Source organism: Monodelphis domestica, chromosome 4 (assembly GCF_027887165.1).
Source record: "Monodelphis domestica isolate mMonDom1 chromosome 4, mMonDom1.pri, whole genome shotgun sequence".
NCBI classification, from domain to species: Eukaryota; Metazoa; Chordata; class Mammalia; order Didelphimorphia; family Didelphidae; genus Monodelphis; species Monodelphis domestica.
This window is the reverse complement of record NC_077230.1, coordinates 435,359,315-435,430,179: the sequence shown is the minus strand read 5'-3', so window position 1 is coordinate 435,430,179 and position 70,865 is coordinate 435,359,315. Positions and strand designations below refer to the sequence as shown.

Below are 70,865 nucleotides of genomic sequence, written 5' to 3'. Positions count from 1 at the left end.
ACAAGCAAAGGAGCAAAGAGCAGACGAGGGAGAGCACAAAGGCCACCTCAGTGGCCAAGAGGGCTAGAATGGTCACAGGGGATGGAGCGAGAGAGCGCGGGGCTGCCCTGCGTTCAGGCTTTCCGGGAAAGGGAGAGAAGAAAAGGCAGAAATGACGGTTATTACAGGAACACTGACTGGGCAGCCCGGTACTGCGGCGGAGAAAGCAGCAGCCCTGGACACTTCCTGGCTGGGTGACCCTGGGCAAGTCACTTCATCTCTGCCTGCCTCACTGTCCCCTTCTGTAAAATGGGCACCTACCCAGCACGGGGCTTGTCGGGAATCCATGAGGGACACAGATGTGCGAACTGCAGTCCTAGGAGAGCAGGGACAGGCGGGAGGGGGCGGGAGGGGCCAGAGGCCCCGCTGGCTGGGGCTGCACAGGGCCAGGAAGGACCCGGTGCCAAGGCAGTGACCCGCTCCCTGGGCCCCTCCCCCACAGTCTTTCCTCCTTTCTCCCCCCCCCCCCCCAGCTCTTCCCCACTGACCCCCCGGCCCAGGGCTACCCCGAGAAGCGCAACCACCCCCGATTGGTGCACGGACTAGCCAGCTCTGGGCCGGACCTGCTGTCACACACACAGACACACACAGACACTCACCGACCCAAACCCGCGCGCGCGGATGCTCGGACCCACACACCAGCCCCTCCCCCTCTTGCACACGCGCACTGACGCCTGCACACACACTCCTAGGCTCACCAACCTGGATCTGGTCCACGCGGGGTTTCCGAGGCCACGAAAGGTCCCGAGCGAAGAGGGTCTCCCCCGCCTAGCTGGAAGCCGGGGCTGCGCCTGCGCAACCTCCCTTCCCCTCCCCCTCTCACCCTGCCGAGGCTTAAGAAGCAAATACGCGGTCCCACCGGAAAGCTGCGGCTGTGCACATTACATTCCCAGCATGCCCATGGGCTAGCACGGGGGCGGGGCTAATGCGTGCGTGACGTTGCTACGCAGGCGTTGTGGGAAATGAAGTCCTTCCGCTGGACTTGGAGTCCGGGGTGGGGTGGGGAGGGGCTGTGCCTGAATTGTACCCCCAGGCCTCGGGGCCGCAGCCTTGGGACCATCCCCACTACCGCTTCCGGCCCGGGACCTCTTCCTCCTAGGAACGGAATCTCCCTCAGCTCAATTCCAGTCCCGGCGCATTTGGAGCCCCAGCCAGCAGGGCAGGGCCAGAAGCTTAATAAGTGTCTATAGGTGACTGATCCACCTTCCTCAGGGCCTGGGAAAGGATCCCTCTTCTGACAGAGAAGGAAACTGAGGCACAGGGCAGCAGCTGACCCTCCAGGGCCCAGCCCCAGCCCCGAGGCCCCCTTCCCACAGCTTCCCCTCCTCCAGGGATCTCTGAACATTTTGCTGCTCTTCCTGCTTTGGGGGGGGGGTGTCCCCGGGGCTCCCCAAAGGAGGGGCCAACCCAGGTGGAGGAATCAGGTGACTCCGGGGCTGCCCTCCTGGGCCCAGAACCCCCAAGATCTGGGCTCAAACCTGGCCTCAGACACTGCCCTGCTGGGGGAGACTGGCCAAGGTCCTTCCCAGCCTTTGCCTCAGTTTCCCCCATGGTGAGATCCAGACAATAAGAGCCTGAGGGGGGGATGGGGGAAAGCTGGTCCAGAGAGGGTCTGGGGGAAAACAGAGCTGCTTCCTCGGGGCCTCCTGGGCCTCTGGGCCACCTGAGGAGGGTCTCCTTCAGCACCACCCCAACCCAGAGGCCCAAAGGCCCTTCAGAGGCCAGGGGGAGGCCTAGGAACCCCTCCTGCCCTCGAGGAGGCCACAGAAGGCAGCAGCAGCTGCTGAGCCCAGGCTGGGAGCCCTGATGGACAGAGGACAGTCTGGGGGTGTCTGTGTGTCTGTCTGCAGGGCTTCTGGGCTCAGGCTGTTCAGGCCTGTCTGATCCACCCCCCACTTTGGGGCTTTCTGGGCAGAGAGGCCTGGCAGCTTTGCCATGACCTTTTGGCAGGGGAGGAAACTGAGACAAGAAGGGCTAAGTTGCTAAAAGGCTTTCAACAGTGAAAGCATCCTTTCTTTCACAAAATAAAATGCCCTTTTCCCAGCCTGCAGCCCTCCTTCCTTTTACCCAAATGCCCCTTTGGGTGCTCTTTTGGGTTTATTTCCTTCCTCTGCAGGCCCAGGAGGGAGCACAGAGCAGCCCCTGGCTGAACGCTTCCTGACTTGGTAAAAGGGAAGGATTTAGGAGCAGTTTCTGCTGGGATGACAGCACTGCAAAGGACACCCTAATGGTCAGGTCTCTGGACAGACTGCACTCACCTGGGTGGGGGGCCGTTCCCTCAGGCTCCAGACCCTCCTTCAGTCAGGTGTCCACCTTTCCAGGCTGAGCTGGGCAGGGAGGCTTCTCAGGGATTTTCTTGGCTGATCTAAAGGGACGTACTAGGTGGTTCCAGTCCCTGCCCTCAGGGGAGAGACTACCCCAAATGAGGGCAGCTGGGAGGGCCAGACTACGAAATGGAATAACTGAACGGGAAGAAGCTTGCCACCATCCCTAATTCCTTGTCCTTGGCCCCCTCCCCCATCCTCCTACAGGGACCCAAGAGGCAAAAGAGGCTTGGGACCCCAGGTGGGGTGAGCTGGGCCAGAGCCTTAATGATTCTTGACTCAGGGCTCTCCCTCTGGTACTGTGAGTGGGATACGAAGGTGGGGCAGCTGGTGTGTCCAATGGTAAAGGTGGGGATGGCACCCTAGGACCTTCAGGGAGGTAGGGGGGACAGGAATCAGGCCTGGGAGGGAGGCTTGCTCCAGCCATGACAGGGGATGTTGGGGAAGATGAGGCCCAGTGGGAAGGGCAGCAAGTAGAAAGGGATGAGGGAGGAAGGGATCCTCCCTCAGACCTACCAGGGACCTGCATGCACAGATCTGGCTTCCAGGAGGCAGATGTCCAAAAATGCCAGTTTCCAGTCAGAACTCTGTGGGAGGGTCCCGAGGCTGTCAGGATAAGCTGCTATCTCTCCTCCCCAAGCCCTGTCCTCCTACTAGAGGAAAGCCTTGGCCTCTGGAATGACCCTCCTTCTCCTCTGGCCTCCTCCCAGGCCTCCACCCTCCCCTCCTGGGCCACACCCACCAGCCTGGCTTCTCTGAGAGCCCCCCTCCTCCTTCCTCAGTCTCTCCCTCCTTGCTTTATCCTTCTCTAAGGAGTGGGCCCCACCCTCTCAGCACAATCACCTGGCTTTCTTCCCCTCCTGTACTCAGCTTCTTCCTAGAGCTCTTTCCACCTTGTATCTCCCTCATTCTTCCAGCCATTTCTCTCCTCTGCTGTCTTCCTGCCCCCTGCCCCTGGCAGGTGTCCCTTTCTCCCTGCAGCCTGGCCTCCAAACTTGCCCACCCCAACTTACCTCTCCTCCAGCCAGAAACACTTCCCAGCTGGGCCTGTCTCCAGGCTAGCCTTGCTGTCCTTGCTTTCCCTCCGTCTGTGTCCTCCCAAAGGTGGGCAGGGTGTGAGGCTTTGGGGCCTAGAAGAGCAGACTGAGATTCAGTGGGTTCTTGTTCGCTGCATCTGAGAGGAAAGAGAGGGTAGGGATGAAGGTGAAGCACATATGAGTGGGTCCTGAGTAGAGGTGCATATTGCATCTCTATACATACACAGACATTTCCTTGTCCTTGAGCATCATAGCCAGCCCGACTTCTCCATATGTGATTCAGGATTGTGGTAGAGATCCATTAGCTAGCCATTCTCCACTACAAGAGCTTAGCAGATATTTCTCCCATAACACTGCTGATTTGGGTAAAAGGGCTTTGGGGCTATTTGCTAGATGTGTTTACTGTGGAACTGTATTAGGTGGGAAGGGGGTCACGTCTTTGAGATGGAGTCTGAGATCAACGTTCCTCCCAAACTGACAGAAAGAACTTGGATGGAACCCAGTCATATCCCCTAGACCGATGTTGTGGCCCAGAAGACTCAGGAGGAGGAGCCACCGAGATGATGAAGGGCAGAGGAAGGTAGAGGTCTCAGGTATAATGATGGCGGCCTGGTAGGTGGATGTCCAGATGGAATTCCAGCCCTGGATTGGTGGCCTAGTAGCAGGTCAGGGCAGAAGAAGGGTCATTCACAGGGTCATGGCATTTTAGCTAATGGAGGTGAGGGCGAGGGGCAGAGAGAGACAGGAGGGCATCTGAGGTCCTGGTCTGACTGTAATTGGAGGGAAAGGATAGGCCTAGGACCTCAGGGGTAAGGAAGAAAAGGCCTCTTGGCACTGGGGAAACCTTCCTAGAGACAGCTGGGTTTATTGAAGCCCTATTCCCTCTTCTGCACCCCCTATTTCCACCTTTCCAAGTAACTGTTATGGACTCATCTTCCTGGAAGACCTCCAGGCAAGAAGCGGGAACTTTCAGCCCAGATCACTGTCTCCTAGAGATCCAATCCTGGGCTTGCAAGTCCAAGGTAGGTCTTAGCTAGGCAGTCAGAGAGCTTTGATGACCTCCCTGTACTCTTACTCACTGCCTTCTGAGAGCAAGAAGTGATATTTGATTCCCTGATTGTGCCCTGCCTCCTGCCTCATACTCAGCTCTCTGTCTTCCACCCAGAGGCTCTGGTCTCTGATTCTGGAGAGTTCTCCATGACATTCCCAACCCAGGGCCCCCAATTCTTGTCTCTAACTCTGTTTATACTTTGCTTCCTTCAATCTCTTTCCTCTTTTGACTCCATGAAGCATAATTACATCTTTTACACTAATGTCTCCCAACATTTACTATGGGGGCTATCACATAGCACTTGGGGAATGAATGTAGAAAGTGAATTTTTAAAAAAAGTTTTAATATTTTCCCATAGTTACATATTCACGTTCTCTCCCTCCCCTCTCCCAGAGCTAACAAACAATTCCACTGGATTATACATATGTTATCACTGAATACCCATTTCCATATTATTCATTTTTGTGAGAGTAATCTTTTTAAGCCAAAACCCCAAATCATATACCCATATAAACAAGTGATAAATCATGTTTTGACTCTGCATCTCTACTCCCACAGTTCTTTCTCTTGGTGTGGATAGCATTCTATTTTTTTAACTGAAAATTTTTATTTAATTAATTTAGAATATTTTTCCATGGTTACATGATTCATGTTCTTTCCCTCCCTGCAGCAAATGAGTATTCCACTCAGTTTTATATGTGTCATTGATGTTAGATTTAAAAATAGTGGATGCCATAAACTGTAAGAGTTAAAATGGTTGAGGTTGTAAACTGTAGTGATTAAAATAGTGGAAGATATAAATTGTGATAAATATAAGAGTGGGTGAATAAATTGTGACCGCAGAAAATATGTTTCCACTACAGTGTCTTGTTTTAAATCAATATATAAGGTGATCGCCAGGGAAATATTCCCAATTATGAATATACCCAAGTCAACTGGGTTTTATAGAGAATTTAATACAAATGAGGAATTAAAGAAAGAGAGAAAGAGTAAGAAAGGAATAAGTATCAAGGGCCTTAAGCCAACATGGCCTAGACCTGAGTCTTAAAAGAGAGAGATCAGTCAGTCTTTTATCACTCACCACAAGATCTGTCTAAGCAAGAATTCTAGTGACACCAGGCCAGCTCCATCTCAGCTGACTTCACCAGCTCCAAGCCTCAATCTGAATTGTCCCCGAGAGAGTCTCGAGAGAGACCCTTCAAGGCAGCCTTTCCCAGCTGACTGTTTCAGAATCAGTCCCTTGAGCTCCTATCTGAGCTCCTATTTAAAGGGCAGTTTCTCCTCTGTCACCTCCCCTAAGTCCTTACAGCTACCAATCACAGTAGACGTTTTCCAAAGGACTGGCCATTCTTAATTCACATTTTGTTATCACCTTCTTAATTCACATCTTGCTCTCATCTTTTCTGGGTAGACTAAAACTTCTGAGTAATTCACATCAGGAAAGCTCTGAGTAAGTTTTTACCTCTTTGCTCCTTGTAAGCTCACAAGTTGCCTGACCTTTATAGGTACTTAGCACCCCTTTCTAAAAATAGGCATGGCTTAAGTATGGGTTTAAGTACTTTTCATTGTTCTGGAAGGAGTTTTCTCCCCTAAAGCAGTTTTAAGTATGGGTGGAGTTGAGGTCTTCCCATTTCTGATCTAAGTAGAGTTCTCACTTTCCAAATGGGGAATGGTCCCAGTAGGGAATTGTTCCAATGGAGAATTCCCCAATAGGGAATTTTTTTAACATTCACAAGTCTGAGAAATTTCAAGACTCAACATTGATCAAGATCTATTTCCATATTATTAATATTTGCACTAGGGTGATCACTTAGAGTCTACATCCCCAATCATATCCCCATCAAATCATATGATCAAGCAGTTGTTTTTCTTCTGTGTTTCTATTCCCACGGTTCTTTCTCATAAGTCCCTCAGAATTGTCCTGGATCACTACATTACTGCTAGTAGAAAAGTCCTTTACATTCGATTGTACCACAGTGTATCAGTCTCTGTGTACAATGTTCTCCTGGTTCTGTTCTTTTCACTTTGCATCAATTCCTGGAGCTCCTTCCAGTTCACATGGAATCCCTCCAGTTCATTATTCCTTTGAGCACAATAGTGTTAGATTTAAAATAGTTTTGAGTGTTAAATAGTTGTAGATAAGAGAGTGGGAGCCATAAACTGTGATAATTAAAATGTTTGGGAGCAAAGGAAATATATAACAATTATGACCACTGAAATATGTTTTCTACTGTGTCTTGGGTTTATATAAATATAAGATGGTCACCAGGGAATATATTCCCAATTTATGAATATGCCCAAGCCAACTGGGTTTTATAGAGAAATTTAATTTATAATACACTGATTAATCAATAGAAAAAGAGAGAAAGTAAGAAAGGAATAAGAATGAAGGGCCTCAAGCCAATAAGGCCTAGACCTCAGTCCTAAGAGATAAATTAGTCAGTTGGTTTTATCACTCACCCAAGATCTCTCTAGGTAAGGCTTCTCATGCCAACCTCAGGCTCCACCTTCAAGAGAGCCTCCTTTCAAGAAATGTTTCCAGAGAATTCTCCTCCTGACTCCTCCTGAGTTCTTCTTCCACAGCCTTCTTCAAGACCTCTCCAGGAGCTCTCCCTCCAGGACCTCTCTCCTCTCAGACCTCCTTCAGAGCATCCAACCCCTTTGCCAATGGCGGCTCTAGCTTAACCCAGGACCGCCCAGAGGTCTGCCCCCTTTGCACATGTCTGTTGAAGGTCATATTCTCAAATAATTAAATCTTGATCTTTGCTGCAGCCCTTCCTAAATCCTGTTACTCTGAGTAGGGTGGAGATTGTAGTTTCCAAGACCTGGTTCTGTCATTCCAAGTATCTCTATTGTATCAATTCTAAAATCAATCATGACTCAAAGAACTTCCTGTTCTATGCTTAAGCATAGGTCAAAGCCCTTTCCATTGTTTAGCAAAAGGTTTCTGTCCTAAAGTAGTCTTAAGTAGGGAGGAGAAGGATCCTCCCATGCCAAGGAGTTTCATATTCCAATAGAGTTCTTACTATCAGTAGGAAATTTTTTCAAGTATGAAATTTCCCAATGGGTGTAAACCTCAAATTTCCTTAGACTTATAAATGTTGGAAATTTCACCATTGGGATATTTCATACTTGGAAAATTTCTTACTGATAGTCTATTGGAATGGGAACCCCATTGGCATGGGAGGTTCTTTCTCTTCCCTTCTTAAGATTACTTTAGGACAGAAACCCTTTGCTGAACAATGGAAAGGACTTTGACCTATGCTTAAGCATAGAACAGGAATTTCTTTGAGTCTTGATTGATTTTAGAATTGATACAATGGAGATACTTGGAATCAATCTCCACCCTATTCAGTCCTAATAGGATTGAGTAAGGGCTGCAGCCTAGATCAAAATTTAATTATTCCAATCTCTACCATACTCAAGTTAACAGGATTTAGAAAGGGCTGTAGCAAAGGAGTAAAGATTTAATCATTTGAAAATATGACCTTCAACAGACATGTGCAAAAGCCAGAGACCTCTGGGCGGTCCTGGGTTAAGCTAGAGCCTCCATTGACAGGGAAATTGATGAACAGGGATTGGTAGATGTGAGGACTGAGGGGAGGCAACTTGGAGGGTTTCCTTAAAGATAGGGGGTCTGAAGACTCTGGAGAGGAGTTGAGGTTTTGGTCGGTGTGGTTCCTGGGCTCGGAGAAGGCTTGCTCTGAAGGAAGCTGAAGGTGGGGGCCTCTGAGACTGTTTCTCCATTTTGGACACGTGAGTAATAGGGACTGATCTCTTTTCTTTGCTCCAGCTATCTAAGGGCTTGGGCCTTTTGGCCCAGCCTAAACAGAAGGGGTATTTAAGCCCTATTCCCTTCTCTCCCTTTTTCTCTCTCTCTATCTCTAATTCCTTTCTTACTCCTATTGTAATTAAACTCCAAAAAAGGCTGACGGCTGACTTGAGTTTTCATTTAGGAATTACATAGCTGATTCCTTGGCGACCTTAAATTAATATATATCAGTCTTTTAAAGTGATTCCCTTGTTACATGGGGAAATTTCCAACATTCATAAGTCTGAGAAATTTTAAGGTTTACAATAGTATTCCATCCCCATCAGATACCACAATTTGTTCAGCCATTCCCCAATCAAAGGGCATCCCCTCATTTTCCAGTTTTTTGCCACCACAAAGAGCGCGGCTTTGAATATTCTTGTACAAGTCTTTTTCCTTATTAAGTTGATGGTTTTAGATAGAAGCTATTTATCATTTTAAGGAATGGCCTACTTATTCTTATGCTTTCTGGTGTTTAATAGGAATGGGTGTTGTATTTTGTCAAAGGCTTTTTCTATATCTCTTGAGATAATGATATGTGATTTCTGTTAGTTTGGTTATCAATATGGTCAATTATGCTGATAGTTTTCCTAATATTAAACTAGCCTTGTATCCCTGGTATAAATCCCACATGATCATGGTGAATGATTCTTATGATATATTGCTGTAATCTTCTTGCTAAATATTTTATTTAAAAAATTTGCATATATTTTCATTAATGAAATTGACCTATAATTTTCTTTCTCTGCTTTTACTCTTCCTGGCTTGGGTATATAATCGTGAAAATATGGTTTGCCAAGACAGTGCATTGCCAAAACTGTAAAGGTTTTGGCCAAACTGTAAAGATAATTTTTAGTGTCTTGATTTAAAATCTAAAATTAAGTGGTCGCCATGGGAAAATTCCCAAATATGAAAATACCCAAGTCAGCTGGGTTTTATGGAGATTTTAACTAATACAGATGAAGGAATTAAGGGAAGGAGAGAGAGAGAGAGAGAGAAAATAGTCTTTATCACTCACCATAAGATCGTCTCAAGCAAGCTCCAGTCTTCCACTGAACTCCTGAACTCCTGAACTGAGTTCAGAACTCCAATTCAGCTTTCCTAACTGAACTACCAACAAACTGAACTGAATTCTCCTTTTAAAGAAATTTTCTCTTGTGTCACCTCCCCTAAATTTTCACATCTACCAATCACAGTAGACGCTTTTTCCCAGGACTGCCCATTCTTAGTTCTCGCCACTCTTTAGTTCTCACCTTCTCTGGTTAGAAAAAAAACCTCTGAGTATTTCACACCTCTTGTTAAGCTTGCCTTTTGTAAGTTGCCTGACCTTTTAGTGACTAATTTAGCCTTTATAGGTACTTAGCACCCTTTTGTATTAGATCTAAAAATAGACCACCTAGCTTAAGGTTTTTGCTTCACTATAAGTATAAGTTGGGGACTTTCATTGTTCCATCAGGAGTTTACAACTTTATCTTCCCCTAAGGCATTGTCTGAGTAGGGTGGAGTAATTTTAAAGTTCTCAATACATTCCTGACCAAGTACCTCCATTGTTAAAAATGGGGAATAGCTTAATCAAATCTTCTGAAGTAGAGTCTGAGCAGTTTTAAGATTCACAGGTATCAGCACCATATTTGTGTCATTAAAGGAGTTTGGAAGGACTCCTTCTTTGCCTATTTCCCCAAATAATTTATAGAGTATAGGGGTTAATTGTTCTTTAAATGTTTGATAGAATTCACTTGTGAATCCATCAGGTCCTGGGGATTTTTTTCTTAGGGAGTTCATTGATGCTTGTTCAATTTCTTTTTCTGAGATAGGATAACTTAAGTATTCCATTTCTTCTTTTAATAATCTAGGCAATTTGTATTTTTGTAAATATTCATCCATTGCACTTATACTGTCAGATTTATTGGGGTTAGGTGACTTGCCCAGGGTCACATAGCTAGGAAGTATTTGAGGCCAGATTTGAACTCAGGAACCCCTATCTCTAGGCCTGGCTTTCAATTCACTAAGCCACTTAGCTGTCCCCCCACAGAATCTTTTAAGGACCCTTGAGTCATGGTCCAGCTCCACCCAATCAATCAGTAAGTCAATATACATTTATTCAGCACCAACTATGTGGGATGCACTGTCCTAAACACTGAGGTTAAGATTTTTTTAAAAAGCATCCCAAGGAGCTCACAGTCTAATGGAGAAGACAAAATGAGAAACACCCTGAGCAAATAAGCAATGGATAGGATAAATTGTATATAATCAAGACAATAAGGTATGAGAATTAAGGGGGGTTGGGAAAGGCTTTCTGTAGAATGAATGATTTTGGCTAGAACTTGAAGCCAGAGAAGCCAGTAGGGAGAGATGAAGCATTCCAGGCTTCCAGGCGAGCCTGCAAAAATGCCCAGAGTGAGCAGAGGAGGTGTATTGCATGAGGAAAAGGAAGGAGCCTGGTGTGCCTGAATCATAGGGTTGTATAGGAGTGGAGTGGAATCGTATCAGACTGGAAATTGGGCTGGGGGCAGGTGGTAAAGGGCTTCCCATGCCAAGCAGGATTTTATATTTGATCCTGAAGGTCCTAGGGAGTCACTGGAGTTTCCTGAGAAGAGTGATGACATGCTGAAACCTGAAGATTGCTGTGCCAGCTCAGTGGAAACTGAACTGGGAAGGGAAAGACTTGGGGCAGGTAGACTAACCAGCAGCTATTGCAATTGTTTAGGTCTAAGATAAAGAGGGCCTGCACTAGGGAGGTGCCAGTGTGAGCAGCTTAGGATCTGTGGTTGCATGGTATAAGGCCAGGGGATAAGACCTCGTGTGCTGGCAGTGGATTTAATTTCTTTCTAATTAATTAATTAATTCAATTTAATAATACATTAGAAGAATATGACCATCCACTGGAGTTGAACAAGTTATACAATGTGATTATGATGCAAATGATGAGCAGGATGATTTCAGAAAAACTTGGGAAGACCTACATGAACTGATGCAGAATGAATAGAATCAGGAGAACATTGTTTGTTTGATTTTTTTGATTTACCAAATGGTTTAATAAATATAATCTCATTTGATCCTCATAACGATTTGTGAATTGTCATTATTATCCTTATTTTTTAAATTTTATTTAGTCAATTTAGAATATTTTTCCTCCCCCAACCCCCTCCCATAGCCAACGCGCAATTCCTCTGGGTTTTACATGTGTCCAGGAGAACATTCTACACAGTAACGGCAACAATGTACAATGAACAACTGTGAATGACTGAGCTTTTCTTAGCAATGCAATGACCCAGCAGACCCAAAGAACTTAGGATGAAAAATACTATCTATCTCAGCAGAAAGGATTGATGACGTCTGAGTACAGATCGAAGCCAACCATTCTTCACTTAATTTTCTTGGTGTCTTTTTTATATATCTTCTATAATATGACAAATATGGAAATGTCTAGTATAATAGGACACATATAACCAATATCGAGTTGCTCACTATCTCAGAAAGGGGGAGTGGAAGGAGGATGAGAATGTGGAGCTCCAAATATTAGGAAATAAATGCCAAAAATTGATTTTACACTTAAGTGGGGAAAAAGAAAACATTACTGTAGAAAAAAATAGGACAAGTAGAGAACAATGAAAATTTAGTGTGTTTTGGATCATATAACTTGAGAAAATTTAGGTGGGAATTTGTTATTACATGTAATTGGCAAAAAAAATTTAATTTAATTTCCTATGCTCCCTAAATTCTGTGAGGGTTCAGGCTTGTTACCTGGGGTCTAATTATGTAGAAAGTTATTAAAGTCAGAGTATCAAGAGTCTACAAATCGCAGAAAGCCATCAAGTCTAAATCCCTCATTTTACAGATAAAGAAATTGAAGCTCAAGGAAAATAAGTGACTTATTCTTGAATGATTTAGGAGATAAATAAGACTCATAATAGCAGAAGTTAGGGATTACATAGCAAAAATAAGGGCAAAATGGTAAAACAACAACAATCCACTGTGGCGAGTCTTGCCAAAGGAAAAAAGAGAGGCACATTTAGAGAAGAGAGGCAAGAAATGATAGTATATTTGTAATGGTACTTTCCCCCTTTCTTCCTCAATTTGAGGTTGGTGAGATAGGCAAAAGGAGTTTTTCCTGATTTAAAAATATTTTTTTCATAGAAGAAAACATTCAGATACTTTTCACAACTATGGCTAGAATTTTTGATCCAAATTATAGCTTTTTATTAAATAATAGATAATTCTAACCACATAAAATATAAATGTTTGAATAAAATAAATGAAGGTGCAATTAGAGGGGAAATTGCAAAGTACTGAATGTATCGATTATTATAAGAAAAATGACCCAGGAATTATTTATATTCAAGATATCAAGAGAAATGACAACCGTGTGGACCAGGAGCCATTACCAGTAGATGCGTGCTGAAAAAGATAGGAAGTTTTCCAACATCTTGACATTCTTATAGATATATATGTACACATCTGGCATCCTTCACCTCTTAGTTGGCAGGTAGGCTGCACAGATCTTGATAAAAGTCCCTGGTACAAGCATTTGATTATTACAATAAGAAGATACAATAAGTATGGCATCTTCCCAAGTTGTTGGCTTTCACCAGGTTGTTCTAGTTCTCAATTACTTCCTGTAGTCTACATTATTAGTTCCTGTAACTCTTTCTGGGTTTCATGGAAATTGCCAGTGTTTTACGGCATGTTATCGCTCCATGACATGTACCGAAATTTGTACAGCTGTCATCCTATTCTTACTTTGGAGTTAATTGACCTAACAAAAGGAGTTGTACCAGTGTGTCTGTACACTTGGGTCCCTTTCCTTTCTTTAAAGGACTATAGACTAGTGGTATCACAGAGGCAGAGTATATACCCAATTTTGTGTTGGAGGGGAAGGGGAAGGGTTTCACAGCTTCACCAACAGTCAATGAATAGGTATATTTCCCCCTCCCTTCAAACACTTCTAATTTTGTTCCTACTGGTCTTTGTCAATTGGATAAGGGTAAAGGGGAGCCTCGGTTTATTTAACTTGCATTTATCTGATTATTGATTTAGAGCATTTTTGTTTAAACTTGGTTTTTAAATTGCATTTATTTTTCCTTTACTGCTTTGCCTTATCCCAAGTGAAATAGAAAAAGACAACTCTTGTGACAAATACACGATTGAGGAAAACCAATTCACAATATTTGGGATGCTCATAAAATCTTTCTAATTATTAATAATTTAGATTAGGGATTATAGATTTGTAGTATTTTATTCTATATAGTGGTTGATAATTTGTCTTCCATTGGAAAAAGTCTTCAGTTTCTGATCATGTTTATTGTATCCATTCTTTTTTTTTTTAAACCCTTATCTTCCATCTTAGAATTAATACTGTATATTGGTTCCAAGGCAGACTAAGCAATTGGGGTTAAGTGACTTGCCCAGGGTCACACATCTAGGAAGTGTCTGAGGTGAAGTCTAAACCTTGGACCTCCCATTTATGGGCCTGGTTCTCAATCTACTGAGCTACCTAGCTGCCCCTTAAGAGCTATGCAACTGGGGCTAAGTGACTTGCCTAGGGTCACTCATCTAGGTCAATCATCTAGTCTGAGACTGCATTTGAACCCAGGACTATCTAATGAGCTACCTAACTGCCCTGTATCCATTCTTTATATACCTGTATATAATCAGTATCTGTTTTTTATATATCTTGGACACAAAGACTTAACAAAGCAAACTTTGGTACAAATCTTTTCCCCAGTTGATTCCCTTACAATTTTATATGCATTGGTTTTTTTCGATGTGATGACTATTGCCTATTTTTAGTTCTGTGATCCTGTCTTGTGTGGACACAAACTCTTCCACTATTCATCATTGTATGGTTCCTTTAATTTGCCTGACGTGATCTTCTATATTTGTAATGTATTCATTAGGAGTTAATCTTGGTCTCTAGTGTGAAATGCTGGTCTATACCTAGGTTCTTCTGCCAGAACACTTTCCAGTGCTTTGGGCATTTTGTAGTGGTTAATAAGTACTGGCCCCACAGTGGAGGTCTTTGCATTGATTGAATACAAGGTTATGATGCTGTTATTGTTCAGTTGTGTCCGACCTTCATGACCCCGTGGATCATAGCTATCCATGATGTTTTGTTGGCAAGAACACTGAAATAGTTTGCATTTTCTTCTTCAGTGAATCCTTTGTTTAGGCAATAAGAGGTTATTATATTCATTTTTCTTTTATATATCGCACATCTGATCCCTTCAGTTTCTTAAGATCTTTATTTTTAAATAGGACAAAATAGATCAAATTACTACTATTTTCTGGAATCGTTTCAGATTTGGTTCTACCAGGCCTCCTTCCTAAAATACTAAAATGGGCTTTCAGAAAGATATACATGAATGTATTCTTTTTTAAACCCTTACCTTCTGTCTTATTAAGTATCAATTCCAAGGCGGAAGAGTGTAAAGTGTAGGCAATGGGGTAAAGTGACTTGCCCAGGCCACACAGTTAGAAAGTGTCTGAGGCCAGATTTGAACCTAAGAACTCCTGTCTCTAGGCCTGGCTCTGTATCCACTGAGCCACCTAGCTGCCCCACGTGAACATACTTTTGCTGAGAACAAATATTTAGTTGGAAGGGATCACAGACACCATGGACTTTAGAGATGAGTAAAGTGAGGCACAGAGAACTGGTTTCTGGTCCGTTGTTATATAGCTAGTGAGCATCTGAGGCAGGATTTGAATCAAAATTTTCCATATTGGAAAGCTTGTGCTCTATCCATTACAATTAATGCCTTCTGAATGTTCTGAATATCAATTAAAATGGAAAGAAAAACAACTCAACTGTCCATTTGTTTTAGACCACTGACTTTATAAGATTTCTGATCCAAGGAATGATGATCACAAAAATAACTAGCATTTCCATGGTGATTAAATGTTTGCGAAGCATTTTACAAATAGTATCTTATTTAATCCCCACATAAACCCTAGGAGGTAGGGGCTCTTAATACCCCCTTTCAAAAGATAAGGAAACTCAGGCAAGAACAGGTTACAAGATTTGCTCAAAGATATACAGCTAGTGAGTGCCAGAAACAAAATGGGAACTCGGGTCTTGTGGCTCCAAGCACAGTGCTTCATCCACTGGGCCACCTAGTTTCTTAGGGAAAGCATTACAGAAATAAATATCCAACAGTTACCAAAATATTTACACAAAGACTTCTTGTATCAACAAACGAGAGGAAACAAAATGAGTACCAATTAATTGGGGAATAGGTGAAGAAATTAAAGAGTACATGAATGTCATGCAATATTTAAGTGTAATGGCATTAGGATTTTAAGAGAAAAATTAATAATATTTATAGAATTTTATGCACAGAGTAGAATGTTTTCTTTTTTATTTTTTTAAACCCTTACCTTCCGTCTTGGAATCAATACTGTGTATTGGTTCCAAGGCAGAAGAGTGGTAAGGGCTAGGCATTGGGGGTTAAGTGACTTGCCCAAGGTCACACAGCTAGGAAGTGTCTGAGGCCAGATTTGAACCTAGGACCTCCCATCACTAGGCCTGGCCCTCAATCCACTGAGCTACCCAGCTGCCCTGCTTTTTCTTTTTTAAGCCTTTTACTTTCCATCTTAGAACTAATACTGTGTATTGGTTCCAAGGCAGAAAAGCATTAAGGGCTAGGGAATGGGGGTTAAGAGACCTGCACAGGGTCACACAGCTAGAAAGTATCTAAGGGAAAATTTGAACTCAGGACCTCCTGTCTCTAAATCCACCGAGCTACCACACTGCCCCCAAAATTGGGGTGACTTTTAATGAGGTCTCCTATTTTGGGAGGTTTCATGAAGAATGCAATAAAAGGTCTTCTTTTGTTAAGTAGATACATAAGTTTCATAACCAGCATGATTTCTCCAATGTACAGACAGGTATGAGCTCCTATGTGAAGCCCTCCCCACAATCAGTGCTTTTATACATCCTCATTCAAATGTGCATATTGTTGTCTACTGATCATCCTCCTCCAGAATCACATTCCCCTTGAGCACATTCATAAGGCTTCTCTCTACTATGGATCCTTTGATGTAAAGTAACAGATGATTTCTGGCTGAAAGCTTTCCTAAATGGAGTCCTCATGAAGTTGCTCCTCAGAATGAATTTTCTAATACTGAAAAAGTTCTAAATATTTGAATGTCTTTCCTCTTTCATGACAGTGATAAGATTCAATCTAATATGAATTCTTGGATGGGAAATAGAGATGATGTAGCCTGAAGGCTTTACCACATTGATCATAGTCCCAAGTGTGAATTCTCTTCTGTTAAACAAGCAATGAATGGTAACTAAAGCTTGGCCTTATTCATGACCCCCACGAGGTTTTCCTACAGTGTGAATTCTCCCATGTGCAGCAAGACTGTAGCTCTTTGTGAAACCCTTTCCACATTGCTTACATTCATAAGGTTTCTCTCCAGTGTGGATTCTTTGATGTGCAGTAAGAGCAGAGATCTTTGTGAAAGCCATTGTACATTGATTACATTCAAAAGGTTTCTCTCCAGTGTGAACTCTCTGATGTTTTGCAAAATTGGCCTTCTGTGTAAAGGCCTTTCCACACTGATCACATTCATAAGGCTTTTCTCCAGTATGGATTCTCTGATGTTTAGCAAGACTGCAACTGATTGTGAAAGCCTTTTCACATTGATTACATTTATAAGGTTTCTCTCCAGTGTGGATTCTCTGATGTACAGCAAGATGGTTCTTCTGTGTGAAAGCCTTTCCACATTGCTTACATTCATAAGGTTTCTCTCCAGTGTGGATTCTCTGATGTACAATAAGGGTGGAACTCTTTGTGAAAACCTTCCTACAGTGATTACATTCATAAAGTTTCTCCTTATTGTGAATTTTCTCATGATCAGTAAGACTAGCACTGGATCTGAAAGCCTTTCCACACTCTTTACATTCATAAGGTTTCTCCCCAGTGTGGATTCTCTGATGGGTAGCAAAATGGGAATTCTGTGTGAAAACTTTTCCACATTGATTACATTCAAAAATTTTCTCCCCAGTGTGGATTCTTTGATGTTTACCAAGACTGGAGCTAATTCTGAAAGCCTTTCCACATTGGTTACATTTATAAGGTTTCTCTCCAGTGTGGATCCTCTGATGGGCAGAAAGACTAGAATTGATTCTGAAAGTCTTTCCACAATGATTACATTTATAAGGCTTCTCCCCAGTGTGGATTCTCTGATGTTTAGCAAGACTGGAGCTGTATCTGAAAGACTTTTCACATTGTTGACATTCAAAAGGCGTTTCTCCAGTGTGAGTTCTTTGATGTACAGCAAGATTGGAACTCTGTGTAAAAGCCTTTCCACATTGATTACATTTATAAGGTTTCTCTCCAGTGTGGATTTTCTCATGATCAATAAGACGGGAATGGCATCTAAAAACCTTTCCACATTGTTTACATTCAAAATGTTTCTTTCCAGTGTGGATTCTCTGATGTTTAATAAGACTTGAGTGTTTTGTGAAAGCTTTTACACACTGCTTACATTTATAAGGCTTCTCTCCAGTGTGAGTTCTTTGATGTTCCACAAGATGGGAGTTACACTGAAAAGCCTTTCCACAATGATTACATCCAAAAGGTTTCTCTCCAGTGTGGAATCTCTCATGTGAAACAAGACTGGAGCTGTATCTGAATGCTTTTCCACATCGATTGCATTGAAAAGGTTTCTCTCCAGTGTGGATTCTTTGATGTGCAACAAGATTGGAGCTCTGACTAAAAGCCTTTCCACATTGATTACATTCATAAGGTTTCTCTCCAGTATGGATTCTTTGATGTTTACCAAGACTGGAGCTCTTTCTGAAAGCCTTTTCACATTGATTACATTTATAGGGTCTCTCCCCAGTGTGGATTCTCTGATGTAAAACAAGACTGGCTTTCTGTGAGAAAACCTTTCCACACTGATTGCATCCAAAAGGTTTCTCTCCAGTGTGGATTCTCTGATGGCTAATAAGGAGTGATCTGAAGGAGAAAGCCTTTCCACAGTCATTACATTTATAAGACTTCTCTCCAGTATGAATCTTCTGATGTCGAATAAGATCGGAGTTCCAAGCAAATGCTTTCCCACACTGATTACATGCATATGCTTTCTTTCTAGTATGAAATCTAGGACGGTAAGGAAGAGAGGTTGCTCCACATTCATTATGTCCAGAAGACTCCTTTCTAGTGTGAATTTTCTGATGAGTAATGAGCTTAGAGTTTTGGCTAAAGGCCATCCCCCCTTTATTATTTTTATGAAGCATTTTTCCAGTAAACTTCTTTTGGTATCTGATGAGGTCTGAACTGCCTTGAGAGGACTTTTCCTGTAGATTACCTTGATACATGTACATTTCAGGAGGCTTTTCATGGGACTGAAATAGCTCTATCTGTTCAGTACTGCATTTGCTATCTTCCATATCCTGGAAAGAGTCATTCCCTGAGTTTATTTTCTTGTCATGATTTAGACCTGAACACTGTTTGAATGTCTTTCTAGTTTCATCAAATTCACAGTCACTCTTTGGATTTTCATCTACATTGATATCAGAATCACAGGTTTCTCTCAAACTGAAGTCACTCATGAATTTTTCCTGGCCAGATTCATCTGCAAAAATGCTCAGCTTTGTGCTCAACTCATTCACTTGAAACCTAGTCTCTGCACCTGAGGAAAACAAAATAATCAATCATATAAACACAGAAAAATATAAGCACGTAAATATATATTCTTTCCTTTGATAGAACTAATTTACATTCTACTTCCCCAAAGAGAAAAGTTTTCAAACTTAAACTGGCAGAATCAATCTTTGGAAATGCCATTGGATACATCTTGAAGATGATTTACTTTAGAAAGTTTTACATCCAGTAACACTGGATCTTCACAAGAAACCTGTCACAGGCCCAGCATTTTCATTATCATGATTCTCTTATCTCACATAAATTCTCATATCTCATAACTCAGGCCAAGAGTTCAGAATAGCTGATTGACCTGACCAACTTCTTTGCAACTGAGACTAGATTTCAAACCCTGTGACTGTGTATGCTCTGTCTATAATACTAGATGGTCTTTTTCCATTGTACTTTCTATCTTTCCTTTAAATGCCTGCTGTTGATTATACTTATAATTTTGTTAATCTCAGATAACTTTCTGTTGTTCTGTATTGATCAGTTTGTATTTACTCTGACATGATCATTCTTGGCAAATTTCATAAGCTAAGCTGAGAAATAGTAGACTATAATTGTCATGCAATAATTTAACTATTATGTAATAATTTTCAGGAGTAAAGGCAAGTTTTCTTCTTTTCTATTCATATCCAAAGATACTATGCCATGTACTACATATATACTGCTCAAATTATTTCATTACCTATCATATCTTGAAGCATAATGTACTTACCTGGTGATCTCTTTGAATCTCATTTTTTCCTCTACCTTTTCTAGGACCATTTATGAATGGCAAAACTGATTTTTTAAATTTTCTAACATCTGATAGATTCGATGTGGACACTTTACTTTTTGGGATAGCCATTATCCATTTCTTTTTAATGTCTCATTCTCTATCTTGAGTCCATCATCCTTCTGTCAGTAAGTGAACAGTAGGTTCTATTATTGGTCTTCTAACATCATTTAGTGCTTCTAGCACATGCCATTTAGTGGTTCATGAAACCTTTGGATCTCAATATATTTTTCACTTGGGACAACAAGCATGTACATGTTTGAGCCAAAACAGGTTTCTTTGTGCAGTGATTCCAAACCATCATGATTAGATATAAAAATGATTTTGGTATTCATGCAGATTATATCAAATCCTGATCTATTCTCATTATATCATTATTTTGGTTTCTCAACCTGTCCTCAAATTGTTTCCACACCACCATAAAATTTTGACGTAAGCGTATAAATTTATGCTCAGTGGATGGTCCCAGGCATGCACATCTACTCATTGCATTTCTGTAGCCTGTCCCGTAGGGGTTGTCTCATTCCAAGGCCACCTTGTAATCTCATCTCATTAGTGCTATAAAAACCACATTAAGAAGTTATAAATGTTGCATTTTTCTGGGTGCAGATGGTTAAGTTCTTTCAAAAGTATGATCACTAGGCATAAGCATTATAAACCTTCTTGAATGGACCATCACACACATTCTATGAAAAGGGACCATAAACTGCTTCTCTCACTGCAGTATAACGGTCACTTTCTGATTGTAACTTATCTTCTGTTTGTTACTATTCTTCTATTTGGGGTGTTCAGGGAAGAATAACACCTCTGGTGTGAAGACTTGCCAAGCCCTTTTCAGCTCATCCACACCAACCAGATTTCCCCTGTGGCTTCAAGAAGCTATATAAAAGTGTCTTGGCAGGCAGGCTAAACCAACTTGAGGGCAATCCCTCAGTGAGGTAGTCTAACCCAGGCATGTAAAGACTTTCCCTAGTGGAATGAGCAGACAAGGATAATTTGTGTGATTTGTTCCAATATTCGTGAAGACAGCTGAAGAAGGCCCTGTGGACTACTTAGAGCTTGGTCAGACTTCAAAGAGGCCAAGGTTTTCCATTGCCTTTTGGGCCTATACCAGTCATCTTGCCTTTTGTATTGTCTCTGGACTCCAATGACTCTGCCTCACTTAAATCCAATTCATATACAAGTGATGTCACTGGTCCTCTTTAATATGAAAGATGAAAGACATTTTATTATTTGCATTTTCAAAGGATCCATTTCACAATATAGGTTAATCATTCCACAGAGATTCTGTGAGAGTGCAGCCAGTGTGCCGTGGTAGAAAAAATGCTATGTTGGTAGAGGTCTTTCCAAAGAAAGAATGTTTTGTATATAAACATAGTTTAAAAAAAATCAAGACAAGGAGTAGTTAGATGGTAGAGGGATAGAGTCCCAGGTCTAAAGTCGGGAAGACTCAACATTCTGAGTTCAACTCTAGCCTCAGCCACTTATTGGCTGGGTGACCGTGGGCAAATCACTTAATCCTTTTTGCCTCAGTTTTTTCATCTATAAAATGACCTGGGGAGGGAAATGGCAAACCATTCTGGAATCTTGGCCAAGAAAACCCTAAATGGGCCAGGAAGAATCAAACATGGCCGAAAGGAATGAACAAGAAAAAGATTTTTATGGCAAGTGTCTCTGACAAAGGCCTCATTTATTAAATATAGAGAACTGTGGCTCAAATTTATAAGAACCCAAAGCATCTCCCAATTGACAAATCGTCAAATGATATGAACAGGAAATTCTCATATGAAAAAACTAAAACTATCCTTAATATTTAAAAATATCTTTAGTCACATAAAAATGTTCCAAATCACTATTGATTAAATTAAAAGAACTCTGCGGTTATCACCTCTCAGACTGACTAATATGACATAAAAGGAAAATTATAAATGTTGGAGAGGATGTAGGAAAATTGAGTCACGAATGCACAGCTGGTGGAGTTGGGAGCTGATTCAACCATTCTGGAGAACAATTTGGAACCAAGTCCACAGGGCTGTAAAACTTTGCATACCCTTTGGCCCAGTAATACAACTACTGGGTCTAGATCCCAAAGTGATCAGAGATACGGGAAAAGGACCAACTTGTCAAAAATATTTATAGCAGCTCATTTTGTGGTGGCAAAGAACTGGAAATTGGGGAATGGCTGAATAAGTTGTGGTATATGATTGTGATGAAATACTATTGCCCTTGACCAGGACACTCCATCTCCTGACCCGCCCTGGGATTTCTCTGGCCGCCTCTAAGGCTGATGATGCTCATCTGGCTTCCTTCAAGTCCCCTCTAAAACTCCTCATTCCATACTAAGTCTTCTCCAGTCCTCCTTAGCCCTGGGGTCTTCCCTCTGTAGATTAGCTCCAATTATCCTGGATATGGTGGGTTGTATATAGCTGTTTACATGTTGTCTTCCCTAATAGATGGGGAACTCCCTGAGAGCAGGACTTGTTCCTTGCCTTTCTCTGTATTCCTAGGGCTGCCCACAGGGTCTGGCACATAGTAGGAGCTTCATAAATGTTTGCTAGCTTGAATAAACCTAGGAAAGAGTTCATACTGGATGGCTTCAGCCTTTTCTGGATGCTTTCAGGAGTTTCATGCTCCAAAGTTCCCAACAAGGACTTCTTAGAGGATCATAGCTTTATCATTGAAAGGGAAGTGGAAAGCCATGGAGCCTGACCCCTTTCTCCCTTTAGTACAGATGGGGAAGCTCGGGCTCAGAGGTTCAGTTACTTGCCCAGGATCCCATGACTGAAATGTGTCTGAAAATGACTTCCGAGTCAGGTCTTCCTGCCCTCAGGTCTAGCACTCCCTTTACTATGATACATAGAAGCCTTCTGTGATAACGGCTCTTTGTACCTGCTTTCCTCTCACTCACCTGGACAGGAGCTCCTTGGGCTTTTTGGCTCTAGCAGCCATGGTGCTTCTCCTTGCAGAAAACTGGAGATCAAATCTTCTCTAGGAACTGGCAGCCCTGGGCAGATGAAAGAAGGAAGGAAGGGATGAGGAAAGAGAGAAATAGAAAATTTAGTTCCCTTTAGAGAAAGGGGACAAGCAAGGCCCACAGGATAGTTCCCAGGAAGCCTCAAGGATGGTTTCCATGTTATTCACTGTGGGGACCTTTGGAGTGGAGCACAGATCATGCAGCCATTTGAAATCAGAAAATTCCATCTTTTTCTACCTCTGTCATAGAAGGTGGGCACATTCCACAGCTTCTATTATTTGGAAATCAGGGGTAGCTGGTAGTACAGGGGTAAGGGGTCTGAATCTGGAGTTAGGAAAACAAGTTCAAACCAGTCACAGATACATGGTAGCTGGGTGCCCGGGGGCAGGGGGGGGGGCACACACCTGTTTGCCTCAGTTTCCTCAACTATGACATGAGCATAAGAGTACTAACCTCACTGGCATGTTGTAAAACCACATGATAATAATTATACATGATTACATAATTTATAATTATAAAAAAAAATAAATATGCTCACTTGGGGACATAGAACAGGTATACATAAATGCTTATTCCTTTCCTTTCCTTTTTCATCATCTGGGCTGGAATTTGAGAGAAGGATGAAGGAGGAAAACAAATGAAGTGGCTAGCTAAGCTGGATTAGGGGCAGTGAGCTACCAATTTATACTTCTTAGTAAGAAGACCTTTCTAAAGTCTACACTCATCCCAAAGAGGAAAGGGCTGCCTTAGCAGGTAGAGAGGCCTCTTCAATGGCCACCTGCAAGAAAAAGCTACCTGGGTATTAACAGAGATTTTGCAAACAAAATTCGGGGCGATTAGAGGTTAGACTAGCTGACCTTTGAGATTAGCTTGTTATGGTGAAAATCACCTTTAAAGGTTGTTATAATATTAATTTGTGGTCGCCAAGGAATTTACTTATGAAATTCCTAAATGAAACACTCAAGTCAGAATGGGAGTTTATGGTGGTTTAATCACAATGGGAGAAAGGACAGGGAGTGAGAGAGGAGGAAAGGGAAAAAGGTTAACTCAACCTTCTGGCCGAGCCAGAGGGAGATTAGGCCCGAAGGCCAAGGTAAAAGGTAGAATCAGTCCTTGACTCATGTGACCGATCTGAAGGAAAGCTGTCTGCCGGCCTCCTCTCTGCTCGAGCTCCTAGCACCCACTCCCACCTAACTCTGTCCACAGGAAGTGAGCAAATTCCCGAGGCTGTTCCCTACCTCACTTCCTGTGCCTCACAAATGCCAATGGTGGCTCAAGCTTGGCTTAGGACAGCCCAGGTGGGCAGTTAGTTATTTCTGATTTGTCATTGACTAGCACATGCCCGTGTAGTGTGGGTGTGCACAATTTTGGGTGCTAGACCAAACAAGATGGAGATTTAAAAATTCACAAGCTCCAAGTCTGAGATTCTGTTACACTGGTTTGAGTTTTGACCTGAAATTACCTAAAATAGGAAGGAGAGAACTTCCGGAGCAAAAAAGGAAAATTCCAGCTTCCCATCACGAAATTCAAAGAACTTTTATGGGAAAACCAGGCAGCAGGAGAACCCTGTGCAGAGATCAGCACTTTTCTTTTCTTTAATAACTGATACAAGCTCCAAATGCTGCACATTGGGCATGGAATGAAGATATTCCCTTGATGTCAAATTGAATTATGAGAGGAAATGGCCCTTACCCACAGAGAGTAGATTCTGCACATTCTCCAGCATGACCTCCCTGTACAGCTCCTTCTGAGAATGGTCCAAGAGGCGCCACTCCTCCCGGGTGAAGTCCACAGCCACATCCTTGAAGGTCATCCACTCCTAAACCAGCAAATGTCACAGGATTTAAGAGCTGAACCTTCAGAATTCATCTAATCCAACCCATATCAACTCACAGGAGGGCTTTACCCTAAACTCATAACTTCTAAGAGTGTCAGAGCTAGAACTGGAAACCACAGTCATTAAGATTCAAATGGAAGGGGCGGCTGGGTAGTTCAGTGGATAGAGAGCCAGGCCTAGAGAACAGAGGTCCTGGGTTCAAATATGACCTCAGAAATGTCCTGGGCAAAACGCTTAACCCCCATTGGCTAGACCTTACCACTCTTGCCTTGGAACCAATACTTAGTATTGATTCTAAGACAGAAGGTAAGGGCTAACAAAAATAAGTGCTCTGTTAAGATGATTCTATGAAGAATTTGTGAGATGGCAAGTACTATGCATTCTGGGGGGAAAACATGACCAGTGAGTAGTAAGAAGAGAACAAAAAAAGGGAATGATCTACTTGATTTCTGAATGAACTGAACTTGTCTTATCTAGATGAAAGCATGAAGATTCTTGAGTCATCCCAATCCACCCTGAACTGACTTGTCTGAGGTTCAATTTCCAGTCAAGCAAAGAAGAGTTGCCCATTGTTGTACCGAGGGCCTGGGTTACACTGTGGAGGATGCGTCTTAGCCTCAGTATCTTACAGACTTACTGTATGACCGATTGCTTTCACTTATTAATGGAATATATTCATTTCAGAGTAACTCTGGTGGGGAAAGGAGGGCTCCTTCCTGTGGTCACAACGTCACATTTCATTAACAGAGGTTGGGGATTTTGCTAATTCATAAATAAGGCAGTTGACAGTTTATGACCAAAAACAGGATCTCCAGAATATTGGGGATTAAGAGTCAAGGCACTAAGGGGCTGTGACTGATGGATAACAGCCAAAGAGTGAGGTTCCGCCAGAGAGGGTGGTCTGCTGGGCTGAACGAAGCACACGGGTCAGTTAGTTTGCAGACTGAGAAAAGACGGCCAAATTTGGTGATGAAGAGAATATTTTGATGCGTGGCGAGTGAGGATCCTCGCAGAACCAGTGTTTAGTGAGTGCCTTTGTGGGTTTTCTCTCCCATTTTATGTCCTCAGTGTCTGACCCGGCACCCCTTTTCCGTCTTCTGTGGTCGCCTGTCCTCAGACTGATTTAATGACCATCTTTTCGGATCACTGCCGGAGCTCTACCACCAGCCTCAGCTCACTGAAGCCCCCGCTGGCCTCTGGGCATGTGTGGACTCCTTTGTGGCTGTGGGAGATGGGGAGGCCCCAGCCAGTCTTTAGTCCCCTGAGCCAGCCCAGCCTGGAGGAGGGTCTCAATCACTTTCTAAGGGAGAACATTCTACTTTCTTGTAGGAGTTCAGATGGGGGCAGTGAGGACAAAAAGATTCTCGCTGGGTCTAGATGCACAAAGAGCCACGTTCAACTTCAGCCTCAGAAAATGACTAGCTGTGAGCAGTTGAACCTGTTTGCCTCAGTTTCCTTACCTGTAAAAAAGCAGTAACGGCTCCCAGGGAGGATCAAAGAGATACTATTCGTAAAGTCCTCTGCACAGCAGAAAGGACTGGCCTCTTCTCCTCTGCTCCCACCTCCTGGGGCTTCCTATCACCTCCCGAGGGCAGGGGCCCCCCTCAAGAGGGGGGAGGCTCCAGCTCGGCTCAGGCCGGAAGTAGGAAAAGAATGTCCTTGAAGACATGGTTTTTGACAGCTGGAGGAATGTTCTGGGGGCAGCAGCTCCTCTGGGGAAGGGCAGCTTCCGCGGGTCTGGCCGCCGGGCATCCCGGTTCCAGTCCCGGGTTTTGGCACGATTGGGGGGTTCTTCTGGAGGGCCAGAGTCCCCGGCGCACATGCCACGCTCCTCCCTCGCCTTCACTTGTCCGTGGGAGAGGGCTGGCCGGCTGCCCTCGTGCCCCCTCCCTTCCGCCATTCCCAGGACCCTCTGCGTCCTCGCTGGCTCCTCCCCCTCATCCCCGCCAGGCTCCTGGCCCCGCCCCCGCCCTCTCTGCCCGCGACCAGAGCTGGCAGTCCTCCCGGGAACCCTCTGAGGAGCCCTCCGGCCATCCTCCCATTGGCTGGTCCTGCTCTCCTTCTCACCGGCGGAGACGCAGCGGGGCCTAGCAGAAAGCCAGTCCCCTGGGCTTAGAGTCCTGATCCCGTCGGCCCGCACCGGGCAGGCTTAGCTAACTGACGGGTTAGTTACTTCCTGTCTGAGGGCGGTGTGACCCTGGGCAAGTCACTTCAGCTCGGCCTCAGGCTCCCCTTTTGTAAAACGGGCCCCTCCCGGGATTGGCCGGGCAAACCCTAGGCACCCCTGTCGGCGGGGATCCGGGCCCCAGGCGGGAAGGGGGAGGGGGCCCTGAGGGCTCCCCCAGGCAGCTGGAAACTGAGGCAACGGGACAGCCCAGGCCGGCACCAGCCCGCCCCGCAGGGGGCCGATGGGGGGGACGCTCCCCGGACTGCCCGAGGCCTTCCTGAAAGCCTGAAGCTTCTTAGCCCTCCAGGGGCGCGTCGGGGCCCAGCATTCGCCACCCCGAGCGGGGAAGGGCTCCCTCCTCTGGCCGGGCGGTCACACAGAGCCTCCTCTACACCAAATAACGCCCTTGGTGGCCCAGGAGCTCTGGCCGGCTTCAGTTTTCTCACCTGTAAAATGGGCTGCAGTCCGGCCTCCCGGAGAGTCAGACACAACAGAAAAGAGGGAACAGAAACAGCCGCCTCCACCCCCCCCCCCCCCACGGGAGCGTGCTCGCCCCTCACCCTCGGAGGGTGGGACTGGCCCTTCCCCCGGCGGCTCCCGTCTACACTGCCCCCATTAGACTGCGGGCTGCCTTCATTCCTTCCCCTGCAGCCCCCAAGGCCCCGCGTGCGGCCCGGGGTGGGGGTGGGGGCTGCACTCACCCGGGAGGGGGCGCTCTGGGTCCCGGCGGCCATGCTCTCTGGCTGCAGGCTCTGGTCCTCGACGCGGCTGGGCTGGGCGGGCTGGGCGGGCTGGGGAGCCCACTAGGCCGGCTGCTGGCAGAGCTGGAATGGGAGGGGAGCCAGACAATAACTCGAACCCAGAGAAGCCTCCGGGACGTCACTGGGGTGGGGGGCGGCTCCCGGCAGCCCGGGGCTCAGATGGGGGGGGGGGGCGGGGAGGGGCAGGAGGCCTCGCTCACACCTACCTGGCTCCCGGCAGGCCGGAGAATTTTGGCTCCTGAGGCAGAAGGCAGAGAGGTCCAGGCGCTGGGAGGAAAAGGGAGAGCTCAGCCCTGCGGCTGCTCTGGCCCCCCACCGCCCCCCTGCCCGAGGCCTGGGCCCTCCCCCCGCCCCCCCCCTCTCTCCCGCCCCCCCCCTCTCCCCCTCCCTTCTCCCAAGGCCCTGAGAACCCCAGTGCGGGCGCCGGAGACTGCCGGGCAGCCCAGGGTGGCTGAGTGGGAGCTGTGGAGGGCAGGAAGCGCCTTCCCGGGTCGGGGCTTCTCCTGGGACCTTCAGGTCCCCTTAGGAAGCCTGGAGGCTCCCGGCCGGAGCCTGACCCCAGCACTGGCGCTGCCAGGGATCGTGGGAGCCCCCGCGTGAGGCCACTCCTCTCCGAACCCGTGACAGACTTGGGGTTTCTGGCTCTCTCCTCGCCGCCTCCTTCCTTGGGGAAAAAGCTACGCCGGCCGTCCTGGAAATGAAGGGTGGGGCCGGACGGCGCCCCGGAAATAGGGAGGCCACCGGACACTCGCCAGACTCAGGGGCGATGGGGAGCTCGTGGGGCGCCAGAGAGAAGGCTTCAGCCAGCTGGCATGAGAGGAGCCCCAGCGGGAAAGGAAGGTTCATTCCCGTTTTGAGAGGTCCTCTATGGGGGCGGATTGCTGTCTAAGCCCCACCTTCCTCAAGGCAGGGCTGTGCGTGGGTCCTAGGCGGAAGCGTGGCAGGTGTAGCATCCCAGGATGTTAGCAGCCAGGAAGTGTGGTCGATGTACTGATATTGTATCCTGTATATGCATTTACCAAACACATGGGCAGACCTCTTAATGTTCGTGGTTTGGAAAGGGACAGTCCAAAGGACTAGCATAGGGCAGGCAAATGCATGGGCTGGGCCTTGACTGCCACTGTGCCTTGAGTACATTCATTTACAAAGTGGGGTTGGATTAATGGCCTCCTCTTTGATCTTGTCATTGTCAATTCAACCAATGCTAAGACCTTTGCCATGTTACCATTGATCTCCTCCCAATCCACATTCCTAAAACCTCCAATAAATACGGGGGTCAAGCGGGAATTCTCTTTCTTTTTACTTCTCTGGATCCTCAGAGTTCTCTGTCCTATCTTTTCCTGCTTTCCTCCTGACGCTGTCGCCCCCATACTTCCTATTAATGCTCAGACTCCCTTGTCTATAGGAAGTATTAAGGAATTGGTACTCCCCACCTATTCTCTTATTCCTCATATTTCCTCGGAGTTCGTGTTTCGAGTCTGTATTATTCTCCCATTTCCTTAGTCTCCCTTCTCCATCTCAGGTTATTACCCACAGATAAATAATATAGGACTCCCGTGGGGGCCCCTATAGCTGGCGAAGCCGGCGGGAGACCTCCCATCTCGAGGCTCTCCATGCCCGGAACATGCGACCGTCTCATGTTCTGTATCTTGATCTCTTCAGAGAAGTCCTGACCTTTTTTGTCTTGTATCGCCATTTGTGCCTGGATTTTCTCATCTCTCGCCTTTCCCTTTCTGTCGCTCTTCCATTTCTTCACATTTCCTATGGAAGAAGACCTTCCTGCTGCTTGCTGTTCTTGGAGTTGGGTTGGGTGCGGGCCGCCATGCTGCTTTACTCGCCATAGATCTTCGGTGAGGAGGGACATATCCAGGCCCAACAATGGGCCGATGGCTTTCCATACTTGCCCAAAGCTTGCGGAAAGAGGCTCCTGGTTTCAGCGTCGGCTAAAGCTCTTCTCCCTTTGCTTGCAGAACAGATCATCACTCTGATCAGAGTGAACCAACCAGACCAGCATGTTATCCTCACGAAGTTGCACTAGACTAATTTTATACTTAGAGGCCACATTTGCCCGTCATTCCAGTGATATTTCCTACTTTGGCACTACAATCTCTTCCAATGAATGGCACATCTTTTTGGTATTGTTTCTAGAAGCCGGCATAGATGTGATCAGCTTTCATCTCTTTGGCATCAGTGACGGAAGTACAGATTTACATTATTGTAATGTGGAGTGGATGTGAGATTAGCTCTCCCTAGCCCACTTTTAGATGTAATCACCAGAAGCCTATACACCCCCACTTTACATTTAGTGTGTGTGTGGGGTCCTCAACCCACATTCCTAAAGTGGGTGACAACTATGGACTTCCCCCATGGCGTTCCTAAGAAAATTGGTCCATGTAAAATGGAGGAAGGCACAGGAAGTGACACAAAGAAGGATCTTTAAAAGCAGTTGCAACTTCCTATAAGTAAGTGGAGATTTTGCAAGAAGTTTCTCAGAGTTGGAGCTCTTGTGAAGGATCTAAAGACTGGTGTTGAACCTTCTCTTTGGACTACCACCTACGTGAGTGAAAAAGGCTGACTCCTTTCCTGGCTCTTAGAAGGACTAGCTTGGGGGAGGCTCCCTGTCTTGGAGGAGGCCTTGGGGCTAGAACTCTTGCTTTATTCACCATCAGCCCCTCCAATCCATAGTCCTCCGGTGGAGGTTTAATGAGTCCTGCCTAGTTCGAACCAGGCTGGAGTAATTATCTAGTGTGATAGGAGAGATACCCTCTTTACCCTCTTTCTCTACTTTCACTTTCCCCCTATTTTATAAATAAATACTGCTAAAAAGTCATTTGACTTGAGATATATTCATTTTGGCGACCACATTCTCATTTATTTAGTCCAACCTTAATTTTTAACCCTTACAGTTTGAACATATCTCATTGTCATTTTTGAGATTATCCTTTTCTCACCCTTTTATTGACTATGAAGGCTACTCCATTTCTTTTATGGTTTCCTTTCCCACAGTAATATATTAACGATCACTGGAATTAAATCCACCCATTCCTGTCCATTTAAGTTCACTGACAATGAGGAGGTAAATATTGACTCTTTCCATCTAATTGACCACATCCAGCTTACCCTGGTTCACAGATCTTACACTCCAGGTTCCTATGTATTCTGCATTAGTAACTGATTTTATATGGTGGCAAGGGAATAATGATTTTAGAAATTAAATTTTTTAGAGAATATGCCTGACTCCGCTTCATGCTCTATTTCTATTATGTAAATATACAGAACATCTCCTTTCATACCTCCCTTTCCCCAATCATTTTAAGGTTGCAAAAAGAAAAAAGCCCTTAAAAGTCTTTGAATAGTTTCAGAAACTCACACACTTCCCTTTATTCAGTCTAATAAGGCACAAAACAGAAGCTTAACAAATGTGAATTAACTACCTGATAACAAAAAGATATGATTGGGGGGGTTGGTTGGTGTAATAGCTATGCTGAAGGCCTTTGTAAAGTTGGAGCATCCTTTTTCTTTGGCTAGAACTGGGCCTTTCCCCATCTATGTGCTTTACTCCGATTTTACCCAAAAATGCTTTGTAAACTGGCCTTCATGACCTCCCTGATCCTCCCCCAAATCTGGGTCATTTTGTTCAGTAGGAGAGACTCTCTCTCTCTCTCATTTGTGGAACGGTGAGACTATCACCTGCTGATGGGGTATGTCCCATTTATAAGTAGGTAAACTGTAGTTTACCTGTGTGACTATACCCCGTGCTGCCTTGTTCCTGCTTTCATCAGCAAGGATCCAGAAAATTCTAGCAGCATGATGTACGTGCTATCAAACAATATTGGCCTACCAGTTAATTCTAATGGCAAGCCTTTATGGGGCCCCCAAATGTTTTGGAAAAGGAGAGGTCACTGGTAACCTTGGTGGGAGCCATTTCAGCCCAGCAGAGAAGCCTGAAGCCACGTGGCAGAGTGAATTCTGGTCATGGCCTCAGCTCCCTGAAGCTCTGCACTCTTCTCTGGGGTTGACTCTCCTGGATCACTGGTTCAGGAAAACCCCCAAGCATTGCCACTCAACATGGCCTTCCTACTCATTCTTTGGCTTCCTTTTGAACCCCAAACTTTCCCTTTCCTCCTCCAGTTTGGCTAACAAGAATCAAGAGCCAATGAGATCTCCTCCTGTACCCGGAGGATGCGATGTCAACCTATTTCTTGAGGCCCCACAATGTTTTTATTCTTACTATTTTAGAAGTGACCTAAGGATCAGTTCTAAGGTAGAAGAGCAGTAAGGGCTGGACAACTGGGTTTGTGACTTGCACAGGGTCACACAGCTAGGAAGTGTCTGAGGCCAGATTGGAGCTCAGTTCCTCTAGAAAACAGGCCTGGCTCTATGTCCACTGAGCCACCTGGCTGTCCCCAGCTCAATAATTTGTCCATCGAAAAGACCCCTCTCTGTCTACCATTCTCTTTTGGAAGACAAGCTCCAGGAGCACAGGAAATGCCTTTACTTTTGTATTTACATGCCCTGGATGTTTGTAGCTTCCTCAGCACTGGAATAGGCACAAGGAAGCATTTCATAAATGACTTTTATTCAGAAAAACAAGAGATCTGACCCTACTCCTCTGCCTCCTCCTTCCCATCCCCCTCAAGCCTCCCACCCGTGTCATCCCAACTCCACCAAGCCCTTCTACTCTACCCTCTGGAATGCCTGTGCCATTGGCAGCAGATCTTCCTTCATCGGAACTCTACTCCTCTCTTCCTCCTTCCATCTACCAGCTCCCACTGACACAACTTCCCTGCTGATCCCCTTCAACTACTGGCTCCACCTTCAGTCACTTTCCTTGGTTCACTGGTTGAGGCTGGGAAGTTGGGCTGTTCCTCACTTGCCATTGATGCTTCCAGGTTCTCCCCCTTCCCAAATCACTCAACAATATAAATAACAATTGGATTTTATATATATAATTTAGTATATATTTATATAACAAATGGGGTGCTATATATGCATCTGAACAGAAAAGAAAGCGGGGTACGCCACTGAAAATGGCCATATGACCCCTGAAAGGAACAAACCGATTTCTCAGCTTACCAGGTGAAATTTGCCAAGCACGACCATGGGATCATGTCCAGTTTGGCCAACACAGAAGGGCAGGAAGCTGGCACGAGACCGGCAAAATTGAAAGAATAAAACTACAAAAGGATTTGAGGAGAGGGTTGTGGGTGCAATGCAGAAAGGCCATCGAGTGCTGTGGTCAGAGCCTGCTCAGACACATAGTTTGAATTCTAGTCTCAGCCTTCATGAATGAGCTCATGGCCCCGATTCTGAAATATAAGGCGAAAGCTGGCCCTGCCGTCATCTCAGGCTTGTTGTGACAATCCAATGTGACTATACAAAAAAGTATTTGGAAATTAAATGCCAGGATGCGAGTTTCTAACACAAAAGCCCCTTTAAAAATGTACATGAATACAAGTCATTCTCTGTTGATAAAGGAGGAAAGGATATGAAGAGGCAGTTTTCAAAAGGAAAAACCCAAAGCTAGCTATATATATAAATGGAAAAAAAAAGTTTAAATCACTGTTGACTAGGAAAATACTTATTGAAACAACTCTGCGGTACTACTGCACACTATTCAGATTGACTAACATGACGGAGAAAGAAAACACTAATGTTGGATGAGTTGGGGGAAGATTGGGAGATTAATGCACTCTTGGTGGATTATAAAACCGTACATATCCTTTGACCTAGCAACATCACTGGTAGGTGTGTATCCCAGAAATAAAAAAGAAGAAAAGGACCGATACATACCAAAATATTGATAGCAGCTGTTTTTGTGGTGGCAAAGAATTGGAAATTAAAGGGATGGCCATCAGTTGGAGAATGGCCGAACCAGTTGTGATATATACTTGTGATGGAATATTATTGTAGTATAATAAATGAACAAGATGGATTCAGAAAAACTTGAGAAGACTTCTATGAACTGATGGAAAGAGGGAGCAGAGCAAGATCATTTTACACTATTAACTGGAGTATAAGATGATCTCAGCTGGGAATGACTTGGCTCTTCTCAGCAATACAAGGATCCAAGATGATTCCAAAGTACTCAATGGCAGCAAATGCTATCCAATTTCAGTAAAAAAGAATGGAGCTTGAATGCAGATCAGTGCCTACTTTTAAAGCTTTTTCTTGTGTTTTTCCACTTTTTGCTCTGTTTTCTTTTGGGACATGGATATTATGAAAATGTTTTGCATGACGGCACGTGTATAATCTACATCCAAGTGTTTGCCTTCTCAAGGAGGGAAGGAAGGATTTGGGAACTCAAAAATTATAAGAAAAAGAACATTAAAAATTGTTTTTACATGTAACTGAGAAAAAATGGAAATACTTTTCATAAACAAATAAGTTACCCTTCAAGGAAAAGAGACTTAAAGAGTTGAAACAAGATTGATTTATTGTGAAAATACACGAATAGGCAGAATCTTCTGAGGATGAGAGAATTCAGAACACTTGGGAAGGATCTCCTTCAGCTTGCAGTGTGGAAGGCAGTCTCAATTTGGTGGGCACTGATCCTCTCCTTCATCATCCAGCAGGGAGGTGTATGCTTAGCCTTCAGGGTCCTAAAAATCCAGAGAAGAGAGAATCCAAAAGAGGGAGATCTGCATGTCGAAGACTGAAAAACAAAATCCATTCCATTTTGCAAATAAGAGGCTGCTGGTCACTTTGGGATAGTTTTAGGTGGATGATGAGGTCAGAGATCAGACTGACGTGAAATAAGACAACGAAGGAGGCCCTGACTAGTTTTCTGAGGAAATTTGGCTGGGAAGAGGAGGACAGATAGAGGACTGCACTAGTACAAGAAAATGAAGGCATTTTAAGGAAGGGGAGGATGGGGTTGTGTTCATAAGCAGCAGGGAAGCTAGGCAGGGAGAAATTGGAGCTTAGAGAATAGGGAAGTGGAGATGATTGGAGAAGGGGCAATCTTGTGGGAAACGTGGGTTTGAAGATCCACAAGGAAGCGTTTTTGCCTTGGGGAGGGGGGCATATCTTCATATGAAACAGGGTTGTGAAGGAGAGAGTAGAAACAGCATCTCAGTGATGTGAGAAGAGGAAGAGGGGAGGACCTGGAGCTCTTATGGAATGTCCTCAGGTCCCAGGGTGGAAGGAAAGGAAGAAAAGGGAGCCTGGAGGAACAATGAAAAGCTTTGGATCGACCACCGTGCTGAGCAGGGAAGCATAAAAACATTGCCTTGTTGGTAAGGGCCCAGTGAAGATCATCCAACCCAGATTTGTAGTGAACTCGATTGTCCCGGGTGTGACTTTCTCCAGCTCCATGAAAGAGCACGGAAAACTGTAGATAGTGGGAGCAATCCAAGGCTGGAGTTTGGCAAGGTAGGACCAGTGACAGGAGGAGGGGAGTTGAGCCCACTCAGTGAGGCATCAAGGAAAAGAGGGGAGAGTATCCGTGTAGGAGTGCTGGCCCGGGAAAGAACCAAGAGGCAGAGGGATGGGAGGGCCCAGCGAAGAGGAGGCTTAGGAAGCGCAGGAGAACGTAAGAATGGTGGAAGTTAAGGTCAGCTAAAGGAATCACAGCAATAGGACCATTTAGGAAGATGGGTCTGTCAATAAAGCCTCGGTGTTCATCAGGGCCCTTCCCCACGCCCATGTCAATCCATTCACTGCTCCTCACACCCGTTTCCGCCCTCTCACAACTGACTAGGTTCTGTAGGCACCTCCACGTTAGCTTGGGAGCTCGTCCAGGGCAGGCCTCTTTGGTCTTTTTGCGCCCCGTGCTTAGCGTGCACACTGCCTGGCACAGAGGATGAAGGCACTTAGATAATGGTAACGTTAGCATTTGTATCACATTTAAAGGCTTGAAGGTGATTTAGAAATACCATCTTATTTGATCCTCACAACGATCCTGGAAACTGAGGCAGGCAGCGGCCTAGTGACTTACCCAGGGCCCCACCCAGCTGCCTCAGAGAATGTCTATAAAGCACTTTGCAAAGACTGTTCACAACGAGGTGATTATTCCAAGACAAAAGTCTCAGCTACCAACAAGGGGAAGAGAACGGAATCCGCCGACTCGAAGCTGGGGACCTTGACGTTACTGCGGGCCAAACCCCCAAGTCCTTCACATCCCAGGTGCCAGGCCCGTAGGCAGCTTCCCATCCTTTGCACTGAACTGTCCACCCTCCATTTCCCCTCCAAGGCATCATTTCTGACCACGGCACCCGGTTACGGGCGTTTAGAGAATGTCTGCTATGTGCCAGGCACTGGGCTGAGCACTTTACAAAGATCATCTCATTTAATCCTCATAATAACCCTATGAGATGATGATGCCCATTTTACAGCTGAAGAAACAGAGGTGGCATAGGTTAAGAGACTTGCTCAAGGTCACACGGCTAGTCACTGTTGGCAGTGGGGTTTGAAATCAGGTTTGCTGGGGGCAGCTGGGTGGCTCAGTGGATGGAGAGAGCCAGGCCCAGGGATGGGAGGTTCTGGGTTCCAATCTGGCCTCAGACACTTCCTAGCTGTGTCAAGTCACTTGACCCTCATTGAGCTTAAGACAGAAAGTGAGGGTTTTAGAAAAAAAAAAAATCAGGTTTCCTGACTAGGCCCAAAGCTCTGTGGCACCCCCTGGCTGTCTTTCCTAAGAGTCTCACTTTCCTGGTCTCCTGAGCTAAACTTAGGACACCATCCTTGCACCCTCTCTATCTCCTCTCCACGAGCCAAAACCCCCTCTTGGTTCCTGTGTCATGGATGCCTTCTTCAGACATTCACTCCCCTACAGTCCCACGACTATCCCCTAAACTGGCTCTCATACTCTCATTCTACTTCTTGGAGTAGCCTAATATAATCGGTTCGTAACTAACTCAGCTTATGAAAGCTTCCCACCAGAGGGCCTGGTCTTCATTCTCTTATTTTTCGGTCTCTGCTATCCAGAAATGTTTCTGAAAATACTTGCTATGAGTGATACTATGTATTGGCTCCAAGGCAGAAGAGTGGTAAGGGCTAGGCAATGGGGGTCAAGTGACTTGCCCAGGGTCATACAGCTGGGAAGTGTCTGAAACCAGATTTGAACCCAGGACCTCCCATCTCTAGGCCTGGCTCTCCATCCACTGAGTTACCCAGCTGCCCCTTAATTCTTAATTCAGTGCCAGGCAAAGAAATCTACTCACTGTCCCTCAGTAGATCTGGGGCAGCACCAACTGACCCATCCTTGCTGCCCTCCCTGTTGCCCAGCATTCTCTCTTCTCCCTACCCCAATGCCTCTCTGCTCCCACCAGGTGCTTGCCCCTGGCACCAAGCTGACTGGAGATCTCAGAGCTGGAGATCTCAGGGCTCCTGCAGAGATCGCTGGAATGAACTTACTGACCAGGATAAGGACCTCCTTTAGGCAAAACGAAGGACATCGTGGTGTAGCCGACAGAAGGCCCATCTTGGAGAACTCTGCGTGGGTCAATCCTGCCTCAGTGCCCCAAGAATCATTAACCCCCCAAGCCTGAGTGACCAGCCAAATGTTTATTTGTATTGCTGGAAGGAACAAGCATGCAAGGAAGTTCCCTACACCAGTGAAGCCACAGAAGGACAAAAAGAAAGTTGTTTCGATCCTTACAGGGCTCACATCAATGTGGGAAACACGACAGGGACAGACAGGCAAATGCGGCATCTCTGCAAAGTAATAAGTGGGGAGGGAAGTAATGCGTGGTGATCACCAAAAGCCTCTTTCCAAAGTATCATCCAAGCCGAACCTAGAAGGGAGCAAAAGGATTCTGAGAAGCATAGAAGGCAGGTAGCACCCTGGGCACAAGGAAGAGCCTGTGTCAAGACAAGGAGGGTGGAGCTGGGCGGTCACTGGAGGGGAAGATTGAATAGGCCGGTGTAGCTGGAGTATAAGCCTGGAAAGGCAGGGCTGGATGGACGGTTCACAAATGTCAGGAGCTGAAGACAAAGGGGGAGGGATGAGAGGCTGGAGAATCAATAGGCCATGAGGGAGATGGCAGAAGTATAAAGACTGAGGAACCCTGTCCTTCTTTGGAGTGATTCTCCCCAAATGGTACCAGGCTCATTCCAAGGAGAAGTTTCTGATGGTGTTAGTCCTGGAGGGAAATTCTGGAGCTTCTGATTTGAGAATCAAAAAGTATGGGTTAGAAAACAGAGTATCTTTCATCTTTTTACAATGCTAGCCACACAACATGGTGCCTTCCTTCCCTCCCATTGTGGTCTGATTTTACTTTCTCTTGGCTGGCCTTCCATGTCTCTCCTCCTCTTTGACCAGACCATCAGTCATCTCCAGCTTTCTTGAGGCCCCCAAATCTGTCTGGGGTCTTCCACTCCTCTTTCTACATCCTTCTGATGATTCTATCAGGCCTCCTGGTTTAAATAATCCCTTTTATGTAGATGATAAGCTGGTCAGTTCCTTCCTCAGTCCTGGTCCCATGTCACCCACTGCCCACTGGACAACTTGAACTGGATGTCCCTTAGGCAGCTCAAAGGTAGCACGTGCAAAATGGAACTCTATCTTCTTCTCCCAAGTCTTTCCTCTTCTCTAAACTTACTATTTCCATTCGGGGTACCATCGTTCTTCCATTGGCCCAATTTATAATCTTGGATTCATTCTCGACTCTTCCTTCTCCTACATCTCCAGCTTAAAAAATATGCATGTATGTGTTCTCTCTCCTCTTTCAATTCTTTCTCCCCTTCTCCCAGTTTGTGGACACTACCATAGTCAGGAGGCTATCTTCAAGGGGCGTGGATTATGCAGCAGCCCAATGGGGAGCCATTCGTCTTTGGGCTCCCTCCAGCACAAGCTCACAAAACATCTTCCTACAGCACGAGTCTGACCTTGTGAAGCTCTTGTTGAATCTCCAGGGCTCCCTATCCAGGCTAGGACAAAGCACAAACTTCAACTGGACCCTTCAAGCCTTTCCAACCTGCAGTCCTTTCTAAGTCTGAATCGAGTTTTAATTAGCACATTTTAAAAGGCAGGATATTGCCTATTCCTCGCTTCATTGGCCTTCGCCATCCCAAGCTCCAGACTGTCTCTGGCTCTCCATAATGGCTGGACTTCTCTTCCTCTTCATTACGTCCTCCTGACTTGTCAATAGCTTGTTTGTACATATCTGTGGGCTTGTTTTCTACTCATTAGATTGAGCTCCTCGAGGGCAGGCGCTGGCACCTGCCTCTCTTTTCACCCCCCACCATGAGGCAGCGCCTGTAAGATCGTCAGGTGGCAGTCAGAGGCGGGTCCTTCCGGGTCAGTCACCACATGGGCACTTGATCCCATCCCGACTTCTCCTCTTCACTAGGGTTTCTCTGCAGCCTCTGCAGGCGGCACAGCAAGCAGGAGGGGCCTCCACAAGTCCTTCCGGGCCAGCCTTTCCTGAAGGGGACAGAAGACGCTACAGAATGAGGCCATTGTAAGAAGCCAGGAAAGAGGAGTCGGTGATGCCGGCGGCTCAGGACTTCCTTTCCCAGGAGAGCCTCGAAGACAACACAAGAAATGGCTGCTGATCGCTCACTGTGGGCTCACGCCTGAGCCGTCGGGAACGCCGTGCGGTGGATGGAGGTTCTGGGTGCAAACGTGCCTCAGACGTCACTCGGCCCATGTGACCAACGCTTCACTTCTGCTCTATGGATGCCGGTGCTGGAGAAGCAGCCCCGCTCGCAGCAGGGTCTCCCCCAACAAGGGAAGACTCAAACTCCGCTCGATCCAGAAGCAGGAAAAGAACATTCCTGGAAGAAGCAGTTTGTGGTGGCCCGATAGCAGGTGGCTGTGGAGGGAGGGGCCGCTTCCACCCCTGTGCATCATGGGGGCTGGCATCTCCCTTTCCAATCTCAGGCGGCGGAATAAGGGCCGCGAGCGAGATGGGGGTCCTTCTGGGGGGGTCCCCAGGCAGGCTCCAGGTTCCTCCCCATGCCAGGTCTGGCAGTCCTTCCAGAATAAGGATGGGGGAGCGGCGGAACGCAGTACCTCGGGGGCCCTCTAGAGGTCACTGTTTCTAAGCAGATTCGGCACCAAGCCCAGGCCCAGGATGCAGCCACTGCAGGGGCTGCGGTGGGCGTTTAACAGAGGAATGCCGGCTTTCGGGCTCCAAGGGTCCCGGGCCTGTCCCCGCGCCTCACTGCCCGCCGTCAGCCCACCCCAATGCTAGGTCAGAATAGTCAGAAGGCACCAACTCCCTTCCGGCGGGGCCGGACAAGGGCGGAGCTCGGGCCCCGGCGGGGCGCTTTGGGGATGGCTTGGAACAGCCCACAATGAAGGCGCAGGAGGCGCCCCGGCACATTGAACTTGGCCCCCAGGGGGAGGGAGAGGGGAAGGCGGCAGAGCTGAGGAAGAAGCAGGAGCTGGACCCCCCACCCCCACCCCTCCCCGTTCCGCTACGCTCCCGCTCTGGAGGGCAAAGGGCGGGCCCACGCCTTCGGTCCCAATGAGAGGTGTTCCAGGAGCTGGCAGGGCGCAGAGAGGGACCGGCCTCATCGGATCCCTGCGGGGGCTCCCGGGAGACCCACGCAGAATCCTCGGAGGAAAAGGGGGGAGGAGCAGGATTCCAGGACCCGCCTAGGGACGCAGGGAGGGGGCGCTCGCGCACTGTGGTCACTCGGTCAGGCCCCCACTGGACACACCAAGAACTGCTCTAAGCGCCGAGGACACAGCGAAGCTACAGGCGTCTGACAGAGACCCCGTGTGGGCAAGAGGCATCAACAGTCAGACAAAACCGAGGGGGGACCGTCAGCGCGAGCCGCAGCGGAGCTGGGGGAGGGGCCGGAGAAGCTGCTGGGGGAAGGGGGGATCTGGCAGCTCGCTGTGGGGGAGGGGAGAGGTCAGGCTCCACTCAGCACCGGCCGAGCTCCCCCGAGGCCCCCGGGTCGGCTCACCTCCCGCCTCCGCAGGTGGGCCTCGGCCTCCTCTCGGCAGTCTGACGATGCTCCATCGCACGCAGCAGCAGGACTGACAGGTTCTTTTCCCTAGAGGGCGGCCACGAGGTCAACGTCAGCTTGCACGCATGCTCAGGCCTACGCGCACGCCCCGCCCAGTCGTACAGCCCCGAGTAGTCCTGGGGTAGGAGGAAGCGAACTGGCCATCCAGGATCGTCCGTATTAGTTCCCACGCAGCCACGCCCAGGCTGGCACACGTGATCTGCGACCCAAGCCTGACTTGAAACCTGTGCGTACTGTCACGGCCCATCTCTTGGGCGAGCGACGCCAGACGTTCGGTTTTTGCGCGTGTTCCGTATCTTCAATGCTCAGGGCTGCCCCTTGTGAGGTCTGGTGGTGGAGCCAGTGAACATGTTCGGCCACCCCTCTGCGCACTGCCCTCCCCTGCTCCCCGCTCCAGTCTCCAGGCTCTGAAGGCCGCCGGATTCCGGGGTGGCAGGTGCGTGGGTGGGAGCAGCGTACCTAACAGAGGTCAGATAGCCCCCCTCGCCAGTCTCCCATTGGCCTCATGTGCCGAGGCTGACGCCGGGGAGTGTTGGCCTCTTTCACGCTAGGGTCGAGTAGTCTAGTCCGGGCTCAGGCCCAGCTCTCCTCGCCCCGGGAATCCCACGTCCCTCCTCCTTTGCGGATCTCTAGGACGGAGGCGAGGAACGAGCCCGAACGGAGCTTCTTGTTCAGACCGGCCCCATTTCTCCGTCTGGCGTCCCCGAAGCGCCCTGGTCCCGGGCAGTCTGCCCCCCCCCCCCCCCCCCGAGGGCTGTACCAGGTAGCTCCTCCGAGCGCTCCCGCTCTGGTTCCGGGCAGGAGAGAAGACGGACAAAAGCTCCATCCGCTCGGACCCGGGGTGTCCTCTGCAGGGTTGGCATCCGAGCAGGAACCGCCCTCCCGCTTGTGCCTCAGGGCGCTCGAGGCTTCCGGGGCTCTGAATCCCTTCCTTCCCTTTACAAGTCTTAGGCCAGGTCCATAATCAATTAGCACAAGGCGTTCCCCCGTGCCTAGCACTGCGCTCTCCTCCTGGACTTGCAGAGGAAGAAAATAAAGGCAGTTCTGCCCTCCAGGAGGTCTCAGTCTAAGGGAGAGAAGCCCTGGGCAGTGTAGACGGAGCCCTGTGAGGGGGAAGGCTTGTTTTTAGGAGGGGAGGTGGGAGCTAAGATAGGGAGGAAGAGGCCATGCCGGTGTGATAGCGGGCAGAGTCAGGGCCGGAGGGTCCTGGTCAGGGATCAGCCCGGAGGGAGGCCAGGGTCGGAGCGGAGGGGGAGGGGGTCAGGCTGCTGTGTAGTGTCCGCTCTGGGCCAGCAGCCCTCTGTCTGGCCTCACTGAGTCCTGTTGGGCAGCTGTCCGGGTCCTTGTAAGGGCCGGCCAACCTCGGCAGCCCAGGGCAGTTTTTTTGTATCCACTCAAGGGTCTGAGGCACGATCCCCGTGGGAGATGGACCCTTGGGACCTTCAGTTCTCGAGATCACATCATGTGGCGTCCAGCTTGGCTGGAGATTAGGTAGGGCCCTTGGGAAAGACAAGTGAGAGCAGAGGGCCATTGAAGAGAAAAGAGGATGCTCCTGCAGCAAAGGCCTTTTTGTTCCAAACCATAGAAAACTGCATGTTCTTTATCCACCCCTCCATTGAGGAGCTAATCTGCCACTAGACTTGGGGCTAGCCGGTGAACCTGGGCTGGATTGAGTACTGGGCATTTCCTGAATTCACATCTGGCCTCAGACTCAGCTGACCTTGGGCAAGCAAATCACTTGCCTCAGTTTCCTCATCTGTAAAATAAGCAAGAGAAGGAAATGGCAAACCACTGCAGTATCCTTGCCAAAAAGTGTTATCATAATGAGTTGGATATGACTGAAACAACTGAACAACAATTGCTTTATTTGATAGCTGGAGGTGAGTTCCCAGAACTCTTCCAGGTCCTCTGAGTTTCTTAATATGGGAGCTGAGGAATATCTCAGGAGGCGTAGGTAGGTGCTCTTTATTCTTTATTTCACAGTTGAGTAAAGGGAAGGCAGTAGTGATGAAGTGACTTGCCCGGCATTAGACAGCTAATAAATGCTCTATTTGAATTCAGATCTTCCATATTCCAGGTCCAGATTTCTATCTCCTCAGTCACTCGATTCCTCTACCTGTTTGGAGTGGAATCTCGGGGTCTGCCCCCCAAGCCACTCTGAGGAGCAGACAGGAGACAGATAAGATTCGGCCTTTATTAGGAAGGACAGTGGATGGGGGCACGGATCTGAGTGGTCGACCCAAAACAATGTCCAAAGATAGACTCGTAAAGTCAGAATTTAGAGGAAATTACTAGAGTGCTCCTCTTTGTCACTCGCCATCTGTGTTTAACTGTGTAGGTTATATTTTTCCTTATCTTGTCCTACCCTCAAGTTTCCCAACATTCTGAAACCCATGGGAGCATTCCTAAACTTTATAACTTCTTTTTTCTTTTCTTTTTTAAAACCCTCACCTTCCCTCTTTGAGTCAATACTATGTATTGGTTCTAAGGCAGAAGAGTGGAAAGGGCTAGGCAATGGGGGTTAAGTGACTTGCCCAGGGTCACACAGCTTAGAAGTGTAATAGTTAAGAGGTCACCAAATTGTAATAATTAAAATTATGAGGCTGTTAGTAGCTTTAGTAGATCAAACTAGAGATTGTAATGAGAGGGAAATGTAGGAAAGAGATAGGGGGTTGCCTAGCTTCCCACCCTATGTGCTGTTCTAATGGACTCCAGCTCACCACTGACTGGGTTCCAATCTCCAGCCAGAAGTCTGCGAGAGTCCCTTCAGCAACAGTCACCAGAGCCAGGAAGTCCCTTCAGCAAGAGTGTCACCAGCACCAGAATGTGTCTTCAGACCTCTGGTCTCGCCTTTATATGCCGTTTTCTCCACCCACTAGCACTCCCATGTCACATCTCAGGAACCAATCATAGTTCCTTAATTTGCCCGGCAGTGCCTGTGGGATCGATTTCCTGTCTCTGAGGATGTGTCTGTCCTTGCACATCACTGGTAAAGGATCTTCAAGTTCCTGACTGATTACACCGAAGGCCACTGATTGATTACTTCAAAGAAAAAGGAGGCCAATTCCCTTTTCACAGAAGTGTCTAAGGCCAGAATTGAACCTAGGACCTCCCTTTTCCAAGCCTGGCTCTCTATCTCCTGAGCTACCCAGCTGCTCTCAAGTTCGCAATTTCTAAGTTGAGGCAGAGTTTAGACATGGCCAAGGCCTTTCATGCTGAAACATTTGGGACATGGAGTCAAGATTGGAGCTGTAAGTTTTAGGACATTTGCCACGGATCTCGCCTCTGTTAACCTTTTGAATAGCTATTGAGAAAAGGGGAAAAATAGGGGGTTTGGGCACATTAGAGAAAAGTGAATTAAAGGTATATAAGTGTGTGGGTGTGTATAATAATACAGTATATAGTATGTTATATAAATATCATATATATACATATATATGTAAAGCTGCTTGGGGAAGGGGATTTCTCTACTCTTCATAAGGAGAGATTAGTATCCCTCTCCTGAAGAGCACCTCACGTTCACTAATCTTCGCTAGGAAGTTATCAATCTATGATTTTAATACTAACAAATATACGGTGGAGGATAATGCATGAATTTCACTCACGCCCAAAAGGAAAAGAGAGTCTTGGAAGTAGTTTTCAAAATCTTAGAAGGGAACAGAAGGAAAAGACACATAGACAAAGGGAAAGGTAGAAACCATCATATTCATTTAAAAAGTCCGTTGTTAACCTCTGCCTCTGTTTCCTTCAATGTAAGAATTGAAATGGAAAAATAATAGAACTAGGAATGGGTTTAAGTGAAGCTGAAAGTTGGTTTGCAGAGGTTAGCAGGAGCACATGTTAGGAACTCTGAAGAGAGTTCTGAAGGCGCAGTGGTCATCTTCACTCCCTTCCTGTCCTGAAGCCTGAGAGGAAGGAGCTGCTTCTCACTGCTGAGCCTGTCTAAGCCATCCTGTTGGTGAGAGAAGAGAAACTTTTTGATTTCCTTTGGAGGTACCTTTTCTCACAGAAGAAACCTACTTAAAGAAGATCTTTATACGATCAGCCCTGACTAAGAAAAGTCCAGAGTCTGCTGGGTTCTCCTCAGACCCGGTTCAGCCAGGGTGAACTCGGTCACCTTGAGTTCATCCTGATCCATCGTGGAAAAACTAATAATGCTCATATAAACCGACGGGAGTTTGGGAATATTTAGCCAGAAGCAGGGAGTGTTAGGGAGCATGAAGATCAGGAAGACTCCATCTTGTGATGGATTTAGGGGGAAGAGGGAATAAGAGGCCTTAGAGATTAGGGCATCCTCCCTCCTTACCCTTTTGTTTAATAAATCTGTTATTGTTACATCAAGAAGTTTTGGAAGACTGGTTTGCACTCTGGCCCTAGTGTGGTAAGGCCAAATCTGCCTTACTTCACTAAAGGAGCCTGGGGTATCCCTTGGTGGATAACCACATCCACACACCTCAGTTTACCCAAATATTTCAGAATGGAAATGATAATAACACCACCTCTTCAGGTTATTTAGAGGTTCAGTCACTCAATAAGCACTTGTTAAGGGCGAGCTGTGTGCCAGGCACTGCTCTGAGCCTTGGAGATTAAAACAAAAAGGGAAAGGACAGACCCTTGCCTCAAGGAACTTATAATCTAATGGGGTTGACAACACATAAATGTATACAGAGTAATATCTAAAGAGGAAATAACAAACAGTGGAAAGACTGGATCATTAAGAAGGGGTCGTGAAGATTTCCTCTAAAAGGTGAGAGTTTAGTTGTAACTTGAAGGAATTCAGGCGGCAGAAATGAGGAGGGAGAGAATTCCAGCCATAAAAAAGTTGGGGGACCCCTTTGGGGGAGGGGACTCCTTTGTTTCCTGGCACAAACAAAAAGTAAGTGTCATTGAATCAAAGATTCAGTGGTGGCAAATAAGACTCAAAAGTAGGTGATGTGTAGACGGTATTTGGCACAAGGCTGGAGGATTCTGTATGGATCCTGGAGGAGCTAGAGAGCAAGTGGAGTTTGTTGAGTAGGGAAGTGACATGATATCTTGAAGCCAACCGAGCCATGCTAACAGCTCTCCAGCTGCTTTGTGGGCTGGGCAGATCCCTGTTCTGCTGCTTCCCTGCCCCTGCCAAGTAGCCTGTGTTGGGCAGGTCCCTTGCTCTGGGCTCCACCACCGGAGGGACTCTGCTGCCATGTGGGAGCGCCTAGTTCCCTGCAGTTCTCCAGGTCCCCTCCTCTCCTCCCTGTGTAAAAAATAGACTCGAATACAGGACTACAATCCCCACGAGCCTTTGCTCCACTTCCCCAGAATGCCTTGTAATCTCACCTGGGCCCAGATCGAGAAGGTATTTAAACTGATTCAAAGGCTTTTGAGTCTCTCTTGGGCCTTTTGGACTTCCGTTTTGCAGCAGGAGCGTCTCTTGCGTGATGTGAGGTTATTTTGTCTAGGCCTCTGGCCTAGGCACATGTTTCTTACTTGTATATTCTTTAATCTTTAACCTTTAATAAACCTCTAAAAAATATAATACTCCTTGCAGAGAGAAACTAATTTCTACCTGCCTCAGATGCCTCAGTCTCCCCATCTCCCTTAAATTTTAACTGTTACACCTGTAGCCTCCAGCCTCTACTACCACATGGGAGTGAGTAGCTTCCCCCTCTCTGCTCTCTTACAGCCTCCTGGCTCTGCTGTCACCTGAGAGTTTGTAGGTTTCTTGCCTTCTCCACTGGGGTAGAGCCCTAGGTTCAGATCCGACCTCAGATACTTCTTAGCTGTGTGACCCTGGGCAAGTCACTTAACCCCAGTTGCTTAGCTCTTCTTTGGAACCCATACGTCATTTCAGTTCTAAGGCAGAAGGTAAAGCTAAACAAAGAATCATGAAAAGACCTACACAGAGAGAGTATGATATTCAACTACAGAAATAGTGTTTGGAGAATAGCTTTAGAGTGTCCACCTCCACAGAAAGAAATAAGGAACAGAAACATGAACGCCATAGTTCCATATGTACATATGTATGTGTGAAGTGATACCTTCTCTAGTGTGGGGACGGGAGGGAGAGAGGGAAATACCTAGACATTTTACTGTAACTAATAAATTGAAAAACAAAAAACTCCAAGCAATATAAAATCAGAGTTCCACGAGTTTTTATCTCAAAGTTAAAGGTTTGTTTGTTTTTAAATAAAAAACCCTCACCTTCTATCTTGGAATCAAGACTGCGTATTGGCTCCAAGGCAGAAGAGTGGTCAGGGCTAGGCAATGTGGTAAAGTGACTTGCCCAGGGTCACCCAGCTGGGAAGTGTCTGAGGCCAGATTTGAACCTAGGACCTCCCGTCTCTAGGCCTGGCTCTCCATCCACTGAGCTACCCAGCTGCCCCCTCAAAGTTAAAGTTTTTGCTACTTATAACTTAGGGTTTTATTACTTTTAATTAAAAATTTAAAAAGAAAAATGGCAATTTGATTTCCAACAATTATAATTTTTTCCTATACCACCATTCCCATATTTCCAGTTGTGTTGTGAAGCCATAATAATCAGGAATTACCCCATCCATGATGCTTCAATACTCGGATAGACGGGGACAATCATTTTCCTTTCAACTCGGTTTCCTTGTCCTACGAGCCTGATGTTGAGTTTTCCGTAAGAGATCTAGGCCCTTTTCTCCTTAATAAGCATAGCGACCCTTTTGCACAAGGTGTAACGACTGCTCCTGAAGACCCCATACACAATTCAAACACAGACATACCCATGTGCACATGCTCCTGCCAGATAATTGATAACTTCCTCATATTTGCCCTTCAGTTACATTTCATTTGTTTTTAACTTACAAGTTAAAACTAACCACATTCTGCGGTTTCAGACATACTGCAAATACCTGCTAATTAACTCCTAGTAGTGTATTGAAGTTACGTCTTTAAACCACCCCATTCATTTTCTTTTTTCCTCCAAAGACTATTTTTTTCCAATTACAAGCAGAAACAATTTTTAACATTCGTTTTTTGATATTTGGCAAATATCAAATTCTCTCTCTTCCTCCTTTCCCTTTCATCCCCTCCCCAAGGAAGCAAACAATATGATATAGCTTATGCACGTGCTACTATGCAGTACATATTTCCATATTCGTCATGTCGTGAAAGACGTCACACAAACAATAAAATACTCACGAAGGAAATAAAATGGAAAATGGTGTACTTCGACCTGCATTCAGACTCCACAAGTTCCTTCTATGGAAGCACAGAGCATTTTTCATCCCAAGTGCCTTTGAGTGCTTGGATCCTTGCATTGCTGATAGCACAGTCTTTCACAGATAATCATTGCACAACGTTGCTGTTACTGTGTACAATACTCTCTCGGTTCTGCTCCTTTCTCTCTCTATCAGTTCATACAAGTCTTCCCAGGTTTTTCTGCTATCATTCTGTTTGTCATTTCTTATGACACAGTTGGATTCCTTGCAATGACGCACCATAACCTGTTCAGCCATTCCCCAATGGATGGACATTCCCTCAATTTCCAATTCCTTGCCACCACAAAAAGAGCTACTGTAAATATTTTTATATAAGTAGGTGCTTTTCCTCTTTCTTTAATCTCTGGGATTGTGTAGTTTAAAATGGCTCTGAATCCTGGGAGACCACATCTCCCAGGGCTCTCTATCCCATCTTCCTCAGACACATCCCACTTCCTTTGTGAGAGGTGTCTGAGAAGATTATAAAAGAAGAGAGAAGCTCAGGTTTGGGTGCCTTTTTCTGGAGAAGAGCCTTTTCCCAGGAGAGACCTGTTAGTCCGTGCATAGCTGCAGCAGATCAAATTTTCTTTAGCCTTTCCCATACCTTTATTTTCTAGCCCAAATAAACCTACCTACCTATCCCTAGAGTCTGGCTTGATTTAATTATTTCCCTAGCATAATTATACAGAGAAAGAAAAGCCTGGTCAATTTCCCTACTGGGGCTACTGAGGCTGGGGGAGACTGGGCTACCTTCCTTTCCCTACCTTTTCCCTCTATTTTCACCATCAACAGGATACAGGTCTACTGGTAGGATTGTTGGGTTGAACGAAGGGTATGTGTTGCGAACGGGGAAAAGTGGGATGCCAGGAGGTGTCCCAGGGTCCTTCTCTCTTGAAGAAGGACGGAGTGGATACATGGCAAATGGGAAATGAAAGCACTCAGTCTTTTGATGTTCAACAGTCCATCTTTAATCTCCACACACACTAACCAACTAACTACCAAAAGGACAGAAGTGTAGTTATAGTTTTTACCCATGGGCAAGTCAAGGCCCCTCTCGAGTACTCTCAGTCAACCAAAATAGAATCAGGAATTGTTATTCTCTTAAAATTCAAGGAACTTGGGGCATTCCACAAGCAATGGACAGATAATACACCTGGATCACTGGCCTTGCTGATCTCATAATATCTCAAGGCTTGTTGCTATTCTGGGCCTGCACTCCCTGTCTGATCTTGTCCAAGAATGCCTGGCTGGCGGGGAGAGGAACAGAGTAAAGAGGAATTGACTCTTTAAAATTATCCAATTGGTTTTGCATGTTTTCCTGTATTTTAGCTTCAAATTTTTTTAAGTTAGCATTTCTCATCACAGTATTTAGGAGTGTAAAAATGAAATTACCTAATAACATAAAAAATTGGAGGTATTCTGGAATCTTTAATGTCCCTAGTTCTTCAACCACCATACAAATGTCATAGAATGTAGTATTCATTTTTATATATATTTTGTAGTTATTTAAAATCTTGGTTTTAGTCAGTAGATGTCACTACTGGTTAGTGGGCCTCACAGGGTTTTTGTTTGTTTGTTTTCTCCTCACTTACTTTTAAAACTAGAGACAGGTGGGGAGTAGGACAAGGCCAAAACTTCCTCTAGGTTTCTCTAACTGCTAATTAAGAATAATCTCCGCAGTATTGTCAGTGAGGGTGGGCTAATTGGGTTGTTTGTTCCCTAAGGGAAAGGGGATTTATGCAAACAGCTTCCCCAGTCCTGCTGCTTTGAGATTTAAAAAACAAACAAATGGCTGTATTCAAGTTAAGGAGAAAAGAGGAAAAAAAATTATACTCACCTAATCTCACAAACTGCTTAAAAAGTTGACTTGAGGAAGTAATAAAGAGAGAAAGGAAAGAGGTTTCACAGAAATTTGAGGGTTCTGGTCACACCCTTCATGGATTAGCCAGACTGTAAGGATAATTTTAGGGTTGTGACCTAATCTAAATTAATTTGGTCACCAGAGAAAATTCCAAATAAAATACCCGATTTGGAAATTTATGGTGATTTTAATTAATATAGAGGGAAGGAATTAAGGAGAAGAGAGAGAGATCGAGAGAGCGAGTATAGGATTTCTCCTGCCTGGCCTGTGCCAGAGGGAGTTCAAAGACCTCTGCCACGAGGTCTTTGAAGATTAGATACTTTTCTAAGAGGATAGTGTTTGGAAGGTAAAGGAGAAAAGAATCAGCCTAAACTCCAAGAGAGCTCAGTGAAGATGCCTCACCTGAACTAGTGTAAACCTTAAAATCTCTCAGACTTGTGAATGTTAAAAATTTCCCCATCGGGGAATTCTTAATTGGAACAAATTCCCTACTGAGAAACATTTCCCATTTTGATGTGAGAACTTGCCAGGATCAGAAATGGGAGGACCGCTACTCCACCCGTACTTTTGACTGCTTTGCTAAACAAAGAAAGTACTTGGATCCATGCTTATGGTGGGGCAAGGAGTTCTTTGAGCCAGGCCTATTTTTAGAATTGATACAATGAGATGCTAGGTACTTAAAAGGGTTGGGCAAGTTTTGTCTTAATAAGATTAGTTGACTCAGCTGTGTTTTCTCTCATTCAGACTTACTGAGGATCTGGGTCGACTTAGCAGGAATTTAGATGGGCAGTCCTTTGGAAAGCGTCTACAGTGATTGGTAGATGTAGGGACTTAGGGGAGGTGACATGAGAGAAAAACCCCTATATAAGAAAAAGCAGAATCTCTTGAGGATATAGATATCCTTTTGGAGAAATCCTTTTGGAGGATCTCTGATGAGGATCACTTGGGAGCTCTCTCTGGTGAAGTCATCTGAGATGGAGCTGGCCTGGTGTCACTAAAATCCTTGTTTAGGCAGACCTTGTGGTGAGTGTTAAAAAACTGACTGATTTCTCTCTTAAGACTAAGGTCTAGGCCATAATGGCTTGAGGCCCTTCATACTTATTCATTTCTTTCTCTCTCTTTCTTTGATTACTCATTGTATTGTTAATTAAAATCTCTATAAAACCCAGTTGACTTGGGTATTTGAATAATTGGGAATATTTCCCTGGCGACCACCTTATATTTGATTTAAAACCCAAGACACTGTAGTGAAACATATTTTCTGCGGTCAAATTTACTCACTCTCTCTTATATCTATCACAATTTATATCTTCCACCATTTTAACTCACTATAGTTTAAGACCTCAATCATTTTAAATCTCACACTAGGCTACTACTCAGCTTCTCCCAGCATAGTATCAAGGAAAACTCACTGCCAAAACCAAATAGCTGTCACCATGCCAAGATGCCGAAATGCTCAGCAAACTGCCGCCAGAGCCACCTCTTCACCGAAAGAGGCCGGAGAGAAGAAGTGACACAAAATATATAGACCAATTTTACATCGCTTTCCTGTGCCTCACATGTACCAATGGTAGCTTAAGCTTGACTTAGGACAGCCCAGGGGTCTGTCAGTTGTTTCTGATTTGTCATTTGCTAGCACATGTCTGTCACAGGCCATCCTCCTAAATACTTAATCCTTAAGTATGGGTGTAGACATTCCTGTTTTTGTTAGACTAAATAGGGTGGAGTAATCTAAAATTCACACAGGGCCTACCTCTAGTTCCTCTCTGATGGAGAAGCACAGAAGTCATCCTCAAGTATAGCTGACAGGGAAGCTCATCATCAAATTCCCTTCAGTCACTTCTGAGAAACAGTATGGTAACTGACAACCTGTTATCATTGGGGAAAAGGGAGAGAGACAGCTACTCCATCCATATTAGCTTGGGCTCACTTTCTCACACCCTGTTCCTGTTCCCGAAGACCTCTCCTTACTTTACTGATATACCACCGTTATCAGTGAGGTGAACTTTTAATACGACCTCAGGAAATATCCATTTTTACAGGTTTTGGTACATTGACTTATAATCATTTTCTTTAATGAAATATATTGTTTCTATAATCTGTTCTTTAACTCACTCATTTTTTAAGATTGTTAGTCTCCAATTAGTTTTTACTTTTTGTTTACATGGTTCTATATTATGTATACTTTTTATTTGAGCAAAAAGAACAAAGCCTTTATGGAGTGGCAAAATAACCCAAATTCTGCTCCTAAAAAGGACAGATTCAAGTCTCTCCAAGCCACGGCACAGTGTGAGATCAGGAAGATGCAAGAATGATGGTGGGAAAAAAAGGCAGAAGAAATCCAGTGCTTTGCTGATACAAAAAACTACAAACAATTTTTCAGTGCCCTCAAGACTGTCTATGAGCCATTAAAACCCACCACCTCTCCCCTTGCTATCCTCTGACGGTGACACTCTCATAAAAAATAAAAAAGGCATCAGCAACAGGTGGAAAGAACACTTCAGTCAGCTTCTCAACCGACCCTCTTCAGTCGACCAAAGCACTCTTGACCAGATCCCCCAAAACCGCACCACTGAACAACTTGATGTCCCTCCTTCAATAGAGGAAGTCCAAAAAGCCATTAAACAAATGAGTGCAGGCAAGGCACCCGGTAAAGACGGGATCCCAACCGAGGTGTACAAGGCCTTAAATGGAAAGGCGCTCCAGGCATTCCACATAGTGCTGACCAGCATATGGGAAGAGGAAGAGGAAGACATGCCCCCAGAACTCAGAGATGCCTCCATTGTAGCCCTGTACAAGAACAAAGGCTCACGAGCAGCCTGTGACAACTACAGAGGCATCTCACTACTCTCCACTGCTGGAAAGATCCTCACCCGTGTTATACTCAACAGACTCCTGTCATCTGTTTCAGAGCAGAACCTGCCTGAATCACAATGTGGCTTCCAACCAGATCGCAGCACCATCGACATGGTCTTCATGGTGAGGCAAATGCAGGAAAAATGCCTTGAGCAGCTGAGTCTCTACATTGTCTTCATAGACCTGACAAAGGCGTTCGACACAGTGAACAGGGATGCATTGTGGGTGATCCTTAGCAAGCTCGGTTGCCCAGCAAAATTCATCAAATTGATCCAGCTCTTTCATGTCAACATGACAGGGGAAGTCCTATCTGGTGGAGAGACTTCTGATCGCTTCAACATCTCCAATGGCGTGAAACAAGGCTGTGTCCTCACTCCGGTACTATTCAACCTATTTTTCACCCAAGTATTATGACATGCTGTGATGGATCTAGACCTGGGTGTCTACATCAAATACCGAGTGGATGGCTCACTATTCGACCTTCGCCGCCTGACTGCAAAAACAAAGACAACAGAGAGACTCATCCTGGAAGCTCTCTTTGCAGATGACTGTGCTCTCATGGCCCACCAAGAAAATCATCTTCAAACCATTGTGGACAGGTTCTCCACCACAACAAAACTGTTTGGCCTGACTATCAGCCTCAGCAAAACAGAGGTGCTGCTCCAACCTGCACCAGGGAGGCCAACGAACTAGCTGTGCATTACAATCGATGGCACACAGCTTTCTAACGTCAACACTTTCAAGTACCTGGGCAGCACCATTGCCAATGACGGGTCCCTAGACCACGAGATTAATGCCAGGATCCAAAAGGCCAGCCAGGCACTCGGGCGGCTGCGCTCCAAAGTCCTCCAACACAGTGGTATAAGCACTGCGACGAAGCTCAAAGTGTACAATGCAGTGGTCCTCAGCTCGCTCCTCTATGGTTGCGAGACACGGACACTGTACCGGAAGCACATGAAACAGCTGGAGCAATTCCACCAATGCTCTCTCTGGCCAATCATGAGGATCCGATGGCAGGACCGAATCACCAACCAGGAAGTCCTCGACAGAGCCAACTCCACCAGCATCGAAATAATGGTCCTCAAAACCCAGCTACGATGGTCTGGACATGTCATCCGCATGGACCCACAGTGAATACCAAGACAGGTATTCTATGGTGAACTGTCAGCTGGACTCAGGAAACAAGGCCGACCAAAGAAAAGATTCAAGGATCAGCTAAAGTCAAACTTGAAGTAGGCTGGCATGACACCAAAGCAACTAGAACTCGCTGCCTCTGACAGAAGCAGCTGGCGAACCCACATTAACCATGCCGCCACCACCTTTGAAGATGAACAACGTCGATGTCTTGCCGCTGTGCGTGAACACCGACACCAGGCCATAACCACACCTCCCGTAACAACTGGAGTCCCATGCCCCATGTGCCACAAACTCTGTGCCTCAGTCTTTGGACTCCAAAGCCACATGAGGGTACATCAATAGATGATAATGCACAAAGACAATTGCCATTCTTGGTCACTGAGAGACTACCAGTATACTTTTTATTGCATTGTGGTCTGAAAAAATATGCATTTAATGTTTATTTTTCTACATTTAACTATAATGTTCTTATGCCCTAACATGATCCATTTTTGTAAAGGTGCCATGTACTGATGAGAAGGTATATTCTTTTCTATTCCCATTCAATTCTCTCCAGATATCTATCAGATTTACCTTATTGAAGATTCTATTTATCTCCTTGACTTTTTTCTTATTTCTTCGTTTTAGATTTATCCTAGTTCTGAGAGGGGAAAATTAAAATTCCACACCATAATTGTTTTACTATTTCCACTTTGATTTTCCTTTAAAAATTTGGATGTTATAATATTTGGTGCATAAAGTTTTAGTATTGATAATGCTTCATTATATAGTTCAACACAATACACTTTTTTCTAATTAAATCTTTTAGCTTTAACTCTCTGATATGAATGCATATTCTTGATTTTTTCATCAGCTGGAGCATAGTATATTCTGCTCCAGCCCTTTATTTTTACTCTATGTTTGCTCTATGTCTTGTCTTAAAGTACGTTTCTCATAAACAACATGTTAGGTTTTGGTTTTTGATCCACTTTGTTACATATTTTTGTTTTATGGGTGAATTCATCCCATTCACATTTAAAATAATAATTACTAGACATGTATTTCCCTCTATTTTTCCTCATTGTTTGTTGTCTTCCTTTCTTTTTTTGCCATATCCCTCCTCAGTTGTCCAATTTCTTCTGTCCAACACTTTTCCAATTCACATCCCTTGTTAGGAACCTTCTTTTATTCTTTCACCTTTCCCTCTTAGTTCCAACTTGGTCCAGCTTTCTAAAGGTCCCTCCCTTATCCTTTCCCCCTTACTTTTAGTTCTTATTCTACTTTTATAAAAATTCCTTCCTTACCCCCACAACTAAGCCCTTCTATTTGACATGAATACAATTCTAAAAATCTCTCCCTTATCTTGTCCTGAGTAGCTCCCTTATCCAGTCACCTTACCTCTCTATTTCTTGATATTTACTCCCTTCTGGGAACTCTCCCTTTGTTTTTATTGCCTTGCCCTCCTTTCTCTTAATCTACCTTTCTTTCTTAGTCCCTCCCTTATCCTATCTCCTTTCCCTCCTGTTTCTCACTATGTTAAAAATACTTTTGCCTTTCTAGTTGTATATCTTGCTCTCTCTTTAACCCAGATATGATGAGTAGGTTCTAACATCACCAGCTCTCCACTCCCTCTTTCCCTTCTCTATGGCAGTTCTTTCACTCATTCCTCTTTTATATGATTGTTCTTTTTTACCTTTTTGAGGTCTATTTTATTATTTTTTTAACTCACTTCATTGTATTCAACTTGACCTTGAGTCTTCCAACTATATATGCCTTTTCAAAGTCACTTGGTAATGATTTCATTCTTAAGGGTTATAGATGACAATTTCCCATATAAGAATTTAAAAACTTTGACCTTTTGGGTCATTTATAATTGGTTTTTCATAATTACCTTTGTATGTTTCTCATAGATCACATTTTCTACTGAGTTCTAGGTTTCCCCCTAAGAATAGTTGACACTCCTTTAGTTTGTAAAAATGTCATTTTTTCCCCTTGTATAATTATGCTCAGCTTTGTTGGATGTTATTCTTGGTTGTAAATCCAATTCTTTTGTGCTTCGAAAAATTGTTACACCCCCTCTTTTTTTTTAAACATTGATGCTGCTAAGTTTTGTGTTATTCTTGTTGTAGCTCCACAGTACTAAAAAAAACTTTTTTCTTTGTTGCTTGTAGCATTTTCTCCTTAACCTGGAAGCTATGGAACTTAGCACTGATGTGTCCAATGCATTTTCATCTTTCAGTCTCTTTGAGGTGGTTATCAGTGGATTCTTTTGACTTCTATCTTACTCTCTGAATTTCTGGGCAATTTTCCTTGATTTCTTGGAGAATGGTAACTAAAATTTTTTTTTTTAAATCATAACTTTCTGGGAATCCAACTGTTCTTATATTGTCTCTCTTGACCTATTTTTCATGTCAGTTTTTTTTGAAATTTCATATTCTCTTCTATTTCATTCTTGATTTTATTATTTCTTATTGTTTTAGTTGTTAGCTTCCCCTTGTCCAATTCTAGTTATTAATGAATTCTTCCTCAAGCTTCTGGATTTTTCCATTTGGGTATTTTCTTGCATTGTGGTTCCCCCCCCAATTTTTCCTCAACCTCCCTCATTTGATTTTTGAGGGTTTTTTAAAAGCTCTTCCAAAAGTTCCTTTTGAGCTTGTGACTTGTTTTTCTTTGCTGATTAGGTGTTTTTACTTCATTGTTCTTTGAAATTAAACTCAGCTCTTCTGTTCCTATAATAGCTATCAATAGTTAGGTTCATTCTCCTTTGCTTGTGAATTTTGTTTGTTTGTTTTTAGTGGCCAGGCCAATATACATAATTATTAACTTTATGCTGGAGTTCCAGGATTTCTAGGGTGTGGTGCTTCAGGTTTCAGGATTCGTCATATTTATTATTTCTTGCATTCCCCATGTCTCTGTGAATTTTAAATTTACTCCACCCTGCTTAGTCTTTAGAATTTTAGCAACCAGGAATGTATACACCCCTACTTAAGGATTAAGTGTGGGGGAGGAAGGTCTGTGCTAGCAAGTGACAAATCAGAAACAGCTGGCTGACCCCCTGGGCCATCCAAAGCCAAGTTTTAAGCCACCATTGGTACATGTGAAACACAGGAAGCGACGTAAAGAACTGCCTTTATATTTTACATCACTTCCTGTGAGAGCTTGGCCAGTGGAACTTGACTGTGGAGGAGCTTGAGGGTGAGACCTCAGACTACTTCCTTAGACTGTCATGTGGTGAGTGCAAGGCTTACTCCCCTTTCCTTGGCTTTTCTGGAGGCACCAGCCTCCAAGGAGGCCCCTCATCTTGGAGGAGGCCTTGTGGCTGGAAGCTGTGCTAGATTTAATCCTCTCCCCCCACCCCCGCCTTGGCTGAGGCTTCTGAACTCTTGCCTGGTATCTCATTTTCCTCTTTTTCTTTCTTCCTTAATATTCTTCACTCTATTGCAAATAAACCACCATAAAATTCCATTCCAACTTGAGTATTTCATTGGGATTTAGAATTTAAATCCCTGACACCCAACCAAAAATATATTCAGTCCAACCATAAGTTTTACCCCTAACATCTCCGAAATCCTTCCCTGTTGTACATTTCCCCAACCTCTAGCTATGGGCAAGCAGCTGAGACGACAGCCTACACCGCTGCTCCCAGGGCCCTCTGCCTATTGATTCCAGTGGTATCCTTTGAGATGCCAGCTCCCAGATTCAACAAAAAAGGTGAGGCTACTGGTTCTGCCCCAAAGGGCTGCCTTTTGATTCCATGTTGTTTGCTATGGTCCTGCTCCCAGGGCCTGCAGCTTGTTGATTCTGTGTTCTGGGATGGCTATGCTGTGAGGACTTAGAAGAAGGAAGTCACAGATTTTCCTCCTTAATTGTACTTGGCTCTCAGCTTCACTCTCAACTCCTGTCTATTTTTGCTCCTTTCAGCATTGATTCTGGAGTTATTTCTGATTGTTTGTGGTGGGGTATTAGGAGGGCCAGGAAGCTTCAGGACCTACTCTACCATCTTCTCCACAATCCCCTCACTCTTGGTTGTAGTTAGCTGAATTGGAAAGGAAAGGGAAAAGTTTGGGGTAACAAATGAAACCCAAATAATGAGTGGGCAGGGCAGGTTAGGCTGGGTGGAAGAAATGTCCTGAGAATGGAGAGTAAAATGGTGCTTGGAGGTTGAGGCTTTCCTGAACCAGTGGTCTAGGAGAAGTCAACACTACAGAGCCTCAGGGAACTAAGGATGTGGGTAGGGCTTCACTAGTGGAGGACTGATTATTCAGTAAATGACCAGACAACAAAGTCTACATTGCAAAGGTTTGGTCAGAAGTCTTACATTCTCTGATCCTGGTGTCGTTCAAATGAAGATTACTTCTAGCAACTAAGGGGACAGGGGACTTATGCTGGGCTGCTCCTTTCCTCCCAAGTCTCCATCTTAATCTAATCAACTCAACAAGAAGCAACTACTAGCTCACATAATCAACAAAGATATATTTTCTTTGATCTCCAAGACCTCTTATCCCTCACCATAACAGGAATTATATGACAGAGAGAAATAATGTTCAGCTGTCTCCATAGTCAAGGACACCTAGAAACCATAGCAATTAAAAACTCGATGGACTAAAACTAAAGATCAATTTTTAACCCATATCTTACTCAACAACAGCTCTTACAACACCTGCTACACAAAAAGCTATGCATAAGTTGCCACATACCCTTGCAACAGAATTCAATTCAATATGCCATCCTCACTCACATCTTCCTATTGCCTCAGAGATTCAAACAGCAGAAATTTTCTCAGGGTCTGAGAACAATTAGGAACACTATAGCAATGAGGAGCTGTAATCCTTTTTGATGCAACACAACTCGGGAACAGAAGGAACTGGGGAAGGACACATGTGTGGACAGGAGGAAGCACTAGATTATGCAAGGAGGAAAAACTCCAGCATCAAACTATGGCCAATTCTGTACTCATAGAAGCTACTTTTGGGCAGAGATCTAGACTGGTCAACTGTGCTTCATCCAGCCTGGGAGAAAGCCTCCAGGAACACTGTCCTCAAAGGGGAGGAAATCAGAAAGGAAGCAATAGGGGAAAATAAAGAAAAAAGACTGCAATCACCAAAGACCTTTGCAAGAGGAAAACAATTGGTGAAAAAACAAAAACAAAAAGGAAGCCAACAATATTTTTAAATTTTTGAAGTTCATAAACATAAAATAAAATGAACATATTATATGCACCAATGAACAAAGAAGATTGCACATGAAACCATTTCAAATATGCATAGCTTGATTTTCCTCGATTAAAATTTTAAATGGTACGTTCAAGGTCTTTAGTCCTCCTGACCTTACTTCAGTTGTTGTATTGCATTATTAAACTCTATATCCATGATGGTGATCCTATGGCACACATGCCAAATAGGGCATCCCTGCAGCCACCTGCCAGAAATCATTACTAGAGAGCCAGAGGGACTCAGGACAGAGCTGTTCCCCTCCCCTTCTCCATGTACCTGAGAACAGTTCTCACATCATCTACCCCTCTGCTGAGGAGCCCATTGGGAGGGCAGGGTGTGGCACTCAGTCTCTGTGGATGAGGGTGGGCACAGCATTCCATCTTTAAAAGACTCACCATGGGTCTTGATCAATGACACATTAAACCCAGTGGAATTGTGCCTCAGATATGAGAAGGGGTGGGGGGAAGGGGAGGGAAAGAACATGAGTCTTGTAACCATGGAAAAATATTCTAAATCATCTAATTAAATAAAATTAAAAATAAAATAAAAGGCTCACCACCACTGCTCTATATCTGTTTTGTGCCAGACTACTTTCCAGTATTTCCAGCATTTTGGAGTGCTTAGTAATTATCATAGTTCACCAGAATTACCACAATTACCATAGAGAAGGCATTGGGTTTATTGAACATGTGGTTACTGTTCTCATCTTCCTTAATATTATTAATACAACCATCTCTCCAATTTCTCATGATTTTTACTTTTCTGTAGGACAAAATTATTTGGACAACTACTGTTTTCTAGATAGATTTCCTTCCAATACTGAAAAAGGCTGTGGAAAGACATATGAAAGTATTTTTGATAAAAATGTGAATTAATTTTTTTTAAACCCTTACCTTCCGTCTTAGAATCAATATTGTGTATTGGTTCCAAGGCAGAAGAATGGTAAGGGCTTGGCAATAGGGGTCAAGTGACTTGCCCAGGGTCACACAGCTGGGAAGTGTCTGAGACTAGATTTGAACCTAGGACCTCCTGTCTCTAAATCCACTGAGCTACCCAGTTGCCCCCAAGAATGTGAATTTAGAGTTGGAAAGGACCATAGAAGCCACTGAGTCCAGCCTCTTTATTTTAGAGATAATAAAGTGAGGAAAAATTATTGCTTGTCCAGAGTTATAGAGCTAACCTAAATCTTCCTGATTCCAAACCCAGAGCTCTATTCCTTATGTGTAATGCCTTCATCTATACTGTTCTAAATATCAATTGGAAAAAAGAGAAAAACAACTAAAGTACTTATACATTTTGTCCTATTGACTTTACTATAAGGCTTATGACCCACTGAATAATAATTGTTGAAAAAGCTAGCATTTCCATAGTGACTGGAGAATTGCAAAGCATTTTACAAACAGCATCTTACTAATTGCTCACATTAACACTAAGAGGTAGGTGCTATTATTATCCCACTCTACAAATGGGGAAACTCAGGCAGGAATAGGTTAAGTGTCTTGATCAGGGTTATACTGCTAGTAAGTGCCAGAAATCAGGTCTTGTGGCTCCAAGCATAGCACTTCATCCACTGTGCCATCTAGTTGCTTAAAGAAAGCATTACAGAAATAAATGTGCAATAGTTACCAAAATGTTTATACAAGGACTTTTGAACTGACAAATGGGAAACAAAGTGAGTACCAGCTGAGGAATGTCTGAAGAAGTTACATTAGGAAATATTGAGGAATAATGACAAACATTAGGATTTCAGAGAAAAAGTCAGTATGTTTATAGGACTTTAGGCACCGTATGAAATCTGGGATGTCTAACAAGGTCTCTTACATTGGGAAGTCTGTGCAGCTTCAAGAAGACCTTGCCTCGTTATTTATATTCATTGGTTTTATATCGAGAATGGATTTTCCAATGTACAGTCAAGTCTGAGCTCTAGGTGAAACCTTTGCCACAAATATTGCTTTAGATGCCTTTGTTCCACTATGAATAGTCTATTGTTTTCTGATCTCCCTCTTCCACAGAAGTGCTGGGCTCCTTTGAGGAACATTCATAAGTCATCTCTCCATTTTCAACTAACCATTGTAAAATAAGGGGTGATCTCTGGCCTTCCAACATTTGAGTTCATATAGAGCTTCTTCTCAGAATAATTTTCCCGATGTTGAACAAGTTAAATGCTCCATCTAAGTGTTTATAACCCCTTCCTTAAAGGGATTTCAATCTAGTATGAATTCTCTGATTATTCTAAATTCAATATGAATTCACTGATTATATTCTTATAGTATTTCATCAAGGTTGGTTTTTTTTTAAACCCTTACCTTCTATCTTAGAATCAATACTACATATTGGTTCTAAGGCAGAAGAGTGGTAAGGGCTAGGCAATGGGGGTTAAGTGACTTGCCCAGCTAGGTTGTGTCCAAGGTCAAATTTGAACCTAGGACCTCCTGTCCCTAGGCTTGACTCTCAATCCACTGAGCCACCCAGCTGCCCCCAAGATGGATTCTCTGATGCTAAGCAAGGTTGGAGTTCTGTACAAAAACCTTTCCACACTGTTTACATTAAGAAGGTTTCTCTCCAATGTGGATCCTCTGATGCACAGCAAGACCGGAGAGATATCTGAAAGCTTTTCCACACTGTTTACATTCATAAGGTTTCTCTCCAGTGTGGATTCTCTGATGGGCAGCAAGATTGGAGTTACACTGAAAAGCCTTTCCACAATGATTACATTCATAAGGTCTCTCTCCAGTGTGAATTCTCTGATGTGTAGCAAGGCTGGAACTGCTTTGGAAAGCTTTTCCACATTGATTACATTCATAAGGTTTCTCTCCAGTATGGATTCTCAGATGGACAACAAGATGTGAGTGATATTGAAAAGATTTTCCACATTGATTACATTTATAAGGTTTCTCTCCAGTGTGGATTCTCTGATGAATAGCAAGACTGGAGCTCTTTATGAAAGCCTTTCCACATTGGCTACATTCATAAGGTTTCTCTACAGTGTGGATTCTCTGATGTGCAGCAAGACTGGAGCTGCATCTGAAAGCTTTTCCACACTGATTACATTCATAAGGTCTCTCTCCAGTGTGGATTCTCTGATGTTTTGCAAGACTGGAACTACACTGGAAAGCCTTTCCACATTGATTACATTCATAAGGTTTCTCCCCAGTGTGGATTCTTTGATGTGTTGCAAGACCAGAGCGGAATCTGAAAGCCTTTCCACACTGATTACATTCATAAGGTTTCTCTCCAGTGTGGATTCTCTGATGTATACCAAGATGGGAGCTCTGGGTGAAAGCCTTTCCACACTGATTACATTCATACGGTTTCTCTCCAGTATGGATTCTCTGATGGCAAGCAAGACGGGAGCTACTTTGGAAAGCTTTGCCACATTGATTACATTCATAAGGTTTTTCTCCAGTGTGGATTCTCTGATGGGAAGCAAGACCAGAGCGGAATCTGAAAGCCTTTCCACACTGATTACATTCATAAGGTTTCTCTCCAGTGTGGATTCTCTGATGGGTAACAAGATGTGAGCTCTGTGTGAAAGCTTTGCCACACTGATTACATTCATAAGGCTTCTCTCCAGTGTGGATTCTCTGATGGGAAGTAAGACGGGAGCTGCTTTGGAAAGCTTTTCCACACTGACTACATTTGTAAGGTTTCTCTCCAGTGTGAATTCTCTGGTGGCCAACAAGGAGTGATCTGTAGCAGAAGGCCTTGCCACATTCATTACATTCATAAGGTTTCTCCCCAGTGTGTATTCTCTGATGGCCAATAAGAAGTGATCTGTAGCAGAAAGACTTCCCACATTCATTACATTTATAAGGTTTATCTTCAGCATGAATCTTCTGATGTCTCACAAGATCTGAGTTCCAATGAAAGGTCTTCCCACACTGAGTACAGGCATATATTTTCATTCCAGGAGGAAATTTAGGATGGTAAGGAAGAGTTGAATAATGGTTTACAGTTGCTGCACCTTCATTACACTCACAAGGTTTCTTTTGAGTGCGAAATTTCTGATGTCTAATGATCTTAGAGTCCTGGCTGAAGGTCTTTTTGCCTTCATTACATATGGAAAGCTTTTTTCCAGGAAAACTTTTCTGAGGTCGATTGAGGTCAGAATTCAAGCTGAAGGTCATTTCCCATTGATTATCTTGATATTCTTGTAATTCTGGAGGATTCTCATGGGACTGAATAAGCTCTACCTGTTCAGTAAAGCATTCTCTGTATTTACTGTACTGAGAACAGTCATTCCTTGAGGTAATTTTCTTACAATGATTTAAGGCTGAATATTGTGTCAAGTTTTTTTCCATTTCATTAAACTGACAGGGATTTCTTGGATTTTTATCGGAGTCACAGATTTCTCTCAAAATGAAGTCATAGGGACCATCACTCATAGATGTAGGCTGGCAAGAGTCTTCCATGGAAATGTTCAGGTTTGTAGTGGTCTCATTCATTTCAAAGCTAGTCACTGCAACTGAAGAAACAAACATATACACAAATACACATATAAACATCATCTTTCCATTGATGGAAGAAAGGAAACAGATTTTCATTCTACTTCATCAAAAAAAAAGAGTTTTAAAACTTAGTCAAAATTAATCCTCTCAAAATGTGACTGCCTCACATGGGCAGTATAATTTAATTCATAAAGAACTCCACATAAACATCCCCTGGATCTTCCCAACAGATCTATGATGCAGGCCGGGCAGCATTCTCCTTACACTACACAGCTCAGGCCACGAGCCCAGGGTGACTGAGCGACAGAGTCCAGATCAAACAAAGGAAGAAGAAAGACATTCCTTTCCTTCCTTGCAGCAACCACCGGATCCCCTGGGCAGTCTCTAAGGTCATCATGACCTATATGTCCTAGTTTTGTTGCTCAAGCTATGAGTTTGGAATGGCTGAGTGACCTGACTGAAATTCCTGCAGCTGAGATTAGAATTCAAACTTTGGGACTAGGTGTGTCTTTCCACTGTACTAGGGGCCTTTCCCCATTGTACTTTCTATATTTTCTTTGAATGCCTTTTGTCAAACTTAGCAGAATTCTGTACTAATCAGTTTTGACGCACCATCACATGGTTATTCTTTGTAAATTTCCTATATGCAGGAATAGGTTTGTTCCTTTTAACTGTCATGTAAGAATATTCAGTGTTTTATCTACCTTTTCTTAAGATCTATTAAGATCAATATTTTTCCATGTGCTAATAATATACTAAAATTCTCATTTTTCATTATCCATTAAATCATTAAGCATTAAAATTTCACTGGTGAACTTTTAATCAGTGTTTAGTTTGTGCCTGAGACCACAATATAACCGTCAAACTTTTTTTTCTATTCCCCTGAGGTAAAATAGATTCTATTTCAACCCATCATTTCCTTAGGATAGCCAGTATCCATTTATTTTCTAAATTTTATCTTCATTGATTCCAAATATATGACACATGACTTTGGTGCTCATACAGTGATGACACCAGACTCTGACTTAAGTAAGAAATTCTTTCAGTTTCTCACCCTGACAGCAATTTGTTTCCAAACTGCCAGAAAGGTTTGGAAAACACATGCAAACCTATTTCCAAAGGGTGGTCATAGGTATGCACATATCCTCACCTGCCTCCTATAAAGGGCACCAGAATAGCCGACTCATTCCAAGGTTACCACATAATCTGATTATCCGGGCTGCAGCCATCATATCAATATTACAAATTAGCTCTATTCCAGTGCAGATGGCAGGCTCTTAGAAAAACACGATCCTTATGTGCACACATTACAAACCATCTTGAAACCATCAGAGGCCATCACAAACAATCCACAAAAACAGGCCTTCTATTGCCTCTCATTACAGTGTTAAGGCTACTTTCTGATTTCAATTTGCTTTCTGTTTATGTTACTATTCTTCTAACTAGTGGATTTTCATAGGAAGTGGATGGCAACCCAAGTCAGTTAGTTATTCCATAGAGTTTCTGTGACCGTGTAGCCAGGGGTGCCAGTGGTAGAAGAAAGTTGGGTTCAAAGGGATCTTTTATTATTGTTTTATCCACTTAATATACTACTTGTTGTAAATCTTGAAATCTCTCAGACTTGTGAATGTTAAAAATTTCCCCATCAGGGAATTCTTAATTGGAACAAATTCCCTACTGAGAAACATTCCCCATTTTGATGTGAGAACTCGCCAGGATCAGAAATGGGAGGACCTCTACTCCACCCATACTTAAGACTGCTTTAGGAGAGAAAACTCCTTGCTAAACAATGAAAGTACTTGGACCCATGCTTATAACAAGGCAAGGAGTTCTTTGAGCCAGGCCTGTGTTTTTAGTATTTATACAATGGGATGCTAGGTACCTAAAAGGGTCGGGCAAGTTTTCTCTTGATGAGATTAGTTGACTCAGCTGTGTTTTCTCTGGTTCAGACATACTGAGGAGATTGGTCGACTTAGCAGGAATTCATATGGGCAGTCCTTTGGAAAGCGTCTACTGTGATTGGTAGATGTAAGGACTTAGGGGAGGTGACATGGGAGAAAAACTCCTATATAAGAAAAAGCAGAATCTCTTGAGGAGATATCCTTTTGGAGAAATCCTTTTGGAGGATCTCTGATGAGGATCACTTGGGAAGAATCTCTTGAGAGAGGCTCTGGAGAAGGGAAGCTCTTGGACAATCTCTAAGAAGGTCTTGCTGGAGTTCCTCTGAGGGGACTCTGTCCCTCTGGAGGCTGAGAGAGGCCCTTTGGAACAGTCTCTGGCTGGAAGGCTCTCTGGTGAAGTCATCTGAGATGGAGCTGGCCTGGTGTCACTAGAATCCTTGTTTAGGCAGACCTTGTGGTGAGTGTTAAAAGATTGACTGATTCTCTCTCTTAAGACTCATCTAGGCCATATTGGCTTGAGGCCCTTCATAATTATTCCTTTCCTACTCTTTCTCTCTTTCTCTAATTCCTCATTATATTATTAATTAAAAATCTCTATAAAACCCAGTTGACTTGGGTATTTGAATAATTGGGAATATTTCCCTGGCGACCACCTTATATTTGATTTAAAAACCAAGGCACTGTAGTGAAAGATATTTTCTGTGGTCAAATTTACTCACCCTCTCTTATATCTATCACAATTTATATCTTCCACCATTTTAATCACTACAGTTTAAGACCTCAATCATTTTAAATCTCACATTGTCATTAGCTAGTAGAAAAATGCATCTTTCATACAGCTATTAGCCATTCATTTTGTTGACTGGTTTGGGGGGCTCAAAAAAACCAAAAAAAATGAATTTCCATCTCTCAACAAGAGAACTTGTAAAGTTCTCCTACCATTTTCTTCCTTGTACATGTGTGGGAGCATATTCACTGCATTCTGGTTATTCATCAAAAGAGAACTGGTAAGGACCCCCCGCCCCCAAAGAAGGTTGAAGAGAATTGATCTCTGTCCCCTTGCCAACTCTACCTTGCCCCTGGGAAACAGGGCAAGACATTCTTCTCCACCACTGAGGAAAGAGTCCATCCAAATGCATAAAGGATGGTATTTACTGAAATGAGCATCACTGGCTCTGGAGTTAAACAGTCGGGGTTCCATTAACCTATACCTGATGTTTACCAGAAAGCCATTTGTTGCCCTCAGTTTTCTCATCTAGAAAATGAGGCAGGCTGAGTAGATGACCTCTGAGACTCCTTCTAGCTAGAGATCTACAATATTAAGAGAAAGTCCACAATTTAGTATAATGTGCTGATGACCCTAAAGCTATGTTGTGCACCTATGGCACAGGTGCCAGAGGGGGCTGCTACCTTCCCCCTCCTCAAGCACATCTGAGGACTTTTCTCCCATTACCCTTCCTCTGCCCAGCAGCCTGATGGGAATGCTTCCTTCCTCCTTCCCCTATCTGGGATAGGGGGGTGGGCTCACATGTGGTGTGAGGGTGCAGTTTGGGCACTTGGCCTCTAAAAGGTTCACCATCACCGTCTTAGAGGATCGAGCTTTACATTGGAAGGAAACTGAAAGACCATGGAGTCCAACTATCTCATTTTAAGATAGAGAAACTGAGGCTTGAGAGTTCAGAATCTTGTCCATGATCACATTGTTAAAAAACATCTATAAAGGAATTCTAACTCAGATCTTCCTACCCCCACATCTGGCACTTCCTTCCCTATAACACATAGAAACTTCATGATCACAGCTCTCATACAACTGCTTTCATCTCACTTACCTGGATGAGAGTTCCTTGGGCCTTTTTGCTCCAAAATCCATGGTGTTTCCCCTTCCTGAAAATAGATCATATCTTCTCTGGCCACTGGAAGCCCTAGACATGGGAAATAAGGATAAAGATGGAGGGAAATTGATAATTTGTTTCTCTTTGGGGAAAGGGATGACATGTAAGCAAGGACCACAGGCTGGTTCCAAGGATTCTTCAAGGATGGTTTCCATGGTATTGATTGTTGAGATCTTTGGAGAGGGGATCATGCTGCCAATTGGGAATTAGACAATTCCATCCTCATTCATCTCCTTCAAAGGACTGGTACATTCCACAGCTTCTATCATTTAGAAATGAGTCAGCTGGCAATGCAGTGCTAAGAGCCCTGAGCCTGTTGGGATCAGGAAGGCTTGGTTTCAAATTCATCTGCAGACATTTAATGACTGTGTGCCCTGGAGAAAATTATTTAACTGTCTGCTTCAGTTTGTTCAACTATAAAATAGGGATGATAGTTCTGAATCACAGACATGAGGATAAAATGAGAAAACATGTATGAATTACTTAACATAGTCCCTGACAGAGTAGGGATGAATGCTTATTCCCTTTCCTTTGTTTCCAACTGACTGTGCTGGAATTCAAGGGAAGTATAATGATAAACTTGCTAGCTGAGGCAGGATTAGGGGCAGTAAGCTACCAATTTATGCTTGTTAACAAGACGACGTTTCTAAAGATAAGGGAAGGGCTACCTTGGTAGGAAGGGGTTTCCTTTAATGCCCATCCACAAGGAAAAACTGCATAAGCAGCTTTCAAAGAATAGGCAGACAAAATTCAGGTACAGTTACAGGATAGACTAGCTAACCTCTGAGATTAGCTCCAAGACTGTGAATGGGTAAAATTAGTTTGAGTTTTGACTTGAAGATAAGAGACAATTTCAGGGGCAACAATGGAAAGTCCCAGCTTTCCATCACATAATTAAAAAAACCAGGAGGACTCTGTGCAGAGATTAGCACTTTTTATTTTTTATAATAACTGATGAAGGCTCAAAATCCTGCACAGTACAGAGGGAATGAAGACATTGCTTTGATGGCAGATTCAGTTACCAGAAACAAATGGTCCTTACCCACAGAGAGTAGATTCTGCACATTCTCCAACATGACCTCCTTGTACAGCTCTTTCTGAGAATGGCCCAACAGGCGCCACTCCTCCTCGGTGAAATCCACAGCCACATCCTGGAACGTCACCCGTTCCTAAACCATCAATAGTTCAGATTCAGAGCCGAGACTGCAGAATTCATCTTGTCCAGCCCTCATCGCTGACAAGAGGAAACTAAAGCACACAAGGGATTTGCCCCAAACTTGTCACTTTTAAGTGTCAGAGCCAGCACTGCAGGCCGTAGATATTCAGAGCCCAATGGAATATTGAGAGAAGCATTTTCTATTTGGAATGAGAATAATGTTGGAATAATAAAAATTGGGGAATGCCCCATGGAATTAGGGAGAATATATGTGCTCTGTCAGGGAGGTATGAGAATCTGTGCAAGAGAAAGAGAGAAAGTACTCTGAAATTCCTCCTCATCAGAAGTGTAATAAGTGATATGCAAAAAAAAAATCACCTGGAGAATTTTTGAGAAGCTGGCATGCATGTACTGTATGTTCTGGGGGAAAAAAAAACATTACCAGAGATCACCAGAGAGCAGAAGAGGAATTATCCTGCTAATTCCCTAAAAGGCTAGAATACAGTCTTATCTAGGTGAAGGAACTATTGCTCACAATCTGATCTTAATGCCGGGTATGAGGTTGTTTCCAGTCATGTGAAAGAGGGAGCATGAGGTGACACAGATATGCTGTGTCACAGCCAAAACAGCTCATGGTTTTATGATTGCTTTCACTTGGTAATAATGGCGCCTGTCCCTTAATTTTCACATTTGGTTATCTAGAAATGAGTAAATGAGGGGATTGTATCATTTTATTAACTGGGGCTGGAGACCAAGTTAATCATTCAGAAAGACGTTGACTATGTATTTATGAGGAATGAATCCTCTAAAGATATGTCTAAACGTTAACACACTGAAGATCCAGAGTGAAAATAATGAGTTAAGGGGCAGATCGATGGCCACAAGAGAGTGGCCCCATCAGCAAGTACTTGGATTCTTGGCATTTGTTTGGCCATTGCACTTGGTCTTTGATGACATTCCACTGGTAGGACAATGATGATTCCCTTTTTCATAAGTTCTCTTTATTTGGAGTTCCTCAGCCTTATAATCAAGATGTCCTTCTAGATTTCTATCTCTATTTATTTGTTTCCATGGTTACATGATTCTTGTTCTCTTTTTCCCCCTCCTGGAGTTGAACAGCAATTTCATGGGGTCACACATAGGTTATCACTCAAATCCCATTTCCATATTATTCAACTGAGTACTATCTCTAAGTTCCCTTAAGTTCCAATAATTTTGTTACTTAGGTCTGTTCTTATCATTCTATCAGATATAGATGAAGTTCTCTTTTTTACTTTCTTAGCATTTCGATTTTTTCTTTAAGACATTTGGTTTCTGTTATTTGTGGTTCCTCAGTCATTTCAGTCCTGCCTGACTCTTTCCGATCCTCTTTGGGGTTTTCTTGGCAAAGATACTGGAGTAGTTTGCTCTCTCTTCTCCAGCTCAATCCATAGATAAGGAAACTGAGGCAAATGGGGTTAAATGACTTGCCTGGGCTCATACGGCTGTCTGAGATCATATTTTAACTCGGGGTTTCCTGACTCCAGGCCCAGCACTCTATCCTATGCACCATCTAGCTGCCCTACTTAAGCATCTATTATGGACCATATTTCACCTTTAATTTCCTTCTATTCTTCCTTCCTACTATTATTGCATTTCTGATCAAAGAATTTATCAGGTTTTCCCACTTTTTCAGATTCTTAAGAATTCAAAACCTTTTCCTTTTCTTTAGGGTCTTGTGAGTCAAGATTCTTCATGGTGCAGTATTTATACTCAGTGTGGGCAATCGATGCAGGAAGGCAATCCTTTTACTGATGAGTAATCCCACCAGAAGCTACTCCAAATCTCTTTCTTCCCACCCTCTCACATGCATTCTTTACTACCATGGGGTGAGGCCACAACCTCAAACCTCCATTTAAGGAGAGAGCTCAGCTCATACATCTCCTCGTTTCTCGCCTGGCTCCAATTACCTCCTCCATCTCATACCATGATAACCTCATCTCATGGCCTTGGTCCTCTCCCTCATCCCTGCTCCGGCTGACTGAATTCTCCAGCAGGCCCCGAGCCTGGTGTTTCTCCCCCTACATCCTTTTCAGCTTCCCTTTCTGGGCTGTTTTCCTCATTTAGACTGGAAGCTGCTTGAGGCCAGGCCCTTTCTTTTTCTGTACCTGAATCTTATGACAACCCTGCAAAAGACATCCAAAGCCTAACCGGAAGAAGCCTCTGCTGGATTGCACATTTGTGGATGCTGGTCAGGGCTGGGGATGGCCACACTCACCAGGGCTAAGAACCTTGGGGTCCCAGGGGCCATTCTCTCTGGTTCCAGGCACTGGTCCTCCACAGTCTGAGTTGAGGGGGGAAGAGGATCACAGAGCAGGGAGACTTTGTCTTTGTCTTCTCTTCTGAGGTGGGAAGCTGGCCTAACAGGAATCACGGAGGGTGAGGTCTCAGAGGGGCTCAGGGAGATTCCAAAAGAAGGGACGGGGCAGCAGGGAGGCTCAGACTTGGAAATAAAGTTGGTCCAAACAGGAAGATAACTTCTGCCCTCTGGAGGACCTCAGTGCCCTCCCCCATGCTCCTACAGAGCCCCAGGAGGCAGAAGGAACTTGAGATCCCAGATGGGGTGAGCCTCAGGGACTCCTGTCTCAGAACCAGTGATACTCTGGTTGAGATATCAAAGTCAGGAAGTGGGAGTCAATGGCAACCCTGGAAGGGATGAAGAGCCTGGACAAGGAGCCACACTGCTCCTTGTATACCCAGCAGACACTTACTAAGAGGTCAGATGGGGAAGATGAGGCCTGAAGGGAAGGGCAGCCAGTGGAAACAGGGTGCAGGGAGGGGGGGGTTCTCACTTAGACCTACCTGGGACTTGCATGC

The 70,865-nt window shown here is 44.6% G+C and overlaps 3 protein-coding genes across 6 annotated transcripts in view; all 3 read right to left on the bottom strand.

The window, feature by feature from the left end:
- Positions 1-977, bottom strand: part of LOC103092301 (zinc finger protein 665-like) — a 26,496-nt gene extending 25,519 nt beyond the window's left edge. The window contains exon 1 of the mRNA XM_056825739.1: positions 742-977. The gene's annotated coding sequence lies outside the window, so the exon portion shown is untranslated. The remainder of the gene's footprint in view (positions 1-741) is intronic.
- A 14,096-nt stretch (positions 978-15,073) lies between these two features.
- On the bottom strand, positions 15,074-41,104 carry LOC103103403 (zinc finger protein 665-like). Of its 3 annotated transcripts, XM_056825742.1 has the most exons (6): positions 40,299-41,104; positions 27,641-27,701; positions 27,375-27,497; positions 24,362-24,488; positions 22,604-22,699; positions 15,074-18,903 (listed from the first exon to the last, which is right to left on the bottom strand). In XM_056825742.1, the coding sequence occupies exons 3-6, from the start codon at positions 27,405-27,407 to the stop codon at positions 16,568-16,570; spliced, it is 2,592 nt and encodes an 863-aa protein (XP_056681720.1). In that variant the 5' UTR covers positions 27,408-27,497; positions 27,641-27,701; positions 40,299-41,104; the 3' UTR covers positions 15,074-16,567. The 3 variants fall into 3 exon arrangements, 1 of the variants encoding a protein (XP_056681720.1); XR_001622681.2 differs by lacking the exons at positions 15,074-18,903; positions 22,604-22,699; positions 24,362-24,488; positions 27,375-27,497; positions 27,641-27,701 and adding an exon at positions 33,850-34,089 and having other exon boundaries at positions 40,299-40,796; XR_008918209.1 differs by lacking the exons at positions 15,074-18,903; positions 22,604-22,699; positions 24,362-24,488; positions 27,375-27,497; positions 27,641-27,701 and adding an exon at positions 33,850-34,036 and having other exon boundaries at positions 40,299-40,796.
- A 19,122-nt stretch (positions 41,105-60,226) lies between these two features.
- Positions 60,227-70,865, bottom strand: part of LOC103103580 (zinc finger protein 345-like) — a 14,017-nt gene continuing 3,378 nt past the window's right edge. The window contains exons 3-8 of one of the 2 annotated variants that reach the window (XM_007492337.2): positions 70,851-70,865; positions 70,267-70,408; positions 68,388-68,429; positions 67,896-68,022; positions 66,791-66,883; positions 60,227-63,077 (exon numbers count right to left, since the gene is read on the bottom strand). The exon at positions 70,851-70,865 is cut by the window's right edge and continues 35 nt beyond it. In XM_007492337.2, coding sequence (XP_007492399.2) covers positions 61,159-63,077; positions 66,791-66,883; positions 67,896-68,022; positions 68,388-68,429; positions 70,267-70,408; positions 70,851-70,865 — 2,338 coding nt within the window. In that variant the 3' untranslated portion in view covers positions 60,227-61,158. The remainder of the gene's footprint in view (positions 63,078-66,790; positions 66,884-67,895; positions 68,023-68,387; positions 68,430-70,266; positions 70,409-70,850) is intronic. The other variant, XM_056825743.1, reaches the window with a different exon arrangement.

Excerpts from the sequence above, each read along its gene's own strand:
- LOC103103403 (XM_056825742.1), bottom strand. The coding sequence starts at position 27,407 with ATGGCCGCCGGGACCCAGAGCGCCCCCTCCCGG. Across the intron at positions 24,489-27,374 it reads CCCAGAGCGCCCCCTCCCGG|GAGTGGATGACCTTCAAGGA; the intron begins GTGAGTGCAGCC and ends TTGCTGGTTTAG. Across the intron at positions 22,700-24,361 it reads GCAGAATCTACTCTCTGTGG|GGCTGCCAGTTCCTAGAGAA; the intron begins GTAAGGGCCATT and ends TCATCTGCCCAG.